This window comes from Abrus precatorius, unplaced genomic scaffold (assembly GCF_003935025.1).
Source record: "Abrus precatorius isolate BTA unplaced genomic scaffold, Abrus_2018 Scaffold11, whole genome shotgun sequence".
In the NCBI taxonomy this organism is placed as follows: Eukaryota; Viridiplantae; Streptophyta; class Magnoliopsida; order Fabales; family Fabaceae; genus Abrus; species Abrus precatorius.
In genome coordinates, this window is record NW_020874303.1 from 12,467,882 (window position 1) to 12,532,390 (window position 64,509).

General features: G+C 31.9%; 4 protein-coding genes across 4 annotated transcripts in view; 2 read left to right on the forward strand and 2 right to left on the reverse strand.

Annotated features, from left to right (window-relative positions):
- Positions 1–648, forward strand: part of LOC113854551 (glycosyltransferase-like KOBITO 1) — a 13,265-nt gene extending 12,617 nt beyond the window's left edge. Inside the window, exon 11 of the mRNA XM_027485594.1 lies at positions 1–648. This exon is cut by the window's left edge and continues 137 nt beyond it. Within this exon, the coding sequence (XP_027341395.1) occupies positions 1–145 (145 nt within the window). The 3' untranslated portion in view covers positions 146–648.
- Positions 649–31,743: 31,095 nt separating this feature from the next.
- LOC113854684 (pentatricopeptide repeat-containing protein At4g20740-like) lies at positions 31,744–37,138 on the forward strand. Its single transcript, XM_027485834.1, has 4 exons — positions 31,744–34,263; positions 35,082–35,229; positions 36,182–36,343; positions 36,466–37,138. Exon 1 carries the CDS (start codon positions 31,795–31,797, stop codon positions 33,952–33,954), a length of 2,160 nt encoding a protein of 719 aa, XP_027341635.1. The 5' UTR covers positions 31,744–31,794; the 3' UTR covers positions 33,955–34,263; positions 35,082–35,229; positions 36,182–36,343; positions 36,466–37,138.
- Positions 37,139–37,750: 612 nt separating this feature from the next.
- LOC113854685 (zinc finger protein castor homolog 1) lies at positions 37,751–39,347 on the reverse strand. Its single transcript, XM_027485835.1, has 2 exons — positions 39,044–39,347; positions 37,751–38,190 (listed from the first exon to the last, which is right to left on the reverse strand). The coding sequence occupies exons 1-2, from the start codon at positions 39,308–39,310 to the stop codon at positions 38,023–38,025; spliced, it is 435 nt and encodes a 144-aa protein (XP_027341636.1). The 5' UTR covers positions 39,311–39,347; the 3' UTR covers positions 37,751–38,022.
- Positions 39,348–48,118: 8,771 nt separating this feature from the next.
- LOC113855472 (bifunctional endo-1,4-beta-xylanase XylA-like) lies at positions 48,119–60,560 on the reverse strand. The gene is made up of 3 exons (XM_027487119.1): positions 60,409–60,560; positions 48,433–49,688; positions 48,119–48,304 (listed from the first exon to the last, which is right to left on the reverse strand). Exons 1-2 carry the CDS (start codon positions 60,506–60,508, stop codon positions 48,703–48,705), a joined length of 1,086 nt encoding a protein of 361 aa, XP_027342920.1. The 5' UTR covers positions 60,509–60,560; the 3' UTR covers positions 48,119–48,304; positions 48,433–48,702.
- Positions 60,561–64,509: the final 3,949 nt, after the last annotated feature.

Here is a 64,509-nt window from a genome sequence, read left to right on the forward strand (position 1 = left end):
TTCTAGAAAGGCCGGAAGAGCCAAGGAATCTAAAGCAACTGCAAGGAAGGTTTTGGACATTGAATCTGCGGCATTTCATGAAGTGGCTGTACCACCACTTTCTCCCCCAGTAGTAGATGATAATGAACTCATTTTACACTCTTGATCATTCTCAGGGTCATCCTCCAATCAAGTGTCTCTGTTGTCCTGTGATATGCATTATTGGAAGAATCTACAGGTGAAGAAAGAACAATTTGGCTTCTCTCCCTGCATGTCTGAGCTTTGAATATAGTTTGGTGATTGATTGCTGTCCAAATGCCAGATATTATTCGTGGTCAGTGGCTTGATTTGGAGGTGGATGGTCCCAGATTTTTCCCATTTGAATATCTTGTTTTGACCATTTTTTTTGTATAGATAACCTAAGTGCCACTAGTGTGAGTTCTTTTTAATGCCTTTTCCACGTTCAGGTACTAAAATTGTGAGTAGGATAGTAGTATGTTATTTCACCTGTGCCAATTATTCTTTCTATCATACTTATACATTTTGTGCTACACAATGATTGCTAAGCTTGGGGTTCTCAGCTATAACGATGAGATTCTATTGATGAATATTTATCGACTTAGCTTGACTTGGTGAATATTTGTCTTCCTGAAGATTGAATTTTAAGGTTTAATTCTTCGTCATACTTACACAAGGACAATACTTGGTTATTAGTTCAAAATTGTAAAGTGAATAACTTGCATAAAACGAAAGCAAATTTTGAAAATAGTAAAACTTGGCAAGGAATTGTTAAACTTTATCATAAGGTTTCATATAGTGTCAGGAAGTTAAATTAGTTTTGTCTAATTATATAGGTAGCATTCTCCTTAATCATTCTATAAAGTAGTTCAAAGGGAGGGTTACTAGCTTAACCGTTGTTTAATTCATCTCTAGAACTGAATGATCATAATAACCTTTCGTAAAGCCACCCAGAATCAAATGCATATATGCTTTCTATCCAAATATATGTTTGTTAGATTTTATTAAATTTCTTTAGGGGAGTGAAGATAGGAATTTTTTTATACACGCCAAAACTAAACTTCCTATTTTATAAAAATCATACAGAATTGTATATATTCTCAAAAATGGTGAATTTTTACAAAAATATACTATAAACATAGACCAAACTTTTTACAAAATTATGTAGTTCAACTGGGCCGAATTTAGGAAAAACAATCAATTCACGTTTTGTCAATAGCCTAAGGCTAAAATAGCTTTTGCAACGGGGAGTTCTCAAGAGTTTCTAAAATTTTAACAAACATATTCTTAACTATCCTTTCAACCCTTAATTTGATGGACTTATATTTAGCAAAATGCAAGTACACTAATCGTTTTAACGAGTATAGTTAAAGATTATTCTCATAAGGATTATTCTCTAAGTTCAACAATTTGTATAGAAAGTAGCAATAATACAGTGTAAAAGCATGTTTTTTATTTATCTCAATAAATTTATTAATCAAAAATTTTAAAATATAAGAAAAAGATAGTGGATAGAAGTAACAACAAAAAAACTCATAACAAAAGATAATTGATAAATTTTAGAGAATAACATTAGCAAACATCAATTAAAATTTACAATGTTTTATTTTGAAATATGTATAATACAAAAAATTGAAATTTATCATCAATAGAGAATGGTTTGAAACATGATTTCATTCGAAATCTTCGTTCATGTAGAAAACACAAATTCTAACTTAATTTTCATGATATTATACATGATCTAACACTTTATAATAATAAAATTCAATGTCAAGTATTTTACACTAATTCTTAACAAAAATAAAAAATAAAAAATCATAATGTCTTGGTAGATCTAATCAAGAACAACATTTAAGGGTAAGAATTAATAATAATCACACTAAAATTTAACTTTGATGTCTAAGTAATCAGAAATTAGAGAAGTTTGACTTCAAATATGAAGATTAAACTAAAGTGTTCATTGTCGCAAAATATTTTAAAATCATGCAAATGAATGACATATTCAATGCAACATAACTTCATAAGTAAAAGTTACACAATTAACATGAAAAACTGAATTAGATTCACATTCAATGCAATATAAGTTCATAAGTAAAAGTTACATAGTTGACATGAAAAACTAAATTAGATTCACAATAACAAGCTTACATGAGTTCAAATTTGAATTCCATCCTATCTTACCTTAAGAATTCATCAAAACATGATAAAGAAAAGTAAAAACAAGAGAAAGAAAGATGTAATCTATGGTGGAATCTTCCTTTGAAGCTTCAACTTTTGTCTCAGAGATCCTCTAACTTTAACTTCAAATAGAAAATAAGAGTGAAAGTAAAGGAGAAAATAAAACTAGAAGGAAATTCTACAATTTTAACTAAACCATAAAATATGAGAAATGAGCAAAAGATCCCAACTTCTTTAGCAAATCAACTATTTATAGAATTTCGTAGAATATTGGTGTTCCGTCTCTAACATTCTAAAATATTCTAAAAAAATATAAGAACAATTAGATGTTAAGACATTAATGCTTAAATTCCTTACATGCAGACTTTCTACTTCTATTGAGAATTAAGAGGTTAAGGAATGGAAGTTCCAACTTGCGAAACATTTAAGATGTCCGAGCTCATGCAAGTTTTTGCCTCGTAGAGTCTTTGAAAGTTAGGACATGGCATAACCAATATCCTAGCTTGTGATGTAGACAATTCTAGGAGAAAGAATAACTCGAAGAATTGGAAGAATTAGGAACCCCAATGAGAGAATGGAATATGAAAATCTTATTGAATTAGAGAGGAAATTACATAATTTTACAATAGATAAAAAATGAATCAAAATTTTGGAATGTAGCAACTATTTATACCTAGCAACTGTAACATCCCATATTTATTTAAATAATTTCTTCTTCATAAATATAAAATATCATCGTTTATTTGATTGAGTAAAATAAGTAGATAAAAGATCTCTTTGCATGTAATATTTGAATTACTAAAATTGAGTAAAATCTTAGTACTTCATACATACACATTTAATTATTTATAATCTACCATTTTAAATGAAAACTAAAATGCTATATTAGCAATTAATTACTAAATATTACACATATAGTTTTTTGTTTAAATCATTCTTTACAGTAAATTTATCAAAGTGCTTCAATTCCAAATTAAAAACTTTCATCAATATAATTACATATGGTAAATAACTTTGAATAGAACTTATTCAACAATGTCTTTACAATTCTTTCTTAAATAAATTAAACTCTATAGAGTCATTTCCTTCCTACCATTCCCTACGAGTATGACCCTAGAACGGATCAACCTTCTTTACCTGAAAAATAATTGTAAGGGTGAGCATCCTTTGCCCACTAAAATTCTTACTTCATAAGATAATGAAATCAATACAGAAAGTATTTTCAAAGTCACATATAATAGATTATGAACATTTCATTTCTAACAAATTGATTTATCATTTGATTAATTTGTATCTATTTCTCCTTATTTATTACAGTCATTTGATTCTTTAATTCATTTCACTTTTATCATATTGATTCCAAAATATTTATCTATTTATATTTAAAGAGCATGCATTCCTACTTCTTTTAGTTCACACATGTAACCTAACTTCTTTTGTTTTTTGAAGGTAGTTAATTCATTCACATTAATTTCACTTAAAACTTAACTTCTCAATTAAACATATAATAATAGAACAAGAAGGCCTATCACGTTACACTTAACCAAATATCATTATTCAATCCATAACTTTGTGTCACTTTATCCATTTCAAATCCAAATATTCCATCAATTCAACGGTACTCTAGGTACTCTCAAGCTTGTAAATCACTGCAAACGTACTCCTCCTGGTTACAAAGGACTTACGTAGCATAGATAGTTGATGGTAAGCTAAACCACACCCAGATACAACGTGCACATTTACGGCCTTCCAAGCAAAGGTATAAGAGTTCGGTTAAGAAATGAGTGTGAGGCCTGTAAATGCTTCCCACTTTTACGTCGTGTACACATCAGTGAACTGCATTTACCACTCTCATATCCTCTAGATTTTCACAATCAACTCTAGACCCTATACCCCTAGTGTATCCCTAAACTATTCATACTATATCTCAATTCGTGACACATCACTTTATACTATTGTAATACATATGTTGCAACCACATTAATTGATATATTACAACATGTGTTATAATCTCACCTGTTGATGTATTACAATACATATATCATAATTGCACTAATCGGTGTATTTGTAACACACGTACTAGTATCCCTATTTCTTTCCTCCACACATATTCATCACTATTTATATCACAGTTTCCCAATTAATTCTAATTCATATATTTATGATAAATACATTTATCCTTCCCAGTACCAACTAAACTTCATTAAATTCATACAATCATCATATTCCATTATTTCATCACATCACCACAAACAGTAACACATTTACAAGGCAGTAGTATATTACCACACAATATGTCAAAGGTCGAATACCCTCGAATTCAGCCCAAATCATGCAATTCATATATAATTTACCAGAGATTACATTCTCTCGGTCTTAATAAAATCTTCTAACCTAAGGTTCAGCATTCTCTAATTTTTATAACTCAACATGTATTTATCTCAACAAACTTATTTACAAAACTTTCTAATCTTACTATAGCTCATGACTTTTACTAAGAATTTAACTCTAAGTGATTTCTATTAAATCCAAAATCCTTCTTTATACCAAAACTCCACCTTTTACCATACAGTTTCATAAAAATTTTATAGATTATTACTAAATAGATTACTTGATACTCATGGGGTCACTACCTATAGAAATAAAACTAGGGCTAGGAAACACTCCCTTTACCTAGAAATGGATCCCAAAACAAAGTTCTTCGTAACTCTATGTCTCAGCCGAAAACACTTCCCAATAACTGGAGTTCTTTCTAATGTCGCAGAACAGGTTACTATTAGAAGGAGAAAGAACAGAGAAATAGGAACTAGATTTGAAGGTTGGGCTCCAAAAACTTACTTAGATCCGATAAGAACAAACGTTTGAGCTCAGATCTGAGGGAGATCCAGAGTTATTGGAGGTTTTCTCTGGGAAAGGGGAAAGAGAATGAAGAGGATGGAGAGCGAAAGGTGATTTGGTTGAAAATGAAGTTTTTAGGGCAAAAGTTCTTTAAATATCTTTCAAACTCGTGACTTTCTCATTACAGCGCAAAAAATCATAAATTTTCTTTCTTTGCTATTTGTCATTCTAGATATAGTGAGAGCTCCTCATTGCAGCGAGAGCATCAGAGAGTTTGATTCTGGATGCTCATTTCTCGCTACATACCGAGAAATTCTATAGTTTACATCAATTAAACACTCCTAATTTTAAATATCCTGCACAAATAGCTAACATAAATTGCAATAGTAATAAATTACAAAATGAGGGTATTAAAAAGCATTATCGCGTTATAAAAAAAAATGCAAGCAAGAACCACAAGTAAAACAAAAAAAAAAAGTTGAAATTTAAACAATCGCGTAAAATAACTTAATTTACAAGAATTAAATTAAGGTAAAAGAAATCAAGAGAGGGTACACTAACTAACAATCAGGTGATCTATGTAAGCAGACCGAATGTGAGGATGTTACAATACTCAAGGAAACCTTAACCCTTAAGATGATATTCTCTACTGGGACATTGTGCCTCTCCCTTGGATTTCTAGAAAAACTCGACCTGAGAGACCCATTTTCAGGTAAGGGGAGTAGATCCTGAACCCTAAGTCTTATTTATATAGTTTAACATAGAAAACTCAACTACTTGATTCTAAATAACAAAACTGTAACTTTTTTTCTTTTTGTAAAATCGTGGTGTAGAAAACAGACTTCTTGTGGAAAAATCTCTTTTTGAACCTTAATTTTAGTATTTCATTTTGGATAATAGAACTCCAATGATTCTCTAAATTGTATTACTAAAAATGAAATTTTGGGTATGAGGAATCAATAATTTAATCCAAGGATCATTTAGATAAAATTTTATAGTGAAAAGATGAGTAACTATGCTTCTAAGGAATTTTTAAGATTTTACTTTTATTTATGTACGAACAAGTAATATTGAACTTTAGGATAAATGATCTTATTAATGTTGAGAAAGTGTGTATGTTGGATTGTACAATTAGGCTGAGTCCGGAGGTGTCCGACCTCCAACACATTGCATTGATTTGTGTGGTGTGAAAGTGTTTGATGATCTTCTGTATTAGATGGATGTTTGTTGATGATTGAGATATGTTGAAATGGGTGAAATTAGGTTATTGATGAAAAGTAAATGATATGACATGATGAAGAAATTATGAGAGATGTGATTATAATACGTGAATTAGATAGAGTGATGGGTGGGTGTTATTATGACACAGGTATTTTGGTACGTCGAAAGGTGTACTCATAATACAGGTATTGTAATACATTAAGTTGTGTAATCAAGAATCACGCATTATGACACGTTGATCTATGAGGATATAGAGAAAAATGAGAATAAAATGAGAAATGCTGAGAAAGAAAAAAAGGAAGAGAAATGGAATAAGTATAGATGGTCACAGAGATACATTGGGTTGTGAAAGATAGGGGCGATTGAGAAATCAGGGAGAAATGATGGTGGTGGATGTCTTTCTATGAATGCGCAAAAATTAATGAAAATAGAGAGAAAAAAATACCATAGGCCTCACACTCATTTCTTGACCTAAACTCATGACTACACCTTTCCTAAAAGTGGCCGGGTCAACACACGTGTGTATCCGTGTTATTGCAGCTAACCAACAGCTATTTACGCTATGAAGTCCTTAAGGGATCCCAGGGTCAATGAATGTGAAAGTGTAATGAATGTGAAATTGTGAGGAACATGACGTAGTATAGAAATTGTATAATTATAATATATGCATTGCAATATATTGATTAATGTTGTTATGATATATGTGTTGTAATACATCAACAAGTGCGATTAGGACACGTGTATTATGACATATTGATTGATATGATAGAATACATATATTATGACATACAGAAACGTGTAGAAAATGTATGTCATAAATAATTACATAAATGATTGATTTGTTGGATGTGTGTTCTACTTTGATAATGATTTGTATGTTTTGAGTGTTATTGTTAATTGACGTGTGTTAGAAATATATTAGCCAATATTTTCAGGTAATCAAAGTGAAGAGATAAAGATGGTTGGTCCATTCTAGGATCATAGCCAGTGGTATTGGAAGGAAGACGGTTCTGTAGAAATTAGAATAGTTTGAGAAATTGTAATATTTTATCCTAATTATATTTCATGTTAACAAGTTATGTAAATATTTCTATAATGTCATATTTTAGAATTTATAATGCTTTGGTGAATTTTGTTGTAATAAATAATTTAGAGATGTTCTTAATGGTATTCTAAACTTAAATGTATGAAATGTGAACCAAATAATTTGCTAGACGCAAATTTAAGTTTTATTTATTACTTTAACGTCCCAAAATTATTCTTTTGGAAGTTTTTAAATAATGTGAAATTCTATATAATTTTCATAAGAGCAATGTAAATTTTGCTTTTATTCAATTCTTAAATCTGTGAAATAGAACAAAAATTGTTTTATTTTTCCCCTTGGTATAAAAAGTTATTTATTGACTTTTATATAAAATTGAGGATGTTACAGGATACTTCTTCCTAAGATCATAGAAAAACTTCTATATAGTCTCTTTGAGTAGTTGATGTTTCCACTTGACTAGAACCTTGGTGACAACTTTATTGCCTTTCTTCACAGTCATCCTATCAAGAATGGTTTTTAGTTCTTTGCCTCCAATAACACTTGCATCATCCAAAAGAATAGAATTGGATGTCATAACTTCTCCCACATGTTTCTTTAATTGAGAAACATGAAATACATCATGAACTTCAGATTGAGAAGGGAGTTGGATCTTATAGGCCACTGCTCCAATTCTGTCCACCACAAAGAAAAGGCCAAAATATTTTGAAGTTAACTTTATATTCATCCTGAAAGCTACAAAGATTTGTCTATAAGGATGTAGCTTGACATACACAAAATCTCCAATCTGAAATGTCCTGTCACTCTATGCTTATCAACTTGCTATTTCATCTTGTCTTGGGCCCTTCTCATATGAAATTTGATGAGCTTCAATGCTTCTTCCTTTTTCTGTAAACTTTTGTCAACTAATTCTATTCTTAATTCCTCTGGTAAGTAAGGAAGATAAGTTGGAAGAGGCTGACCATAAACCACTTCATAAGCACTGGTTTTAATAGTATTATGGTAACCAGTCATGAGGAACATTTGCATACACATATCTTAGGAAGGTTTCTAAGCACTTGTTGACAACTTCAATTTGCCCATCTGTTTGAGAATGATAGGTAGTGGATATCCTTCAAAAATTGTCTAACAAAGATTGGATCTTTGTCACTGGTAATGGAGTTAGGAAATCCATGTAGTTTAAACACATTATTAAGGAAACTTTGAGCCACCTCAACATCAAAATAAGGATGACTTAAAACCATAAAATGAGTTGACTTACTTAACCTATCCGCCACCATATAGATGACCTGTTTACCATAAGAATTAGGCAAACTGTCTACAAAATCCATTGTTATGTGTTGCCAAATTCTGTTAAGTACTGGTAAAGGTTACAAAAGGCCTTGGCATGCAACCGTATCATACTTGCACCTTTGACAAACCTAACACTTCATGACAAAAAAATTTACATCCTTTGACATTGCTCTCCAATATACTACAGATTGCAATCTTTTTAATGTGACATCCCTGCTTGAATGACCACCAACAACTATCGAATGTAACCAAAGAAGTATATCATGCCTTAAGCTTTCCTGTTTGCCAATCACTAATCTGCCCTTTTTTCTATGTTCTTCTTGTTGCCATGTATAATTTTTATAGAAACCAGCATTAGTCTGCAGATCTTGTATAATCTTCTACAAGTGAAAATCTTGCTGCCAAGACAACTTTATTCTATCTAGTAAATTACTCTCAAGTGTGAGAGTAATGAGTGTATGACTTTCCACCAATTCTTGCCCAGACAAAACATCAACAACTACATTTGTATGACCCTACATAAATTACATGGAAAAATCAAATTTCATTAACTTTACAAGCCATTTTTGCTAGATAGTTGTTGTCAACCTCTGACTGAGAATATATTGAAAACTTTTATGATTAGTCCTAATGATAAAATGAGAATTAAGCAAGTAATGCCTCCACTTCTGCACAACAAACACTACTGCTAATAATTCTTTTTCATAAGTAGAAAATGACTGTTGTTGTAAGTTTAACACCTTACTAATAAAAGCAATAGGATGATGTTCCTACATGAGAACAACACCAATACCTGTACTTGAAGCATCTACTTCCACCACAAACTCCTTAGAAAAATAAGGTAAAGCTAATACTGGTGTTCTAACCAAGTGATCTTTAAGTGCCTGAAAGGCAGTCCTAGCCTTTATTGACCAACAAAAATAGTTTTTCTTCAGCATATTAGTTAGAGGCATAGCAACACTTCCATACCCTTTGACAAATCTTCTATATATCTAGCTAGCCCAAGAAACCTTCTCAATTGCTTAAGTGTCCTTGGCATTGGCCAATTCTGCACAGTCAAGATTTTAGCAGGATCCGTGGCAACTCCTTCCTTTGAAATAAAGTGGCCCAAATATTCTACCCTTTCCACTCCAAAATAGCACTTGGATCTTTTAGCAAACAAAGAATTAGATCTCATAGTCATCAAAACTAGCTGTAGATGTTGTAAATTATCCTCCAAACTACTGCTATAGATTAATATATCATCAAATAATACAAGTAAAATTTTCCTCAAAAATTCCTTAAAAACATCATTCATTTGCCCTTGAAATGTGGCAGGGGCATTAGTTAATCCAAAGGGCATCACCAAATATTCAAAGTGGCCAGCATGAGTTTTAAAAGCTATTTTGTGCACATCAACCTCAACCATCCTTACTTGATTGTAACTATCCCTTAAATCAATCTTAGATAATATACTTGACTAATGAAGCTCATCTAAAAGATCATCCACTAGAGGAATAGGAAATCTATCTTTCAAAGTTTGCTTATTAAGTTCTCTATATCAACACACAATCTCCAAGAACCATCCTTCTTCCCCACTAAAACCATTAGGCTAGCATAATGGTTGCTGTTATTTTTAATAATCTTCAAAAAATATGTCTTTTATTCCTACACCAACTTATCAATTGTATCTTTTTGCTATTTTGCATATCTGTAAGGTCTTTTATTTACTAGATTAGCCTCTTGAACCAAAGGAATTTTATGATCATGACCTTCTCGCTTAGGTGGTAAATTGATTGGTTCTTGAAAAACATCTTCAAATTCCTTCACCTGAATAAGCATGATTGGTTAAGGATTGTAACAATAAACCATCCTTCTGATCACATAACTGAAGCACGGACAAATGAACTCCAAATGCAATTATTTTACCTAGCTGCTTTCTTCTCACAGTCTTAAGTCCTTCATTTGAAGCAACTCTCAATACAAACTTTTTTCCTTGAAAAAAAAACTACATTGTCAATTTATCAAAGTTCCAAGTAATATCCTCCAAGGTGACTAACCACTCTATTCCCAACGCCAAATCACAACATCCCAAGGGAATCAATAGCATATCAGAACTGAATGTTAAACCTTATATAGACCAAGAAAATTGTCTCACCACAGAGGCTATACTGACCCTTGCTCCATATGTTATTGCTACACTTATTAGTGAAATCTCTTCAATTAAGCATCCCATTTTCTTAACTATATTCACATTTAAGAAATTGTGAGTACTACCACTATCAATGAGAATATACAATGGTTTTTTCTTATAGTATCTTGTGACTCTCATAGTTTGAAAATTAGCTATACCCGTAAGTACATTTATTGATATCTGAGGATCCATATAATCTATCCTTTCAACACTTTCTTCTTGAATTAATTCTTCTTCATCTCCTTCTGACATCTCATGATCATTTACCTCCAATACATGAATTTGTAGCTTTTTATGTATTAAAGCATGAGTAGGGGTAAAAGATTCATCACAAAAGTAACAAAGACCCTTAGCTCTGTTCTCACTTATAAAAGTAAGTGTAAGGTTCCTATAGGCTTATGTATTGGTTTGTGTTTAGTTTTTGGTAGGTACAAGTTGATTTTCTAATGGTTTAGCTAGTTCCTGCAATAGAGTCATACAACTTTGCTAATTAAAAAGCTTTCCTCAGATTTATTTGGTTGAAACATTCTAACATTCATTTGAATATCTTGTTTTAATCCTCCCAAAAAATAGCTAAGCATATATTCTTCAAATAACTCTAATATAGAGACAATTTCATCAAATTGCTCATGGTAATCAACAACAGTTCCTTTTTGCCTAAGTTTTATAAGATCTGTCATAGGATCATCACAAACTTCTCCAAATTTTTCAATTAAAATTTTAGTAAATTCCAACTAAGAAGGTAAACTATTAATCGAGAGAGTTTTCACCACAGATGTGTGCCATTGTAATATTTTTCCTTTAAAAAGAATCATTACTAACTTTGTTTTAACATCCTCAAGTGTTCCATCAATAGCAAAATATGTTTCATATTGATAAATCCATTGTTTCACCAAATCACCATTAAAACGGGAAAAATCAATTCATGTTAACCTCGTGTCACAAAAATAATAATTATTATTTTTGGTAATATTAATTATTATTATTCTTATATATATATATATATATATATTCATATGTGTGTTGATTTATTTGAAAATGATGTTTTATGTGTATTAAGTACATGGATGTGTGTATATATGTGCATGTATGACTGGATAGGCTGAAAATGGGTTAAGTGCCTAAGTGCGGGACGTAACACTGGGTTGTTCTCGCTGCAGCGAGAGGATTCACGCTGTAGTGAGACGACCCTGGGAGGAAGGATCAAAACTGTTGCCTTCTCGCTGTAGCGAAAGACGTCTCGTTGTCGCGATAGAGTGACAGTCTAGGGTACATTTTTGGGTGCAATCTCGCTGTAGCGAGAGGATCTCGCTGTAGCGAGAGGATCTCGCTGTAGCGAGAGGATCTCGCTGTAGCGAGAGGATCTCGCTGTAGCAAGATGCTACAGAATCCAGAGGGTAGTTTTCTCTGATTTTTTTGCTGTAGCGAGAGAGCGTGTCACTGCAGCGAGAATATCTCGCTGTAGCGAGAGTGTCGCGACCAGAAAAGGATTTAAAGGGGTTAGGGTTCGGGGAGAGTTATTTCTCCCTCTCCCTTCGAAATTCCTTTGATCCTTTCGTTCTCAAAACCCTATTCCACCGATTAATTGCCTCCAAAGTCGTTCGGGAGCTTGATTGAAGGTTGAATTCGTGTGGAGAAAGCTTGGAGGTAAGTTTTAATGGTTAAGGTTCCGTTTTTCATCCCCTTTTCTCTGTTTTCGTGGTTTCTTTGGGTTCTCATGGAGTTTCTCCATGTGTTTAGGACAAAATCCGTGAGGGGGAGCACTTCTTGGTGGATTTAGCGAGTAGGTCTTCAATCCAAGGTAAGGGGGGACTCTATCCTACTCTTTTGAGGAAGAGGGAGTGGTGGTGACACCGACTACGGAACGGGTGCACCACGGGCCACACACTTTCTTCCTGAGTAGATCTATAACCGTTATCTTTGTTGAGTGACCCGTGACTGCCCACGTGGTGTCCGTGAGGCGGGGGTAACCGGCGATCATTTATGATGTAAATATGTGATCACAGTGCCACAGTGAGTGTGGTTGGTGTGTGTGTGTGTATGCACGAGTTTTGTGTATTGTACCTATGGATATGGAATACTGCCTATAATTGTGTTTGTTTAATGTATTGGAAATGTGCTAGAGGTGAGACTCTGCGTTGATTGTGTGTTTTTAGGTAGTGTAGAATACTCACCCTTACATTCATTTTTTAGGTAATCAAGACGATCAGCACTGGACTCAGTGAAGGGGTGGATGGAACTGCTATAGGACTTAGGATATTATTTTGGAAAACTATTGTATTTGAATAAGTTTTATAACAACTGTTTGATATAATTTGTAACCCCTTCCTTTATTTGAAATGGTTAATGAAACTTGAATTAAAAATGAAAATTTTATTATCTCAAAAATTTGCGAAATTTCTTATTTTTGGAAATTAAATTTAAGGTGTTACATGTTACATTCACAATTACAAGCATTCAATACTCAGAATAATAGAAAAACAAAGTAAAAAGAGGAAGAAGACATGAAAAACCGTAAAACAAAGTTTTTGGGCAGCCGCCCAGAACTCCTACCCTAATCCTATAAGAATAGGGAAATGAAAAATTACAAGAAATGGTAAAAAAGATCCCTATCCTATAAGTGAAATTCTATTTATAGTAAAGTTGATGTCTTCATAGTAATTATTATCGCTGGTGATAGTGTTTACGTGTAGCTCCCTGAAAATTTCCCTTTCTATAGTGATTACTATTATGCATGAAAGTAGTTACTTTGAGTGTGCGTAATTACTATTATAGACAATAGTAAACACGCACAACATGCTTCATACTGGGGCTTTCTGTAGTGTTATCGTTCATGATAGTAAACATGTGCAAGTCTGCACCTCTCCTTGGCTTTGTAGTGATCACTATTGTTTCTGAAAGTAGTTACTTTGGGCTATCCCTTGGAATGATTTGCTGTAGTGAATACTATGGTGTCTGAAAGTAGGTACTTTCACTTCATATTTTCCAAAGAGCCAAAAATCCTTGGAATTTGTCTGGAATTTCCTGCACAATTATTCAAATGATCAAAATTACAAAATATATCTACAGAAATTAGTGTAAATTGAACAAAAAATTAAGAAAGCTATGATAATTGACTTAAATGAGATTTTTATACTATTTACAATTTCTAAGTCCATTTTTCTATTAAAAATCTATAAAAAGATAAACAAAATATCTATAAAAATGTGAATTCATCAATAGGAACATCTAAAGGCAAGTTATAGTATAGATCCATTTCCATCATAATTATGTTCCTAGGTATATTGTCCACGTGCACAACAAATTTGAAATAACAAAACCTTTGATATTCGTTAAATACATAATTAAGCCTATTATGTACAAAACTATCTATAAGTCTAATCCTCTCTCTGGGTGCCGTCATTTTGGTTTCCTGAAAAGTTATGTAAGGATGAGCCTCTACTCACATTACTAAGTATACATTCACAATTAAATCACACAATACTAGTAAAGATAATACAACAATCAATCATGTCATGAAATCGTATTCAAATAATACATGCATTAGTTATTAATTATTCAACTTATTACATTTCCTTTCTACTAAGACTCAAAGTTCTCATTTTACACTTTCACTACCCATGTGATCCCTTGAGGTCTTCCTTAGCATAGATAATTGTTGGATAGTTGTAGTTACACAAATACAACGTGTGCCAACCAGACCCCTTTTAGCAAAAGTATAGTCAGGAGTTTAGGTAAGGAAATAAGTCTGAGGCTTGTGGTGCTCTTACTCTCATTTATTATGCGTAATTCAAAGGATCATCCACCACCCTTATTTCTCCAAAATTTCCTAAAATTGCCTCCATCTTCCACACTTGCAGTGTACCTCTTAACTATCTACACTCGTCCTTATCATTTGTCTTTCTCATTCTATTCCTCTTTTCATATTTTCCATTTTATTTCCATGTTTTTCATTATGGCTCTACTTCTCTCAACAGTCATCATAGTCTGAACTCAGTATTTTCTATTGACATATTAATCATCCCTTCATCTCTTTAATTTGCTCAAAATAAAAGTCATACACATTTCCAATCATAACACAACAAGTTTTCATCCAATATATACATATAAAATAATTCATTACATCATAATATTTTCATAAGCACAAACATACTACGTTCTTAGTAACAAGATAGAGCTCCTCTTACCTCAAAGGATAAGTTTTGTGAAGATGAGGATGGAAAGGGTGGTTCAATAAGCTAAGATCATCCTACACTTCTAAGAGAGGAGTACTCTTTAAGAAGACATGAAACAGACAAAATAGAGATAAAAATGAGAAGCTAAGCTCTAAGATAGACACCAACGATTTTGTAGAGTCAAGGTTTGAGCCCAGATTCAAAGTAACTTTGGAGTTTTTTAGGCTTTTCTCTAGAGAAGGAAGAGACAATTCAAAGAAAATGAGTTAGGAAATGTTTCTTGGAGTGTAATGCAAGTCTCACGTCTGAAATCTCTTAAATACGCCTAAACTCGTGCGCTCTTGCTTAAGCGAGCGAATTCTCACTTGAGCGAGACTATCCTCGCTTGAGCGAGACTATCCTCGCTTGAGCGAGCTCCATCTTGCCTGAGCGAAATATGCAGATAGTGACTTCCCCAACTATTTTCTGATATTCTCGCTTAAGGGAGCCCCATCTTGACTGAGCGAGATGACGTCCAGAGAGCTGGGTGTTCTTCTGTGAGTCCTCGCCTAAGCAACTAATCTCGCCTAAGCGAGATCTCAGCTCGACTGAGTGAGATCACTCTCTCCTAGGCGAGGTGACAGTTAGATTGGATTTATCCTACTTCGATTGAGCGGGAATCATCTCGCCTGAGCAAGATTGCCCTAAAAATATGCAGATCTGGGCGTTCAGTCTCGCTTGAGCAAGACCCCCTGCACCAAACTTCTCTTAAAATGCTCAAAATTCATTTCCAAATACATCCTCATTCTATATAATACTAATTAATTGATCAATTACCCAAACAACATACAAATACTCATGCAACTGTGTTATTATTTACACATGTCATACACACTCATTGTACATAGTGTTTTATATACAATCTCAGATATATCATAATGTTGAATTAATTTACAAAATATAACCTAAGACTGATGACATTAGTTTTCCATCAATTTTTAAAAGGAAGGGGTGATTCATCATAAAGCTTGGTCATATAAATAACATAAATCAAGTAATGATTCAAGAAGGTAAAGCTACTTTGGGGAAATAATCCCACTACAACATATTATTAAATATGGCTTTTTCCTTGGTTAAATGCATAAAAGTAATTGAAAGGAATTGAAGGAGCCTATTTCTATGGATTTACTAAAGTGAAGGAGTAACAAAGGTGAATTCTCTGGTTACTATAAATGAAGGCATGATATTTCCTTATAGGATGACGGTACTGAAAGAACGTTTCATGTTAGACATGTACCAAATCTTAGTTGATGAGAATCAAAGAAGATCTATTGAAGAAAAAGGCTTGAAAGCATTGGAATGGCTTCAAGGACCAATGATAAAGGTAAAGGCAAAGAAGATAAAGAAAAACTTAGAGAAGATAATTGTTGTCCTATTTGAAAGTAAACCCAATTTGGAGTTACAAGAACCCAAGATGATCAATTATATATGGTTAAAGAACTTAAACTCTAACGGGTCCTATTAGGATTTAATTACTATATTTAGTTTATTCATTTTAATATTAGTCATAACTTAGTTTGAGCTTTTATTTAGGATAAAAACTTGTTTTTTATTTAGTTTTTTTGTGTTTAGACTTGTTAGCACAAGAAGTTCATTAGAGTTGTGTTTGTGTTAGTTTATGAGTGTTAGAAATATATAAACTATTGTCAACACACTTTTAATAAGTTTTGAATGCAATTTGAGATTGAACACTCTTGTGAGAGCGTGTAACTCTAAGTTTCTGAGTGAGACAATTTTTCTAAATCTTATCAAGAGGCTAGGCGATCGTTCTTTTGACTTATCAATCTTACAATTATGGTGCAATCCCTTCATCTTTATTCTTTTTTTACCTTTATTACTTTTCTTCTTGTCTCAATTTCTATTTTTCCCTAATAATTCTATTTTTCTGTTGTATCTAATTAAATTTAAGATTGTTTAATTCGACAACATGAATCATGATTGTCATCAACTGGTACCATAAGTTTTGGTTAGAATTGAATTAAAAAGTACTATTCATAAAGGGAGTACTGTTCATCACACTATTCACGCGAGGGGTACTTTTCACGCGTCACTATTCAAAAATATTTTCTGTCATCCTACTATTTGAAAAAAATGGAAAAAAAAAAAAAAGAAATATGCAACACACAAAAGTAAATTTTTGACACCTACTTCTTGCAATTTTCAGCTTGCTTTTGCTAAGTTTAATATTGATTCTATACAAAAATAAAAAACAACTTGATTGTTATTTAATATTACATAATTTTCTCTAATTTCTCAATTCTTGTCTTATTTGCATTCTACTTTTTTGTGTGCTTATTTCTTGTTTAACCTTTTTTTATTGTCTTGTTAACTTCCTTAATTTTATCTTAGAGTTTTCTTTTGTTGGCTTTACTTGTATCTTGTTAATAGATCATCTCTTCGCTGTGGTTGATTGTGTGAATTGGAAGTTTACTCTTGAGAACACTTCAAGGGAGAAAAGGCAAGAAAGAAATCCTTACACAAGAGCTAATTTTGAATGAGACACGAGTGATGTAACATCCTTCTTTATAATTTGAAAATTCTCCTTTACTTAATATATAAATATAGATGAAATTTGATTGAAATATTAAAAGACAAAGATAGTTTTGGAGAGATTTACATACATATGAATTTAGAACCGATAAAAGTTAGCAAAGTTTAAAACTTTTTATATGCATAAGTCTTGTTCATATAAGTATAAAATAATTTCGCAATATAAGTGTATAATTAGAATAAAACTAACATTATAAATTTAGCGTCTTTTTGAATTTTTAATGAAAGTCACATATAAGTTGCAATTAAAATAGCTAACTACCAAATATTATAATTGTGCTTCAAATTATTATTTACAACAAGGTTTATCAAAATACTATAAACTCTAAATGAAAACTTAATTATTATTATAATTACATTCATCAAAATAAACTAGATTCTATTAGAGCACTTCCTTTCCTTACAATTCACTATGAGTATGATCCTAGGACGGATATATCTTCTTTTACCTCTTCATTACATGAAAATGTTTGTAAAAGTAAGCACCTTCCATCTCATAAAATTTTTATTTTTATAATACCATCAAAGTAATACAGAAAATATTTTCAAATACATTATGCATCAAAATAGAAATTATTTATTTTTACAATATTAACCAGACAAAAATCATCCACACACATCATTTCACACTTAATCAAATATAATCATTTCACACTTCATCAAATATAATCATTTAGAATAAGGTCTTGCAACACATCTTAATCATGGCAGGACTATGTAGAACTTCATTAGCCAATTAACACTTAACTAATGAAAGTTAATTATTCACTTGCTTGATTTATTAAAGACTAAAATTCTCAATAAAAATATTTTTATAGATTTATTTCTAAACATAACAATTTTATAGGAACAAGAATCTTATTTAAGCAAAAGTATATATTAAATCACCAACATTCTAGAAAGATTAAAAAAAAAAACTCTTGTAATCTCCCTTTCTCCTTATGAAATAATGAAACCAAGGTGATGTTATGAAATATGGTATAATATGAAATATGGTATAATATGCACAATACCATATATGTTTCTTCCCTATTATTAGTCTTTAATGGAATATTTATCAACCCATATTTATTAAGGCTTTAAGTCATTTTGTTTTTAACTAAGGTTGCAACTTATTTAAGTATTTATTTAATAATTTTTTAAAATGATAATTTATGTTTCAAAATTACCAATATTGATACAAGTTGGAAACAACATATCTTAATAAGTTATACTAAAATAATTTATTGAAATAGGATAAAAATAATTTTTAAAAATTATTAAATTCTTTTAAATAGGTGCGAACAATTATGACTTCACCTTTTTATAAGAGAAATTTGTATACAATTTTTTAGTCGCTTCTAAATAGTTTAATACACTATTTTCAGCTTTTACATTTTTATATTATTTTTAATAAACTATTAATTAAAATATAATTTTTTGTAAAATGATTTTTCTGCTTGAGGTGATTTTGGACATGTCATCATCATTTTTGTCATTTTTGAATTTTTTTAATTAAGTATAGCTCAAGATAGGGACAAAAACAGAATTCATGAAGAGCCTACGCGTAAACATTCTTACTGTTGAGAGTAGCTACGCCCAAGGCTAAATTGACCATATACCTTACGCGTGTTTACTTTGGCTACTGAGAGTAGCCACGCACAGATTTGTGTGTTCATTCTGGCTACTGAGAGTAGCCACACGCAAATCTGCGTAAACTCTTACCACATAAAGTGTTTACGCAAAATAACAGAATTCTGAAAACTACCGTTAAGTGTCAACTTTGGACGATTTGAGTTTCTACTTCAGCCATAAAAGTTTCTAGAAGGCCTTTCATATTATAACTCTCAAAGATTAAAGTGTAGAAGTGGAAAACGGCAAAAAAATATTATAAATAGTAGTTAGGAATTCAGATTGAGTCACTTTTGTATTCATTTTGTCATTTTTCACTTTCTAACTATTTTAACTTCCAAGGGAAGTCAGAGAGAAGGAAAGGGAGCGATTTTCAAACTTCATTGCTAGAGGAATCAGAGTGAAGATTGGATCTTCAAAGATGTTCTTTTGCTCCTTGTCTTCTTCATCTCTTACTTTTCCTTCTTCCATTGTAATGTTGTTCTAAACCTTTTTGGTTAGGAATCCATGGATCCAAACTTGATATTTTGATGTAATTGTGGATCTAGATATTGAGATTTTAATTGAATTGAGTATGTGATTCTGTTCTTAATGCAGTTGTGAATTAATCCTTCATTCAATTGAACTTAAAGGAATCTTCATCAATGGAAATTGAATTTATTTCTCATATTTGAATCATATGAAGTATTTATTGAGATCTTAGGAATAAGTATCATAATCTAGTAATCCTATAATTTTTAGAACTTAATGCAGTATTTGATTGAATTTCACCTAAGGAATTAGGGAGGTTTAATTAGGTATTAGGATCAATGAGGCAAGAAATTGTCCTTTGGTTAAAGAAGTGAAATTGATTATCAATCAATTCAAATTTTTAAGAGTCCAAAATATGATTACATTGCAATTAAAAATCTAGTGAAGTGATTGCTAATTATTTTCCATATAGCATTTTAATACAAAAATTCGTATTCCATTTTTACAACATATTTGTTACCTTTTATTGTTTTTATCTCTTATTCTTACATGTTATAAATCTTCCAAAAGAATTGTGTGGCTTAACTAAGTGTCAAATTGTGAAGTGATAATTGAAAATAAGATCCTTGTAGACGATACTTGGGACTCATATTAATTTCCAAAATTTTATTACTTACTACAAATACCTAGTACACTTGCTAGTTAGTGATTTTACATAAAGAATATTGTTGTATTTTGAACCGTAACATGTTACACAAAGGCATATGTGAAACTGGCTTTTTAAAAAATTACCATGAAGTCTAAGATGAGTAATACAGAAAGAAGACGATATTTGATGGGGGAAAACAACAACACAATAACCAAAAGTACCAAAGTTACGTAGTGGAAACAATTTCCCCAACTTGCAAGAATCAACGAGGACCAACAACAACAGAACAAGATAATAGAAATCACATAGAGACACAAATATTTTTAACGTGGAAAAACTTTCTCAATGTAAGAAGTAAAAACCCACAGGTACAAGCCAGTAAATCAAGTTCCACTATGATCAAATAAGGGCACAAGAGAGTTTAATTAAATGCACAAACAAGTGCTTACAATCAGCCAGTACATCAAAGCAATAAAACTTCTAATTTGAAGAACTAAGAAGAAGAATCCTAAAAACAGAGCAATTGTGCGAAATTGATTTCTTCAACAATAGACTTCTAATTCACAATCCCAATGGTCAGACAAGGAACACTGTGTTATGAACTATTGTCAAATTTTCAGCACGATCCAACGGTTAACGAAGTAGGAATCATAATTTATTGAGGTTGATATGTGAATATGCAAACCAGTTTTTCTACCCTCTTTCTCTCTTCTTTCTCTCCTAAAAGGCTGCGAAATTAACACCCACTCTTGTCCTAGAAGATCCCTCTCCACTTGGGTTAAGTGAGACAAAATAGGCTTAACAAGTTTGGACTTTTTTGGATACATAATTTGGAGCCCAACCCAACACATTCCCCCCCCCCAACAACTATATAGAGGTGATCGCCAATCCAACGATCTCACAACAAGCTTCAAGCTTCCACCTTGGTAGTGCCTTAATCATCACATTACCACCATTATCATCAGTATGAATTTTATCCAATTCTAACAACTTAGCATCTAAGACATCACGTATCCAATGATACCTCACATCAATATGTTTGGATCTAGAATGAAAAGTTGAATTCTTACTAAGATGGATAGCACTCTGACTGTCCACAAGTAATGGATAGTTTTCCTGCACAAAACCAAGCTCCTGCAAAAGTTTCTTCAACCATAACAACTTTTTGCATGCTTCAGTAATAGCAATGAACTCTGTCTCTATAGTAGACAAGGCTACACATCTCTGCAGCCTTGATTGCCAAGCCACAACTCCCCCTGCAAACTTAATCAAATAACTTGAAGTGGACTTTCTAGAATCAATATCTCTAGTTATATCTGAGTCTGAGTAACCCACCAAAGTAGGCTTATCACCTCCAAAACAAAGTTTCAAATCACTAGTATCACAAAGATACCTCAAAAATCAATTTCACAGCATTCCAATACTCTCTTCCTGGGTTTGACAAAAAATAACTGACTGTACCAACAACATATGCAATATCTAGTCTTATACATACCATTGCATATATCAAACTACCTACCGTAGATGCATAAGGAACTCTACTCATATCTATCTTCTCAGCTTCATTTGAAGGACTCTATTTAACACTCAATTTAAAATGAGTTGTAAGAGGAGTGCTCACTACTTTAGCATTTTCCATTTGGAATCTCTGCAACACCTTCTTAACGTAGTGCTCTTGTGATAACCAAAGCTTCTTCTCTCTTCTATCACGCATGATACTTATACCAAGAATATTTTTAGCAACTCCCATGTCTTTCGTGGCAAATGATTTGCCCAAATGCTTCTTTAACCTGTCAATCCTGGAAACATTTTCCCTAAACAATAAGCATATCATCAACATACAATAACAGGATAATAAAGTCATCATCAAGAAACTTTCTAACAAAGATACAATATTCACAAGTAGTCAGTTTATAGCCTTGGTCACACATAAAGGACTCAAACTTCTTGCACCATTGTCTTAGAGACTGCTTCAAACCATATAGACTGTTTCTCAGCTAACACACATAGTCTTCCATACCTTCAACAAGAAAACCATCATGTTGCTTCATGTAAATCTCTTCCTCTAAATTACCATGAAGGAAAGTTGTCTTCACGTCCATCTGTTCAACCTCAAAATCAAGAGTAGCAGTTAAATTGAGAGAAGTTCTGATGGATGACATCTTCACTACAAGTGAGAAATTCTTATTGAAATCAACACCCTTTCTTTGTCTAAAGATGTGTCGTCAACCTTCATCAAAGTATGCAGAAAAATTTGTAGTATCTAGGGTGCAAGCCTAGGTTGTCTCCGATGACTTTGGTTTGCAACATACATTGAACATGTTGTAAACATTTACTATAAAAGCAATTAAAACAAGGGAGTTTTGTGTGATTCCAATTTTAATGTAAAGGCAAGTGATGGAATTAATAAGTCTAATCAATGAAATGTGCAATCCTTAGTTTGTTCATGTAATTCTATCCTATCCCTCTCAAGATTCAATACTTTTCATCTTCCTCTGAATTAGGGTAACTCAAAAAGCAAGAATTAACCTTAAAGTCTCATACGAATTAAGCAATTTACATAGGCTTTAACCCTTTTCCCTAAGATTATGCAACCTTAGAAATTAACTTAGGATTAAGCAAACCAAGTTCAGAATTTCATTAAAACAAATTAGGGTTAATTAAGCAATGTCCCCCTCATTCAAATATTCACTCAATTCAAAGAGTTGGGAAATATAAATTCATAAAGGAAAGGAAATTATATTGACATTCATACCCAGGAATTCAAGAATCCATGAACTCACTAAGGATTACAAGAAAGTTTATGAAAATATCTGTACCCTAATTTCTAAAAATTTATATATACTAAGTCTGATATGGCCTCATAGTGATCACTCTATAAACAAGAGTGATTACGCACAACAACTTAAGATTTTTCCCTTTTTGGAGTGATCACTCTCACTTTTGAGAGTGTTTACGCGCAGGCATTGTGATTCTGGAGCTTTCTGGAGTGATCACGGCTGCTTCTGAAAGTGGTTACTCTGGCCTATCCTTTGGAATCAGCTCCCTGGAGTGATCACTATAGTACTTGAGAGTGATTACTCAGTTCACATTTTCCCCAAGAGCCACAAATTCATTAAATTTGTCTAGAATTTCTCAAATGATCAAAATTGTAAAATATATTCACAAAAATTAGCGGAAATAAGACAAAAATTTAAGAAAGCTATAATATTTCACATGTATAATGTTCACCACTCCAAACTTAAGATCTTGCTTGTCCTCAAGCAACTACAGTCATAATTAGCACCCCTAAACTTAGTTTCATGCAATCACTCTTGATGCAACTCAAAAGAAATACCTCTCTTAAGGGAAGAAAATTATGTTTGCAGACTAAGTTGGGCAAAAGAAGGGAATGTAAAACAAGGAAAATTAGGTGCAAGGGTGTTCTAGGGTGGGTGGGTATGTGCAAAGAAGACCTCAATCATCTAGATGAAAAATTGCACAATGCATATTCAATTAAGAAACAGGGAAAGTTTTAAAAGATAGATGCAAAAATACATGTAATGTGCACACAGAAAAGAATTTTAAGGCTCAATTCTCTACTATGGTAAAAGATGATAATTACTTAGCAACATGTGAGTACAGTTCACTTTACAAGAAAATATGCTCAGTATGGTAGAAATGATAATTATTTACAAAATAGAGAATAATTGAGAGTTGAATGGGAAGTGCAATCAGAATATAAAATCAGAATTACAAAACTAAACTTCATTAAAAATAAAGAAATAATGACAGTTTTTTTTTTTTTTTTGTATTTTATCTATGAACTATGCAGGAAAAATAGACTAAGACAAGTGAAACAGAGGCAAAGAGATCACCCCTCTTTCAGAGTCACACTCAGAGATCAAATTGATGCTCCTCTTGATGGGATTGAGGGCATTCTCTGAAGCCTTGGAAACAGCTGCTACCCTGCTGCATCTAAATTTCCTTGACTTTATGCAGTACTTAGCCCCCATAATTACAATCTCACCCTGCAAAAATGAGGGTTATGTAGAAAAACACTATCAATTTCTGAGGCAAAATGCAGAGAGAAATGCTTAACATCAAGATAATGAAATATAAGAATAGAAAAGCTCAAATGCAAGACCATCATTTATTGTAGAAAAATACCTAAAATTCCTAAGAATATTGTGAGTTGCCTCTCACACAGTGCTTCTTTAATGTCACTAGCTTGACGTATGAAGTGAGTTATATAGTCCAAAGGTTGTGGTTGAGGGTTGTGCATGGGATGTACAGATCAATCTCCTCAACTTCCTCCAAGGGGACGAAATATTCTAGGAAGTGCTTCAAACGATGTCCATTCAACACAAAGCTTTTGCTAGTGGAATCACTCTTGATTTCCACTGCACTATTAGGAAATACTTGTGTAATGGTAAATGAACCAATCCACCTGGAATGCAGTTTTCCAGGCATGAACTTGAGGCGTGAGTTGAATAGAAGCATCTTTTAACCTATAGAGAACTCTCTTCTATCTATCAATTTATCATGATGCTGCTTGGTTTTCTCCTTGTAGATTCTTAAGTTTTCATATGCTCCTAAACGCAGCTCTTCCAGTTCTTGGAGATGTGGCTTCCTCTTCCTCTTTCTCCTTCTCTTCCTTTTCTTCTGAAGCTGCCTCACTGGTTTAGAACCCTCTTTCAATAGAATTTTGTGCATGCACAGAGGAGGGCTAATACCAGGAATGTCAGCTAAAGCCCATCCAATAGCTCTCTTGTGCCTTTTAATTACTTCCAACAATATCTCCTCTTGATCGCCTTCAAGCTTGGTGGAAATAATGACCGGGATCTTCTCATTGGCTTCTGAGTAAGTATATTTCAAATGTTCCGATTGGGGGTTCAACTCCAATATGGGTGGTTGCTCCATAGAAAAAAGTGATTTGACACTTTCATTTGACAAAATCTCTGCAATATTCAAATCATAGGCGTTAGATTCAACTGTATTTGTTGTACTCAATACATCACATTCTAACCCTATGGAATTTTAAGTTTCATCAACATTAAAAGTAGTAGAATTTACATTCAAATAACCAGAATTCTCAGCACAAATGTCACATAGAGAAGAACTATTAGAAGGTTCACAAATGGAAGTATCTACACAATCAGAAAAATTAAGAAAAGAGTCTCCTTCTAGAAATTCAGACAAACTATCATCTATTAATTCATCAAGAAGGTCAATGTGGAAAACAGAGTGTTCTTCATTTGGGTGCTTCATAGCATCCAAACTCCATAGTAAGTGACCCAGTATGCACATCAATCTTCGTTCTTGCAGTCTTTAAGAACGGTCTTCCCAAAATGATTGATGCAACACTATTCATTGACTCTTTCATGTCAAGGATGTAAAAATCAGCTGTAAAAATAAGATCGTTCACCCTTACTAACACATCCTTCACAAGTCCAACTGGATGTGTTGTGTTTCTGTTTGCCAACTAAATAATCACACCTGTAGGTTGCAGAGGACCAAGAGATACTGAAGTGAAGATAGATAATGGCATAACATTAATGGATGCTCCTAAATCTAGCATGGCATTATCAATCATGTTATTACCAATGGCACATGGAATAGTAAATGTTCCTGGATCTTTGCACTTCTCAGGCATTGTAGCTCTTTGTTTCTCAAAAAGTGCAGAAACATTCCTACCCATATTTACCCTTTCATTACCCTTAAGACGCCTTCTATGCGTGCATAAATCTTTTAAGAACTTGGCGTATTTGGATATTTGCTTGATTGCATCCAACAAACGTATATTCACCTCTACCTTCCTGAAGGTGTCTAAGATCTCCTTGTCGGTCTCTTCATATTTCTTGCTTGGCTGGATGACTCTTTGAGAAAAGGGGAGAGGAATTGCTCTTTCAATATTTTCTGCTACCTTTTGTTGAGTAGGTGCAGGTCTTGACTGTTCTTGAGTCTATTTTCCTCCACTCGAATCAACTGTAGCTGAAGTACAGCTTGAGTCTTTTTTTCTCCTTAGGCATTATGGGTTCTTGCATCACTTTTCCAGACCTCAGGGAGATTGCACTCACATTTTTAGGATTCACTACAGTTTGTGCAAAGAGGTTTTCTGAAGCTTGAGATTGCATCTGGTTCAGAGATAAGGCTAGCTGTCCCATTTGGTTCTCCAAAGTCTTAATACTAGCCTCGGTTCTTTGCTGGAAGGAGATGTTATTCATGGTCAATTGCTTCATGAGCTCCTCCAATGATGGTTTATTTTTCTATGGTGCACTTGGTTGTGAGGAAGATGATTGGTGATGTTGTTGGACTTGTTATGGTTGATGTTGGGGTTGATGGGATCTATTTGAGCCAGCATGATGTGCTTGATATTGAGTGCCTTGCTGCTGGTTGTGCTATTAAGAATTGTTCTCCCATCTTAAATTTGGATGGTTCCTCCAGTCTGGGTTATATCTATTAGAAGATAGATCCCAATTGGGCTGCTGTTGCGAATTTTGAAAAGGAAATTTATTAGTATAAATGTTTGAATCATAGGCCTAAGGATTACCTTCTAGAGTGTCAGACTCTTGCAGTGTGGGACAGCTATCAGTGTAATGGTCTGTAGCTGAGTAAATACCAGATAACATGGCTGGAATAGATGGTGGAGGATGTGAAGATGCAGCAAAACTCTTTTGCACGAAAGCCAATTGCTTCACCATGGATGCCAGTTCATCAAGTTTGTGCTCCAACTTACTAGATTCAGCAGCTTGTACTTCACTCACATTTCTGGCAACACAAGAGTTTTGCCTTGTTGCAAATTGTTGTGAGTTAGCAACCATATTCTCTATCAAATTCTGGGCTGCAACTGGGGTTTTGTCAACCAACGCCCCTTTACTTGCGGCATCTATCATGCTTCGGTTCATAGGATGTAGTCCCTCATAAAAGTATTGGATCAACAATTGATCACTAATTTGGTGGTGAGGGCAGCTAGCACATTGTCTCTTGAACCTTTCTCAATATTCATAAAGGGTTTCTCTTTCAAACTGCCTTATCCCACAAATTTTCTTCCTTATGGACGCAGCTCTAGATGCTAGGAAAAATTTCTCCAGGAAAGTCTCTTCAAGTTGTCCTAACTGGCAATAGATCTTAGAGGGAGATAGTAGAGCCAATCCTTGGCTGCATCTATCAGAGAGAACAAAAAATTCTTTAATTTGACATGCTCCTCGGGCACACCTTGTGGCCTTATGGTTGAACAAACAATGTGGAACTCCTTGAGGTGTTTGTGCGGATCCTAACCTGCAAGGCCATGAAATCTTGGCAACAAGTGTATTAGTCCAGTTTTTAGAACAAAAGAAGCGTCAGTCAAGATACTGTATTCATAAAGTTTGATATGTCATATTCGGTGCAGCCAGTTCCTTTAATGTTCTTTCATTGTCAGCCATTTTTTCAAATACAGATTCTAAAGAATGAGGTGATGAATAGATAGATGAAGGAGATAAAGACTCCTCAAAATGTTCAGAATTATGTCTATGTGTTCTAATGCTACTATGAAATGTCTTGTCAATCTCTGAATCAAGTGGATAAAAGTCTCCAGGATTAGATCTGGTCATGCACTAAAAACTAACTATGAACAATGGAAAGAAGTAAACTAGATGAAACAGCAAAAATGCAAAAAAATCCAGATGACAATTATACAGAAAACTAATGTCTAAGTGCAGTAAAATAAAGTATCAACACTAAACAGGAAAAATAGAAAGAAGTTGCAAACTATGGTAAGAAAAACGTAACACACACTCACAAATTCTGCAAAATTATGCAGCAAAAATAGGACAAAATGCAGAAAAATCAAAAAATAGAACACCAAAACAGAGCAACTAACAAGTTCAATGCAAAATTAATACCAAAGTCCCTGGCAACGGTGCCAATTTGATGAACGAATTTTCGTTTCGCATAAAGATTTGTCGTCAACCTTCATCAAAGTATGCAGAAAAATTTGTAGTATCTAGGGTGCAAGCCTAGGTTGTCTCCGATGACTTTGGTTTGCAACATACATTGAACATGTTGTAAACATTTACTATAAAAGCAATTAAAACAAGGGAGTTTTGTGTGATTCCAATTTTAATATAAAGGCAAGTGATGAAATTAATGAGTCCAATCAATGAAATGTGCAATCCTTAGTTTGTTCATGTAATTCTATCCTATCCCTCTCAAGATTCAATACTTTTCATCTTCCTCTGAATTAGGGTAACTCAAAAAGCAAGAATTTACCTTAAAGTCTCATACGAATTAAGCAATTTACATGGGCTTTAACCCTTTTCCCTAAGATTATGCAACCTTAGAAATTAACTTAGGATTAAGCAAACCAAGTTAAAAATTTTATTAAAACAAATTAGGGTTAATTAAGCAATGTCTCCCTCATTCAAACATTCATTCAATTCAAAGAGTTGGGAAATATAAATTCATAAAGGAAAGGGAATTATATTGACATTCATATTGAGGAATTCAAGAATTCATGAACTCACTAAGGATTACAAGAAAGTTTAGCCCTCCATGAAGATGAGTCTTACAAATTTAAGATGAAAGCAAAAGGAATTCAATGACATTAATGCAAGAATTAAAGGAAAGTGAAGAGAAATTATAAATCAAACCCTAACATTGGCCCTGGTTGTCACCCAAGGATCCTAAGCTCTACAAAATGCTCCCAAAGTGGCAAAAGAATCTAAAATTATGAAAATTCCGTACCCTAATTTCTAAAAATTTATATATACTAAGTCTGACATGGCCTCATATTGATCACTCGTAAATAAGAGTGATTACTCTCAGTAACTTTAGATTTTTTCCTTTCTGGAGTGATCACTATGGTACCTAAGAGTGATTACTCTCAGTTTATATTTTCCCTAAGAACCAAAAATTCATAAAATTTGTCTAGAATTTCCTGCACAATTATTCAAATGATCAAAATTACAAAATATATTCACAAAAATTAGCGAAAATAAAACAAAAATTAAGAAAGTTATAATATTTGACCTAAATGAGGTTTTCATGTTATTTACAATCTCTAAGTCTATTTTTCATATTAAAATTCTATAAAAAGCTAGACAAAATATCTATAAATTGTGGATTCATCAGTCATAACCAAGTTACCTTTGGTAAGCTTCCATTTACCAAAACCAAAGTGATTGTCATAACAATATCATCAAGCAAGTGAAACATGTTTGACTCCTCTAAGGAACAGCTGCACTCCCATGTTGGTTTTTAAGCAAACATCACCAACACCAACAACCTGTGATGCACCATCATTACCCATCTTCAACACTCCAAAATCACCAGAAGTGTAAGACGTGAAGAACTTCTTCCTCAGTGTAACATGCAGTGTAGCACCACTATCAATTATCCACATGCTCTTATCTGATACAAGATTAACAAACTCATAGTCACAAAGAAGAACAAGATCACCACATGTAGTAGTAGGGACATGATCATCATCATGATCTTTCTTTCTGCTTACCCTTCTTGCCATTGCTCTCCTTTTTTCCATAGAAAACAATTCCTTTGGATGTGCCCATTTTTATTGCAATAATAGCACTCTACATTCTTGTATCTTGACTTGAACTTGGTCCTGCCCTTCTCTTTACCACCCTTTGGTTCCTTTTTCTATCTTCTCCCTCTATTTTTTGTGACAAGCACCTAAGATTGAGATGAAGAACCTTGTGTCTTCCTTCTCATCTCCTTGTTAAGAGCACCATTCTTTGCCATTTGCAAAGAAACAACGCCATTGGGGGCTGAGTTTGTAATTGAAACCCAAAATATCTCCCAAGACTCAAGTAGAGCATTCAGTAGTCATAGTCGTAAAACTTTATCATCAAAATTGATACCCATTCCTGATAGTTGATCTAAGCGTCCTTGAAACTCATTCAAGTGATTTGAAATGGAAGAGTTCTCCCTGTATCTCAAATTCATCAAGCAATTCAACAAATACAACTTATTGTTGCCTGACTTAGAAGCATACAAGGACTCAATCTACTCCCACAAAGTTTTAACATGTGTCTTATTAGCAATGTGATTATAAACATTGTCTTTTATGTATTGCCGAATAAAACCACACACTTATTGGTGCTCAAAGTCCCATACTTCATCAGACATAGAATCCGGCTTCTGAGTAGCAAAGACTGGAAGATGCAATTTCTTGACAAACAACAAGTCTTTCATCTTGCCCTTCTACAAATGATAATTTGTACCATTCAAAGTAACCATCTTTGTATTTGCCTCCATCATTCAAGCAAGTAAATAAAGCCCCAAACCAAGGAGCTCTGATACCACTCTGATGGGGAAAACAACATAAATAACCAAAATTATCAAAGTACACAACGGAAATAATTTACCCAACTTGCAAGAATCAACGAGGAGCAACAACCACAGAAAAAGATAATAGAAATAACAGAGAGACAAATATTTTTAACGTGAAAAAACCCTCTCAATATGAGAAGTAAAAACTCACGGATACAAGCCATTAAATCAAGTTCTACTATGATAAAATACGGGGTACAAGAGAGTTTAATTAAATGCACAAACAAGTGCTTATAATCAGCCAATATATCAAAGCAATAAAGCTTCTAATTTGAAGAACGAAGAAGAATCCTAAAAATTAAACAACTGTGCAAAATTGATTTCTCCAACCACAAACTTCCAATCCACGATCCCAACTCTCAGAAAAGGAACACTGTGTTACGAATCTACTGTCAAATTTTCAACCCAATCCAACAGTGAACGAAGCAAAAATCGCAATTTTACTGAGGCTAATATGTGAATATGCAAACTAGTTTTTCTGCCCTCTTCTTCTCTTCTTTCTCTCCCAAAAGGCTGCGAAATTAACACCCACTCTTGCCCTAGAAGATCCCTCTCCACTTGGGTTAAGTGAGACGAAATAGCCTTAACAAGTTTGGACTTTTTTGCATACATAGTTGGGAGTACAACCCAACAATATTATCACATAAAGTATAAAAAGGCAACAAACAACCTTCATAGGCATAAAACTTGAGTTCCATATAAATAATTACAATAATGAGTTATTTCTCATTTATAACAAATCGAATCAAGCTAACACTTTCTAGTATATTAATATTTTTAACTAATCAAATTTTGATTTAATTTAAAATTAAGTATTATCACTTGAAACTAATTTCACCAAATATTAGTGAGACGAAACTTTGTTAGTCACTCAAATTTAAATTTAAAATAATGTTACCAATATTATTTGTAAAAATTTATATGTTTTAAAGGAAAGTTTTGCCTCAAATTTTTTTATATGATAATAATAATAATAATAAATTACATATTGCAAGTTACAAAACTAATGAATATATTTCTACCAAAAAAAAACTATTGAATATATGTCCAAAATCACCTAACAACAAAATTGTTTTGAAAATATTATATTTTAATAAATATTTTATGAAAAATTATATATAAAAGAGCCACCATTTTGTTTATCGCTGTCTCACTCCCACCGTTGTGCATAGTTGCAAGAAGTGTTTTATTCCTACTTTCTAACAAATACCCTCCAACACCAACAAAAACATTCAAAATCCCACAAATGCCTCCTCAAGTTCCCGGACCAACTAAACCCAACAAGAAGTTATACTTCTTCTACGGTCACCGCAAACCCTCCCAGAACCGCCCAACCGTTCGTGGAGGCCTCTTTTCTAATCGCGAAACCCTCACAAACCGTTCGAAACCCAACAAGACCCAACCCTTTGACATTAGTAAGTGGGACCCTCACTTGCTCTCCAACCCAAACCCCGCACCATCACCAGAAGCCTCGTTCTCAGCCTCCATACGCCTATCTCCGATCGCGCGTTTCGTGCTCGACGCATTCCGCAAAAACGACGACAATTGGGGTCCTGACGTGGTGTCGGAGCTCAACAAACTCCGAAGGGTGACCCCCAATGTGGTTGCGGAAGTGCTCAAAGTGCAAACCAATTACACCATTGCTTCCAAGTTTTTTCATTGGGCTCGCAAGCAGAAAGGTTACAACCACAATTTCGCTTCCTACAATGCCTTTGCGTATTGTTTGAACCGCGGCAATCAGTTCCGGGCAGCAGATCAGCTCCCGGAACTGATGGACTCGCAGGGCAAACCGCCGAGCGAGAAGCAGTTTGAGATTTTGATTAGAATGCACTGTGATGCCAACCGAGGGCTTAGGGTTTATCACGTTTATGATAAGATGAGGAATAAGTTTGGGGTGAGGCCTAGGGTGTTTTTGTATAATAGGGTTATGGATGCATTAGTTAGGACGGGGCATTTGGATTTGGCGTTGAAGGTTTATGATGATTTCAGGGCGGATGGGCTCGTTGAGGAGCGCGTGACTTTTATGGTTTTGATTAAGGGGCTGTGTAAGGCTGGGAGGGTTGATGAGATGCTGGAGGTTTTGGGGCGGATGAGGGAAAAATTGTGTAAGCCGGATGTGTTTGCGTACACTGCTTTGGTTCGGATTATGGTTCCAGAGGGGGATTTGGATGGGTGTTTGAGGGTTTGGGAGGAGATGAAGAGGGATGAGGTGGAGCCAGATGTCATGGCTTATGCTACCCTGATCACGGGTCTGTCTAGAGGGGGGAGGGTTGAGGAGGGGTATCAGTTGTTCAAGGAAATGAAGAGTAAAGGTTGTTTGATTGATAGAGCGATATATGGATCGCTGATTGAGTCATTTGTGGCAGGGAATAAGGTTGGCTTGGCTTTTGATTTGTTGAAGGATTTGGTGAGCTCAGGGTATAGGGCTGATTTGGGGATCTACAATTCCCTTATTGAAGGTTTGTGCAATTTGAAGCGGGTTGAGAGGGCTTACAAGCTTTTCCAAGTTGCTGTTCGGGAGGGTCTTGAGCCGGACTTTGTAACCATTAAACCATTATTGGTGTCTTATGCTGAAGAAAATAGATTGCAAGAATTTTGTGAGTTGGTCAAGCAGATGAAGAAATTGGGTTTTTCGGTTATTGAGGATCTCCCCAAATTTTTCTCCCTCTTGGTGGAGAAGGGGGGACCGATGATGGCATTAGAGGCATTTACTCACTTGAAAGCAAAAGGTTACGTTAGTGTTGAGATATACAATACTCTTATGGATTCTTTTCACAAGATTGGTGAGATGAAGAAAGCATTATCACTATTTGATGAATTAAAGTGCTCAAACTTGAAACCTGACTCATTTACATATAGTGTTGCGATTCTATGCCTTGTTGATCTTGGTGAAATTCAAGAGGCATGTGCTTGTCACAATAACATCGTTGAGATGTCAAGCATCCCTTCTGTTGCTGCTTATAGATGCCTTGCTAAAGGTCTTTGCAAAATTGGAGAGATTGATGAAGCCATGATGCTTGTCCGGGATTGCTTAGGCAATGTTACTAGTGGACCAATGGAATTTAAGTATAGTCTTACCGTTATTCATGCATGTAAATCAAATGATGCTGAAAAGGTGATTGATGTATTAAATGAGATGATAGAACAAGGTTTCCCTCCAGATAATGTCATATATTCTGCTATCATCTCTGGCATGTGTAAGCATGGAACAATTGAAGAGGCCAGGAAGGTTTTCTCAAACATGAGGGAGCGCAATTTCTTAACAGAATCAGACACAATTGTGTATGATGAATTACTAATTGATCATATGAAGAAAAAAACAGCAGACTTGGTGCTATCAGGTTTAAAGTTCTTTGGTCTAGAATCTAAATTAAAATCAAAGGGTTGTAAGCTGTTGCCAAGTTGAAGACAATTGTGGAGACTGTTCTCATTTTTTTTCAACATGTTGAATGCAGAAAAACATTTACGGTCAGCCATTGTTTTATTTGGTTCTTGAGTCTCTTCCTTCTGGTATCTGATATATTCAATTTAGTGGCTGTGAACACTAATATATTACCGAGAATTAGGCATGTGTTGCCAGATATTGTTGCATATCCTATAACAACGGACAGTTGCATGATGGAGGTCCTAACTTCTGAGTTTTCATAGATTGCATCCTTTAACAAACCAAGTCACTCAAGAAAGGTCATTTGACATCAAACCATAGCATAAACTCGTAAGTGCTTCATTAGTATATATGTAATTATAACTATCAATTGTTAGTGCTCTTTACATCAATCTATTTTGAAATGAAAAATGGAATATAAATATTTTAATATGCAATTTTTATATAAAGGTTATAATTAAGACTTAAGAGTATTATTGTGATACAAGCATTTAAACAAAATCTCTTTGCTCACAGTTAATCCACCTTTCTCTATCCTTGCATTAGGTTTTAGCCTTTGTTGGAACCTAATAAAGAGGCCTTTTAGCTACCTTTTAGAGAATATGCATTTTGGTTCTCACGTTGAAGTAGTATATGTGAGAATATTAAGGTAGATGAACAGTTGTACGAGAAAGAAAAGGATAAAAAATGATAGTATATGTGAGAATATTGGAGTAACACCTATAGTAAAAAATATAACAAAAAACCGTGTAAGGTAATTTAGTTAAGTGTAGAGAAGACATTTGGAGGCACCAGTGAAGGAGTGGATGACATGACTTTTAGTCCAATAAAAGGAGGCAAAGGAGACCCAAAAGAACCTTAGAAAAAGTTATTTAAAGAGATCTTTTGATTAATAATATTTCTAAAATTTAGTTTTTGACCGAGTTCAATGATATCATATGATCCATGTAGCTGACTTTGTCTAGTAGGATAACACTTGGTTGTTGTTGTTGAAGTAGTATATGTAGTCTTTGTGTTGGACTTCATTGTTAACCATAAAAATCTGAACATACGTTAATTGAACTTTATCTTCTTTTGTATGCAAATTGATGGCATGTTTGTTATGTAAGTTTGTAGAACTATGTATTAACACTTGTTACATTTACCAGCTATTTCAGAAGCATGTGAGTAGCTTTTACAAGGACGAGCTATGGTTATACTCATCATACTGGACTACCTGCCATTTCTGCTATTGCTGCACAACTTAACTGTGGACGAAAGCATGGTTGTGAGATAACCCTGCTAGTAATAGAGCAAGTAAGACACCTTTACATTTACTTCCTTTGTTATCTGCTTTATGTTGTGGTGTGTGATGATTACATGTTCTCCACTTTTAAGTATCTACTTGAATGCAACTCTGATGCTAAGTTACTATTCCTTTAGAATTTGAAACATTTTTGTTTAAAAATACGAATCTGACGATGCTAAACTTTTGACTCCTTTTTTGGACTACCAAAATCCTCAAGATTTTGTTTAAGGAGGTAGTCCAGATTATACCAACCTTAATATGATGAAGTTTTTCCTTACATTCATGTCTGTATATGATTAGAATTAGTGAAACATACACTATTGACCAAATGTTTAGAAGAATGAATCAATATATTTAAATCTTCCAACCTAAGAAGGAAAAGTTGTTTCTGAATACTGGGTGCATGTGATTCTGTTTTTCTTAATAACTGATCTCCGCAATCTGGACTGGACTGTATCATATATCAATATTCTGTGAATAAGATTTCAAGTTTCAAATATCATGGTTTCAATTTTAGTTGATGAGGAATGATAGGAACACACTCTAAAATACTTTTTTTTAACACCTATTTATTGGTTAAAATTTATTGAAAATTACAAAATTATAAGAGAGAATCATTTAATTAAGAGTGGAACACATGATTTTTGAAATTTTAATAAATTTTAGCCTATAACTAAGAATGTATTAGGTAGTGTGCTGCTAGCATATCTCTTATTATCAATAGCTTTTAAACAATTTGATTGGAACAGAATGATATAAAAGCAGATAGTATTTTGATGAAACCAAAGATGGTGAGCATGAACTCTTTCAAAGGAAAAACCAAAGCCGAGGCTCTTCAGAGAATTAGTATTATTTGTCTAACAACCAGGAAACAAATGAATGAGGCATTCAAACCTATTCTTTGAAAAATTTGTGCTAGTATTCTTGGATGACATTTTGTTGTACATCTTGGATTGGCAGTCCAATTTATTTCACCTGTTCGAGATGTTGAATGTTCTGAGGAAACAACAAATGTTTGTTAATAAAAAGAAGTTCCACTTCGCCCAATTGTCTGAGAATACATTGGGCACATCATTTCTCAAGCAGTAGACATGGATAACAAATTGGCCAACTCAGCAGCAGGTAACTAACTCTCACCCCAACACGCTTCTTTTTCTTACATGTATACACTTTTCATATTTTTGGCTTCCCATAGGCTGATCCATATCTTGTATTACTTCATGATCCACACTACTCATTTTCAGTACTCTATCTCAATTCAACAACAATATGTAGTATAAAGGACTTGGAACATGTCTCGCAGTTCAATCAGTGGAAGAGACCTTGACGTCATTGTGGTTCTTCCACAACAGCCTGAGCCTGATGATATACAACTGTGTTTGGAACCCTGCTAGACCGAAGTAAGCTTTAACTGGGTAGAGACGTAACCTTACCAGCCCATGGTTCAAAGATTATGCCTTGGGCTGTTTCCTTGAACCCTGTGACTTTGGCCATGATAACCCTGAGAACCACATGGTTATGGGTTGCATGTTCAGATGCGGAGAGAATGCTAAGGATACTATAATCAAATAAACACTAATACAGTCTTATCCGATTTAGACATGTATTAAAGATCAAATTACATTGACTGTTTTCTGTGGATGTTTGGGTGTGGTGCTTCAATGTTTTTGTAATTTCGATTCATTTTTGTTACAATGGAGGTAAAGCTCTCCTAATAGTTTCAAGTCTTGTAATTTGTATTAATGGATTTCAATTTAACAGGGAATGATTGCTGCTTTAACAAATGAAAGTGCCACTGCTGCAACGCTAAGGGATCCCAGATCTGAAATTCATAAATGCTCGTCTGTATTTTTCAGCATTTCATTAATCGCACTTGGTTGTAGTACTGTTGAAATTTTGATAAAATGATTTTCAAGTACCAAGTCTGATGCTTTATATTCACATACCCCTTTCTCCCGAGATAAATCTAACACTTCAGATATTATGTTTTTTATTTCGATAATATCAATTACGTAAACACGCTATACTTCAAGAAGGATTTTCATTAGGTGAAAGATTCGTGAGCTTACATTAAGCGTGATTTTCTGCTGCCTCTGGCTATTGTTCAAGTGTACATCAAAATTTCTTCTTTTTTTTCTCGTCATACTCCAATATTTTAAAAATTGACGGTTCACAGAAAATGACGTATTTAGTTTACATCTCCCACTCCAGTCGATCTATTGAAAAACAGATTGCATCAATTGAATTCATGAATTGACAGCATAATCTAAAAATTCATGGATTTATAATGTTTATAATGACAATTGACGTAAGGTTGTTGCCAAGTAGAATGTCTTATTCATTGCTTACTCAAGTAACATAAAAGGCTCCTGACAGTTTTGAGAGGGGGGTCGCCTTTTAAGTAACTCCAAAGGGATTTGTGTTCGCTGATAATGGTTGTTAAAATCAAGAGTAAAATAAAACTATTTTACACGCTGTCATGTTTAAGTGTGAAAAACTATGAAGACATAATGAACTTACCATTTCGATTTGTTGGTATTTCAATAAATAGTATATTTTTACCTACATACGTAGAAATTAAGTGATGATTACATTATAAACCTTTATAAGGTTACAATTTAGATTCATCTTACATGATTACTGCATTTTCAATTGAGATTTGACGACAAGCTAAACTATGCAACATGAACTGAGGGAAACTAGAAGCTCAAAAGAAAGACACTACCTTGCCCCTCCCTCCACATTCTAGGGCAGCATGATCATCCAAGGAAAAACTATACATTTAGTGGCGCGATGTAAATTTAAGCTTCCCTTCTGGGTCTGTTGCGAGCACGTGGAAGGGAAAGTTCTTCTTGCACAAAAGCTTCTATAATATCCTCCTTGTTGTCATAGTCATCGTTGTCGTCGTCCTCGTCATCTTCGTCATCATCCCTATCATCAACTTCCATGGTAGCTTCATTCTTTGCCAACTGGTATTTGCAAAATGTCAAAAAATCAGGGAAAAATAACACTTCCATAAAACCAATTTCCTCATTAACAACAATAATCACCAATTCAGCATATTATTTATCAAAACAGAGAATAACTGACAACTATTGTTAAAAGGGATCGGTTAAGAGACTTCAATTCTACAGATGATTGGCTAAAACTTTGAGTGTAGAGGCACAAGTAGATTTCATATACTTTATAGGACCTGTAAATAGAATCACATATCCTCTATGCATGTTGTCTACTGAATCAAGTGTTTCAGAAGGGTGGAACTATTGGAAGAAAATTATTGATTCTGTTCTTTATAGAAATGGAAGATCAATTTTGCAGAATTTCTGATTCAAAGATTCAATAGTTTGATCTTGTTAAGTCTTGAATTGGGATAAGACAAAATAAGACCTTCTATTAAGGAGCTCATAGATGCTATAACAAAACTATGTAAGACGCTATCCCAAATGTGAGAAAAATCCATCTTTCTTTCCTTTTTTAATCCTCATATTGTCACAAGACTCATGATAACGGATAAAAGACTCTTTGGAAGTACCACACTGAGATATGTTAACAAAGTTTGAGTGTTAAAAAAGTTTATTAAAAGAAATATGTTAAAAAATTTACATTATTAACATTTTTTAGTTTATTACTATAAGAAATTCTTTATAAAAAATAATTTTTTATCTTAAATTATAAATATCTTATGTCTTCAAATTTAAAAGCACGTGCGGAATTTCTTCAAACATGTAGAAGACATGTTAGAAGATTCAATGACCAACGAAAAAGCTTCACATTACCCAGAAGAGTCAATTATCATTAAGAAAGAGGGTTAAACTGTGTTACCTCCTCGAGCCATTGTTGGTCGAGCTTATCGGCCATTCGAACGGAGGCTAAAACGGTAACAGCGAGGAGAGAGAGTGGGAGCGCGATTGCAAACACTATGCTGGTGGTGCTGGGGCCCGCACGTGTGACCACCGCTGAGCCCCTAGATTTCCGGCCACCGGCGGTGAACCGAAGCGCCGGTGAGTTGGGGAAGGGTGGGACCCTCAAGGAAGCGAATGCAAAGGGGTGAGAGATTGTTGGATTGGAGAAGCAGAACCAGGTCGCCATCGTTATTGCACTGTAGTTTAGCTTTTCTATATCCTCCTCTTCGTTTTATTAGTCATTTATTTTTCTATTGTTTTATTGGTCATTTTAAGTATAGATAACGGTATTTATGTATAAAATATTATAAATGCCGTTTAATTTAATTTTTAAAATCATTAGTAAATATACCGCGTGTTATACAGATTTATATAAATATATTTATATATTTTAGTAGTTAATTTAATTTAAATAATAATTATTTTTAATGTAATAAAAAATTTAAAATTTTGATTAATTTTTAAAATAAATTATATATAAAAAATAAATATGTCAGTAAAACTTAATTTATACGTGACTTTAAACATTTTAATAATTTAGTTATAAATTAGTAAATATATTTATGTGTTATACAAATTTGTTTATATTTTTTATTAAATTTTTTTAGTTTAAAATACACAAAATTATAGTTTAAATATAAAATTATATAATAATAAAATTTTATTATATTAAATAATATCAAATATAATTATATTTAAAAATATAATAAATATATTTTTATATATAAATTTTTTTGTATATTTTATATATTTTTCATTCTTTTCAATAATAATTGTTATTTTTTTAATTGATGTAAATATAAAAATAATTTTTTTAAAATAAATTAAAGAGAACATGAAAATAAAAATAAACAGAAAATTTTTTAATTATTTTTAAATATAAATAATATAAGTCTATTATATTATTGTTGTTATTAAATATTTAAAAAAATAAAAAATACATAATATATATATATATATATATATATATATATATACACCAATGATTACAAATATAATAAAAAAATATTTTTAATAAACAATAAATTTTTATATTATACTCTAGTAAAATTTATTTAAATGAAGCTTAATTTTTACTTTTTAAAAATTAAAATAAATATTAACATAAATTATGTATAAGATTATTAATTTATGATTTTAAAATAATATATTTAAATTTAACTTATAATAAATAAATATATATTAATAATTTAAAAAAATTAACTTTTAAATCAATATTAATTTTAAGAAAATATATCATAAATAATTATATCAATACAAAAATATATATTTATCTTAATTTATATTTTAGCTATAATTTAGTTTATAACTAAAGAGTGAATTATAATAATGATTCAATTTTCTAAAAACTTTTTTGAAAGCATTTAAAATTTAATTCTAATCTCAAAACAATTTCAATAATCACATAATTAGAGTATAAAATTTAAATAAATAAATATAATTAAAAATACTAATATTAAATATATTAAAAAATATTTTTATAATATTTTAAAAATTAATTCATATTTTTATTTGAATGTAAATTTTTTTTATAATTGTAAGAGAAATATTTAAAATATTAAAAAAATATTAAAAAATTAAAGAGCTTTGATTCACTGTTAAAATAAATTATAAATATAAAAAGTAAATATTTAAAATATTATTATTTATTTATTTATTTATTATAGTATAAAAATATTAAATATACAAATCCAACAATTATAATAAGATTTTAATAACAAATTTATATATTACCTTTTCATTATAATGATATTTAATATTATTTAATATTATTTAATTATTTTAATTATTATAATTAATTACTTTTAATCTAAAATTTAAAATCATAACCATTAATATAATATTTAAAAACAAACAACACTACTCTTAAAAGTTAATTAATAAATAATTTTAATTAAATGATGAATAACAAAAAATTAAAAAAAATAATTTACTATATCACTATTTGATTTTGTCATAATTAAATTTTTATATAAATTTTTTTTGAAATTGTTATACTTAAAAAGATTACAAATTTTGTAATATCAATATTTTCAATAATATTCATATAATTTATATCTCAATATTAAAATGACAATGAACAACTAAAAATTTAGTTAAAAAAATAAAAGTATTATTAATAGCTATCATAATAGAAAAAAATTAATATAATTTTTATACTTTAATGAATCTATAAAATTCGTAATGTTTGATATGTCAATATTAACATAAATTTTGTAAATCTAGATGTAAAAATAAAAACATCACCTATAATACATACTTGATACATGATATTACTTTAAAATAATACAATTTTATGTTTATTTAGTAAATAAAAAATTACTTTTATATAATTTACTGCAATATATATATATAGAGAGAGAGAGAGTTAGAATTCATTGATACTGTACAAATCAATAATCTAACGGTTGAAAAGTTATTTGTTGTTTGACTAAAATAATAAAGTACAAGTGCTTAGAAAGAGGTAAATTTTTAATCGTTAGACTATTAATTTGTACCATTGAAATTTGTTGTAAGTTTTTTAAATTTATACATAGTGTTAATAGATCTTATCCTATGTATATATATACTTGCTTAAACAATCAACTCTTAAAAATTTACAATATTGCAATACACAAATACAAATTAATATGATATAAAGAATTATTGATAAATTTTTAAGATTTATGTAAGAATTACTTGTTATATAAATAAAGATAAAGATATGTTTCGTAATATATCACAAGATAAAAAATTAATTTAATAAATATTATCTTTTTATCTATATTATAATTTATTTATCTTTTTATCATAGAAATAATTTAATAATATGTAATACAAAATTATAATATTGTGAGTGTGTATTTTTTTTATTTTAAATATATTTTTATTTTTAATATACATATTTAAATGCTAAATATATTAAACTAATTAATAAAATTATTTAAGTTAATATCATTTAAATTTAAATAAGACGTAAAACAACTTATATAATTTTATTTTCAATAAAATAGTAACGCAAGAGGTTCGTTAATTTTTCTCAAGGTTATTTTTGTATGATTTTAAGTAATTTGTTTTATTTTTAAAATTTATGGTGAGATTTTTCACTTTTTTTTTTTTTATATAATCAAGTTTAATAATTTTTTATAAAATACAATTTATTGCTAATTTGTTATTTTCATTCTTAACATTGTATAACTATCAAAGTAAAATTTTTATATATATATTTAATTTTAATAATTTTTAATTATAATTCAAATATAATAATTATGAATAAATTATAATTTAAAATTTTAAGATATGTGAAATATTGTAATTAATTTCAATAATTTTTTATTAAATATAATTTATAGTTAATTTATTATTTTTGTTTTTAATATACACCAAATTTCATTTTGATAATATGTGTGACCAGAATTATATGACTTTAAGTATTTTAAAGTTTTTAATAAATTTTTATTAAATACAATTCATTATTAATTTTTTGTTCTATTTTTAATATGTACAATCATCCATAATAATCATTCATATTATTAATATTATATGTGACTTTGAATATTCCAAAGTTTAATAAGCATAAATTTTATTGTAAATATATATTAATAAATAGGTTTAATTAATTTTACATAAATTGATTTATAAATTTTAATTAAAAAAATATTTTATAAATACTATAAAAATAATCAAAATTTAACAATATTACATTTTATTTATTATTAATATATTTAAAAAAATTTAAGAATTATATTTATAACATGATATTTTATTATTTTTTAAATATATTTATAAATATTTTTATTTATAAATTTTAAAATATGACATATATGATATGTCAACTCTTTGATATAAGTTTTGATAATATAAATTTATACTATTGTAGATTAATTTAGTTAAAGAAATATTAACGAATTTGATATAATTTAATCAGTTAAAAATAAATTTTAATACATGATATTACTTAAAAATAATACAGTTTTATGCTTACTCAACACATTAAAATAAAATATATGAATATAATTTAATAAAAAGAAAATAAAAAATATCAATATTAATAATATATATATACTTAATTAGATATATAACTCTTAATGTTGACATGATTATAAAACAAAGTAAGATGATAGAAAGAAGGTAAAATTAGTCTTTTTATCCTTTAACTTTTTAGGATAAAATTCGCTTTTGTCCTCTAACGTTTTTTTTTATTCATTTTTGTTCTTAAATTTTATTTTATTTTTCTACGTTAATCCTTTTTGTTAACTCTATTACCTAACAAAAATATTATAAGTGGCATTAAGATGGCATTAATTTTGTTAACTATTCCTACTTGAACATTTGAATTGGAAAGTCAACAATACCTTGGAGAGGTTGTCTCACTTTATCATCCCTCTCTCAAGTCTCAATCCTCAATAACATTCCTCACTTAAATCCAGCTTTGGTGAAAGGGCTAGACCACTCTCTATGACAAATTCATGATGGCTATGGAGGAAGGGCACAAGAGAAGTGGTTGCGAAGTCAAATTCAAATTGGATGAGAGTGAAAAATAAAGAGACATATTTTGTTCTATTTAATATTACAAGTCATGATACTGTTGTAAGTTTTAATCTTAATAAATCAGTCTCTTTGTTAAGAGAAACTTCTTTCAGCTCGCAGATAAAATTTTTGACGATGTTCTCTTATCTCTAAGTAGTCATTTTATCTGTAGATCCCTTACCGTTAACATTGTTCATGGCGAGAATGTCTCAATGAAAGAATTTTACATCATAAACAAGCTTGCTAGTGTTCTAGTTTCTTTATTTGCATTGCAGAAAATTGTCCTAAATGGAGGAATCCCTACATAATAATATGCAATTTTGTTGGATTTTTTAGTTGTCATTTCACCTAGGAAAAATTCTCAAGTTCGACCTCCTAATTGTCATTTTCGGTATAGAAAAAGGTCTACCCATCATGTTAGGAAATATACTCATCTTACACTTGTAGCTTTATCTCTCTCTTTTTCTCCAACTCAATGAAAAATTATCTCCAAAATTTTATTCTAAACATCTATTCAATCATTTGGTTTAATGAATACATCAATTCTATTGCCTTTCTCTCTCTTCATATTTAAAGCTTGCATATTGTTTATGATAATACCAACATTTATTTTGTCCATCCATATCATCAAACATGTGAATTAATCTAAATATTTTAAATTTTAATAATTATAATTTTTGTTATAAATATATATAGTAATAAGTAGAGAAAAATAATATTTTATTTCTAGTAATGTAACGTGCATATCACTAATAATATAAATGATTTTAATCATTCTAAATCTTTATAATAATAAAATTTGATATAAATATATAGAGTAATAAGTAGTTATAGTTACCAACATTATAAATGACTCTATAAATTCCAAAATTTAATAATCATAAAATTTGTTGTAAATATATACAGTAATAAATAGTTATAGTCAATTTTACATATAAATATATAATATAGATGATTTATATATTTTAATTAAATTTAATTGTAATAAAAATTTTATGAGTGCTATAAAAATAATCAAAATTTTATAATATTATATTAATTACATTTTATTTATTATTAGTATGTTTAAAATTTCTTTAAGAAATATATTTATTACATGAAATTTTAATATTTTTATAATTATTTTTTAAATATATTTATAAATATTTTTGGTTATAAATTTTAAAATATGACTTTGCAACATAAATTGTGTAAAGTAAAAAAATTTCATTTAGAAAGTTTCAAAAGTTGTGTATGATAAAAAAAAATTATTTTTTATTATAATTTATTCATTTTTTTTATCATATATGTAATTTAATAATTTATAACATAAAACAATAATTTAAATCAATATATTTAAATTTAAATATAAGATATAATTTTATTTTCCTTTAACATATCACTTGAGTTATTTGGAAAAAAAATATATATATCACTTGAAAACTTCATTCAATTTTTAAGAAATTTGTTAATATTTCTTTCATTTTTTTAATATTTCACAATGAATTTATTTTTTAATATTTAATAAATTTAAATAATAATTATATAAAATTATTTCTAATAGAATTTCTTTAAATGCAATTTAAAAATAATAAATATAAATAATTGATAATTTTAATTTTTAAGTTATAGAAAATATTATAATTAATTTCAATAAAAAAATCACTACGTATAATAATACTATTGTAAATAAATTTTTGGTATTTATAAAAAAATGAGAGTGAGAATATTAGAGAATAGTTCTTTAAATTTAGTCATTAAAATTTTTATGTATTAATTACTTATTGTGTATGCAATTTTCATTGCAGGATGAGAGACAAGACAGGTGATTACATCTCTAAACTAGTATTTACACAGTTTTTACAAATTTAGAAAAAGTTAAATTCAAATTATTAGAGAAAAATTCACTTATTACATCAATTTAAATTAATATTTGACATTAGTTGATTAAGCGATTTAAAACTTTTTGTTAAAGTCATTATATTATTTTAATTTTGTAATTATGTTGTTTGTTTATATAATTTGGAAACCTATTTTTTTTTTTTTTATGATTGTTCTATAACTATATATTTTACAATTTTTTCAAATTTACATATAAAATTATTATTAGGTGATAGCTTTACGTTGAATTATTGTTAGCACTCAATTATTATTAACATGCAAAATTGCTAACAAAAATAGCACATAAAAAAATTTGCAATGTTAAAAGTTAACCTGGCACAAATAAGTCCCACATTAGACGATTCTATCAATACGTTAGTTTCAATACTTTATAAACCTTCAATGAACTATGAACTTTGCTGAGCTAAGTGACGTTAGCCTTCAAACTATAGTGTTTTTTTTCTTCCCGTACCACTCCTCACCTTTTCCTTTCCCACTCCCTCGTTTGGTCCCTTTCACAGTTTGTGACTCGCAGCATCACCATCACCATGCTCGGCGTTTCAACCTTTCAGCCACCGCAACTCAACCCTTAGAGTGCTGAACTAGTTAATAAAGGAAAAAATTAATTTTTAAATTATAAAAAATATTTTTAAAGATTAATCATAAAATAATTCATATTTATAAATATCAATAATATATTTAATTTTATTTAAATTAAAACTTTGTATTTTATCAGATAAGTCTGGACTAACCTGGTTGAGTCACTTGAGTGAGCATATTTTGTTGGCTCTACTTCTACTTCTAAATCTTATAAAATCTAGTATAAGAAGTTGTGACGCCAGTTGAACTTGTTGTATGCCTACCCTATTGCCATGTGTCCAGTCCCAAATTGTGGTGCATGTTAAAGCTACTTATCAAGTGTAATATCAAATATTACAGTTAGGGTGTTTCATGTCATATTTTGTTATGTAGCTCTGCTGCTTTTGCTGCACACATTTATTTTACTAATAAACGAATCTATTTCAATAATTTATTTAGAATTATCATTATTTCGGTATTTGATTTCTTAAACTTCGTTATTATAATACAAAATTTCTTTTCTGTGTTGATTATTTATTAATTGTCTAACAATGTATAAAATTGTGAAGTTGTTTCTTTAAAATTGATTGAAAACTTGTGTTGTTTAGATAAAAGGTTTTCCAAATATGCTTAAAACTGAAAGAATCACAGTGTAATCAACCCTTTTCTTATTTTATTTTTTTGTATTCCCAAATATGCATTTGTAACATTAAATTACACTTTTTAATAATCATTTTTCAATATATGTTTAGTTCAACTTGTTTTTAAAAATAAATACTTTTTTATTACACTTCCTACAAATACTTATTATTATTATTAACATTAGAAGTTGAATTTAAATATTTACATTACTTAATATTCTTTTATAAAATATAATATTTGTCAAGTCAATTGTTAATTTGAAAGTTCTTGTAAAGTAAATAAAGTTTATAAAATTTTAAATAAAATAAAAAAATGTTGGATAACGTGTTATTAAAATACAACTATCAAATGTTGGATAAAATTTTTATAAATATCAAAATTATGAAAAAGTTTATATGCATAATCATAAAATTAATATTACATTATTCAACAATTGAATTAATTAATCTTTACATTATATGAAAAGTTATTAAATAATTTAAATGTTTAAATTTAACAGTAAATATCAATATAATAAATCTTATCCTACAAGTCATGAATATTTGAGATAAAACATTATGCCATATGATATTATAAATTCATCATGTGACCATTAAAAAGCTTTTAATCTTGATGTTATGTGCATATTTATACGGTTAAGATTTATCCTGTCATGTTAAAAATGTTTTCTCACTAAATATGTCCCCAATATATAGATAGCTTGCTACATTAAAAGATTTTAAAAGCCACGTGCTCATTACAAAAGAGATCACGTGACTATAAAATTTCACGTATAAACAACTTATATGTTTTATTCATAACTATTAATGATGAGATGTAATAATCAAAATTTATTCCTTTTTCTCTCGATCCATCCTCTCTCTATTCAAGCACATTTTTGGCCACTAAACAAATTTTATGTCAATTCTTAGTATAAAGTGTGAAACTCATGAAATTCATTTTTAGGAAAATGTTTTGAGAAGAATATGCCAGAAAGTTTATTGCTAACATTCGTCGAAGAAAAATCATGCACTATTTATTGCTCTAGCAATTCTACGTCTTAATAGCTTTTTGAACGAAACAGGCCTTTATTAATGTTCATATTATTCCCTATTTAACAAAAGCACATCAACCCATCACATCAAACTTAACGCTTCATGCATACTAGCATAGTAGCTAAACGAAAAGTTAACTATCGTTCATATTGGGTTCGTAGTCAAGTTACTCAACTTTATGTCAGTGATATACATTTAATTTCCAAGCTATAATACAAGCAAAAGTTAACTAAATGTGCAAAAACTTATTTCTCAAATCAAAAGGTAACATATGGACAACTTTTAAAAATTCCAACACATTAATGATGTACATTACTTAATATTGGAGAGAAACACCCGTAGGTCATTGCTTAATTTGAGAGCTTGATTGCAAAATATAAGGAACAAAATAAGGTGTACAGTTGCAAAAAGCCTTACTGTTCAGCATTGCTCAAAGATCTAGCCAAGGCTTCGGAACGCCAAAAAGATCTAGTATTTCCCAAAGCACCTAAATTCGGCTGGCTCAACTTTGAGCAAAGTTGTGATGAGGTCTATTTCCTGGAGTGTTGATAAAACCTCTGGCCATGAAACATGTCATCCATTAACCCCAAAATGCATGAGACCAACCCAATGTTTTTTTGGTTCTGTAGAGGACTAAAATAAGGTAAATGCTGATACAGCTCAGTGAAATAAATAAACTTTATACCTGAAGGATAAAGAAAAACCCTAAATTTCAGGAAGTATTTATTTCTCTTCGGAAGATGACCTTAAAGTATGATAATCATTTAGTCTATGCAACCCTTTTGAAGCTCAAGGATAACACAAGTATCATATACTCTTGAAAGTAAAACTGGCTTCCCCCAAAAATCCAGACAAACAGTTCCATTCTGGCATATCAATAATCACCAGTATACACGGAAGAAGAAAAAATCTATAGCCCACAAAAGAAACAAGTCAGAGTATGTTCAAATGGTTATCACGGGACAACATACCTCTTCTTACTTTTCTCCCTCCCCCAGTAATGACCTGTTTGATGATCATTCCTTTGAAATTTAGAACCATTATAGCCTAAAGTATCTCGATTAGAGCCTTCCCTCCACCAGTAACCCTGATTCCAGGCAGTCCAACCACCATAATTGCTAGTAAATTGCAAAACACTTGAAAGCTTGGCATTTTTCTGTTGCTTCCACCCTGACACATTTTCCCCACTGTTTCTCCAACCGGTGTTTATCGAAGTTACATTCTGCTGGCTAGATTTGAATTGCCAAGAGTTGCCAGTGTTAGCCAAATTATTTGACGGTTGCTGACACCAAGAACTATCCGTACCTTTACCCCATCTTTTATCCTTCTGAGAGTAACCAGTGTTCCAATCCTTAAATTGATAGTTATGGTCCTTTCCTTCATTCCAACCCCATGACTTAATGGGACCACCTTCACAAGCATTGCAAGTTAATCCATCATTTCCACGAGTAATGTTACATTCCCAGGGGTTGTGAGTATCATCCACATTTCCAGAATCCCCCTGGTTCCACCCTTCTACCTCTTTATTTTCTAAGGATCTGCTATGACGTGAACCAGTACATTCCCAAGGATTTGCACCATCAACTGAAGTTTTTGTTCTTTTGTTTTTAATGCCATTTTCCTGTTCCTCATCAGGCAGAGTAAAGAATGCATCATCTAATTCCTTAACTAGTTCAGGATCAATACAAGGGTTCCAATCTATTTGATCAATATATGTATCTGGATCAGGCAGAGAAATTTCACAGGGAAGGCTGTTGATCTTTGCCCAGTAATGTTTTTTGGCATTCTGGAATGCTTCTTCAGCAGATGAATCATTCCAATTAAGCACATTACTGTGGCAGTATATAAACTTCTTAGAATCAACAATCTTCTGCCATGGTACATATCCAACAACAGTGCAGTACTTCTTCTCCCATAAAGGTATTCCGTCCTGCCAAAACTCTTACAAGATTGAAAAACAGGAAATTTAGTATATTGAATATTGAAGTTACATTGGCAGAGGGGACAGTAAAATAAATAAATAAATAATAAAATCACCATATCATCATTGAAGTTACTTTCTCAGACATAAAGAAATGCATTTAAAGAAAAGGTCAATGCCCCTTTTGTGTTGGTAAGTGTTGACTCAAACCACTACAAAAGCTATGGGGAGAAAGTATATGAAAATATACAAAAATGTTCTGAACTTTTTTATTGAACTTTTGACAACTCGCGACCTACAGAACCAAACCAATGACATGAGGTAGACACCAAATGACCTCTTAAACAAATATGAATATTGAATATGTACTATACATAAAATAATCTTTGCCATGATTGTCCAGCCAGGGTGGGACCTCTTTTCAAAGCATGAGTTTCAATTTTCAACTGAATACTCTCTTAAACCTGGGAACACAGGGCTCTACAATCAATGGAGGGATAAATATCAAACTAAGGGTTTAGAAAAATAATAAAACAAACATTTTTTCAATTAACAGACTCAGTTGTTTGCTACTGAATCCCAAAGACTGGCAATTAGTTATTTTAAAAACTATTCTACCCCTTTTAGCATTACATTTAGCAATTTAAAAGGCTGGGATGTACCAGAAAAAAGTTAGAAGGTTGAGAAATTTGGATTTTTAACATTAATCAATAAGGTGCTAAAGGCAATGTTTACAACTTTGTATACCATAACAATTCAACAAATTTTACCAGTGACTCATGATCATTTTCAAAACAAATTCTCTCTTTGTAATTTAAGATTTTTATTATATGTTATTTCAAATTAGTTTTTGGTAAGTTTCAAGAAATGTACAGAAAAGACAGAATCTGTGATGCATTATTTATGTATATTTCCTGTCAAAGATCACAGACTATAGTAATGTTTACAAGATGGAAGTAAAAATGAGGAAATGAGCTATTGGAGAATGCTCTGCTCTCCCAAGGCCAAGTCCAGTCCCAATTCCAGCTTACCCATCCCATTCACACTTCAATCATCCCCAATAACTCCAGTGTTGTCAAGATGACAAAAGCTTGCAATGCTTTCCCATCTCTCTGATCTTAACTGCATATAGAATCGCAAACATGGAGGATCACATCAAGATCATAATCTTGCAAGACCATGTATTATTTCTTTAGAGAACATCAAACTCTGTCTGCATCCGCAGTAAGCTAGGAAGGATCTTTAAGTGTTTGTCTTATTGTTTTGGGTTCTAGATGAAATAGGAGTGGCATAGATTTTGGGCTTATGAATGCCACACTTTGACCAAGTCTGTGTGGGATGAACACCAGAAGGTCAAGAGACAGGTGCTGAATTTAGAATTAAATTTTGTTGGTCTATTGGCGAAATTGAAGGTTGAGTAGATTTAGGATCATTATTGTTGTTGTTGACAAGAGCAGGAGATGGATGTCTTGATGACTCGAGGTATTTGTACTGTCATGAGGAGAGGACAGTGCAGGTATATATGTTCATAGACAAGGTGCAGTAGACCCTGCAAAGTGGATGAGGTTGATGTAGATGATGGAGCTGTGATAGCTGCAGTAGAAAAAAGCTCAATATAAGGGAAGTGATGCTCATTAAAGAGCACAACCATGGAGACAAATATGCTTCCTGAAGTGCTGAGGCATTTGTAGCTTTATGTGTGGACAAATATCAAAGGAAAACTGATAGAATCAAATATCAAACTCAATATGAAAGAATGCCTCTTTATTGCAGAACCTTAATTCCCAATGCTACAGGTGATCCATATTAGGTAATTCGAGAGTCCTCACTTTCCAAACCAGCCTAGATCTATTCCAGAAAACTCCCCTCCCCTAACTACCCCTGAGCTCTTATTTATATTGCTAAAAGGGATAGCTGTCCTAACAAACTGAATTAGTTAGTTACAACTTATGATTCTTCAACTATTCTTCTTTTTTCTCCTGCTATATACATTTTTGAACCTATTAATACAGCTCCCCCTCTAAAACAGCCACCTTGTCCTCAAGGTGAAAGTTGGGAAACGCTTCCTGAATGCTTGTAGCTGTTTCCCAACTATTCTCATGATCTGGCAGCTGCTTCCATTTGATCAAGACTTCTTTCTCTCCTGCAATATTCTGCTTGTGTCTAACAACTTGTCTGGACTGACTTCCAGCCAAGGTTATCAAAGGCGGATGGTGAGTCATGGCGGAAACACAAAAAAACTACCATAAAATTATGACCGCTGCCAGCAGGTTATGGCAGACATAATAAAATACATAAAAAATATTATATAAAGGTTATAGAAAATGATAGAAAGGAATTAACTCGAAACATAAGTAGCTTAACCCACAATTCAAAACATAACTCAATATAAAATGAATAATTTTGGGTTTTTTGTTATGTTGTCTTCTCTATTTTTATTCATCTTTTCATCTTCCGGTACTCTATTGTGAGTTCTGTTTTTCTTTTTTGTCCCACATTTTTTAGGATTTTTAAGGGTAAAAATGACTTTTCTCTTTAAAAAATAGCTTTCCCTTTTTTCCCTCAAAATAACCATGTTTTACGCTTTTTTAAAGGTAAAATAGTCTTATCAGACTACATCCCTAACCCATTTCCTTCTCCACTTTTATTCGTGCTACCTTCTCGAATATCCATCTCTTTCTGTTTTTTTAGTAGACACATTTGTCTCTGGTTTGGGGGTGGCTCCCTTCCCTCATTTGTCTTTGTTTTGCTTCCGTCATTAGTCGTCGGAGATGGAGCAGTTGTCGCTGAAACTATAGCACCAACAATTACCAAAAAAACACAAGTTGAAGAAAACTCAAAACCCAGTACAAACAAAAAGCAGATGGAAGCTGAACCACGAATGAAGAACACGAAGAAGAGACAAATGAGAGACGAAGAAGAGAAGCAATGGTTATTTTTAAGGTTGGGCTTGCGGTTCTTTTTTTCTTCACCGGGTCGGGTCCGCAGCCTAACTCATTTTTTCTGCAAAATCACCATTTTCCACCATGGCCGCCTTCATCGCCATGGCACACCCACTGGAAAACACCATGCTTGTAATGGAGAGCATAAGAACCACCACCAATTCCTATTATGGCAGCATCATAACGATTATTTGATAACACTGCTTCCAACTAATACTCAACGGATAACATAGGGGGCAAAGGCTAAGCTCTTGTAGTTGGGTAAAGGTTTTAAGCAGTGATACATGAAAAACCCGATGTACATGACTGTTTTCAAGGAGTTGCAATCGATAAGCCACAATGTTGTCAAATAACAGTTATGGTGTTGGCACAACCAAAATTGGTAGTTTTCAAGCATTCCATTATGGTCACAGCATTTTATAGTGTTCTTCGATGGCGGTGCCATGACAGTTGTTACATGCTTGGCAGTAAAGGCGGTTATGGCGAAAAAATGGCATTTTTTGCAGAAAAATGGATTTGAGCCACAGACCCAACCTGATTCAAAGAAAGAACCCACAAGCCCAAACCCTGATATATGTTGCTTCTCTTCTTCATCTCTCTTTTTCAATCTATCTTCATTTCTGGATCTTTTTGTGCTACCTTCCAGCTTCTGCTCTTCGTCCTCGTTATAGTTTTGAGTTTTTTTCAACCCATGTTTTTCTACTGCAGCTCTGGCAACTGCTACCTCCATCTCCGATGACTGATGAGAAAATAGAGGACAGATCAAGGAAGGAAGCCACCCTAAAAACAGGGAAAGTGTCGTGCTCACTAAAAAAAACAGACACACATTGATATATGAGCGTCGAACAAAGAAGTGGAGAAGAAAATGGGTTAATGATATATTCTGATAAGATTATTTTACCCTTACAAAACTAAAAATAGTCATTTTAAGGGCAAAAAGGAAAAGTTAATTTTTTAAAGTCTTCTTACCCTAAAAAAACCCTAAAAATGCCTCATTCTAGGGATAGAAAGGAAAAGTAGACATTTTTAATGGCCCTGTTGTGCTATGCAAGGACATAACCCACCCACGGCATAGCAGAAGATGAATTAAAACAGAAAAAATAACCAAACAGAAAACCCAAAACTTCTTATTTTGTATTGAATTATATTTTGAATTGTGGTTTATGCTACGTATGATTTGAGTTAATTCATTTCTATCACTTCCTATAACCTATAATATTTTTTATATATTTCATTATATCTACCATAATTTTCCCATAACCCACCATAGCGACCCCCATAATTTTATAGTAATTTTTTGAGTTTCTGCCATGACCCACCTTCCACCATTGATGACCTTGGTAAGCCACCGGCCCAATTTTTTTTGAATCTAACAAGGCCAATAAAACCTAGGAATCAGCTTAGCATTAGGCCTTTTAGCTAAACACTTTCGTCCGTAAGACTGCAATTTCAAAAATACCCAATCACCCACTTGAAAAGCATCACGTCTATGCTTATTGGCCTGCAACCAAATTTGGTCTTAAGCTTTACACAAGTTACTTAGCAATTCCTTCAAGATCTCATCTCTTTGCTCAACCTTAGATGGAACAGTCGTCCCTTTTAACAAAGTGGGGGGTCTTGGCCAATGGCCATACAAAGCTTTGAATGGAGTCGTCTTGGTGGAAGCACTGTAATTGGTGTTGAACCAGAATTTTGCCCAACTCAACCACTTAGGCCAGTGTTTGGGTTTAGAACCCATCATGCAGCATAGATATGTTTCCAAACAGTGGTTCACTACCTATGTTTGACCATTAGTTTGTGGATGGTATGCAGTGCTCAATTTCAAGTTGGTGCCAACTTGTTTGAATAACTCCTTCCAAAAACTACTCAAGAATACTTGATCTCTATCAAAAACAATGGTGCAGGGAAAACCATAGAGTTTTACAATTTCTTTTACAAAGATGAGTTACATCCACTGTGGTGAATGGATGATTGAGTGTCATAAAATGGGCATATTTAGCAAGTCTATCTACTACTACCATAAAGGTATCCCTACCTTGAGTTTTAGGTAACCCAAAACAAAATCCATAGAAATGTCAAACCAAACCGCGTCAGAATAGGTAGTGGCTGCAATAATCCTACAGGAGATAAGGTCTCATGCTTATTTCTTTGACAAATATCGTATTGCATAACAAACTCTTTGATATAACAAACTCCTTGATATTCTTTTGCATACCCTCCCAATATAACACTCCAGCCACCCTTTTGAAGGTTCTGAAATAGCCCAAATGTCCTCCAGTAGGTGAACTATGGAGTTCATGAATGATGGTTGGCATCCTCGTAAACTGTTTAGGGAGAACCAGTTTTCCCTTGTAGTATAATTTTCCCCCTCTCAAAAGTATAATCAACGTTTGTCTTGGGTTGGGATCAACTAGTAACTCCTGCATTATGGTTTGTAAGCGAGTGTCCTTCCATACTTCATCATCCCAGTCCTCCCATTCATCAAACTGTAACACTGTCATGGCTGAAAACATGGATTTCCTAGAAAGTGCATCAGCGCCTGAATTTTCTTTTCCCTGTCTATATCAAATCTCAAAATCATACCCAATCAACTTCAAGACCCATTTAAACTGTTCCTCTGTCAATAGCCTTTGTTCCGCGAGGAATTTGAGACTATTTTAATAAGTAACGATGATAAAGTGACTGCCTATTAAGTAATGCCTCCACTTCTGTACAGCTTGTACCACAGCCTGATACTCTCTTTCATAAACTAACTTATTTTGCCCTCTCTCAGAAAGTGCTCGACTCCAAAAGGCTAAAGGTTAGCCTTCTTGTAATAGACCAGCCACTAAACCTTTACTTGAGGCATCAGTCTACACAACGAAAGGTTTCACAAAGTCAGGGACTGTCGGAATGGGTAGCTGGGTTATTGCTGTTTTCAACTCCTCAAAAGCCATTTATGCTTCCCTGCTCCACTTGAAACCATCCTTCTCCAATAACTGAGTCAAAGGTGCAATTTTCCCATAACCACGCACAAATCATCTATAGTAGCTAGTTAAACCCAAAAATCACCGTAAACTTTTGAGATCTTTAGGGACAGGCCAAAGCCACATTGCTTCTACCTTTTTTGGACCAGCTGAGACACCATTAGCTGAAATAATATGGCTAAGCCTAGATATTCCAGACTTTGCTGCCCAAAGGTACACTTCTGTTGGTTCACCTTTAATTTGTGTACTTGTAACACTTGCAACACCCCTTTCAAATGAGCTAAGTGCAGCTCAACCAAGGGGCTATACACTAATATATCATTAAAAAAAACCAGCACAAACTGAGCTCGAATATGGGCTAATACTAGGTCTTATAGTCCCTGCCTTAAGCATCTCATGTACTAGCTTCTCAATCTCTTTTTCTAATAGTGAGGGTACCAGTATGGTCTTATACTAAGGTATAGATGCCCCTTCCTTCAAATGTATAGCATGGTCATGGTTTCTGCTGGGAGGTAAACCTTCTGAGTCTTGAAATAACTCATTATATTGTTTTAACACTTCCTCAATGACTGCCAGAATTGCCACTGTTTTCTCTGAAGAATTGGTTTCTACTAATTCCACCAAATACCTGTCTCCCCTTCCCTTCAATTCTTGCATCATCATCTTCATTGAGGTTTTGGTTCTGGACAAGGTTGGATCTCCTACTAGAATTCTTTGTTGCTGTCTCTTCCCAATAGTCAAAATCAACTTGCCAAAATCAGCTTTAACCTCCCCAAAACTAAATCTGCTCCCCCAAGCTCAAACAGAAAGAAATGTTGAGTAATTTTTAATCCTTGCAGCTGCAGTATAAAGCCTCTCAAATCCCTTGACATTCCACCTTATGTCCATCTCCTACTTCAACTACATATGGAAGAGTTACTTCTTTAACCAGATTGCATCTTCTCATCAACTCAGTAGATATGATCAAGACTATCAACTTCTCCTCCCCTATCATTCCCCACACCTTTCAAAAATTTCTAGAAGTTAGACCAGCCATCGTCAACATAGATATCTGCAATGTTTTCTCAGCTTCCATGCCTTCTTCTTCTACCCATTCTGCCCCCATCACTTCCGCTGATCCTCCTCGTTCTTCCTCCTCTATGAGCAACATGTGTAATTGTTTATTTTAGTAAACATGGTTGGGGCCAAATTTTTCGTCACAGCGAAAGCATAATCCCTTTTTAATCTTTCTTCATCTGTCAATTTCCTAAAGGCCGCACCTCTGTTTCTGTTCCCCACCTGGCTGTTACTACCAGCACTGCTTGTTATGTCTGAACTCGCTCCCTTTCCTTTATTGTTGCAGAAATTTGATGAATGCATCCCTGTTTCTCTGGTATAACTTCAGGTACCAGTGTATGACCTGAATGAATTGCCTGTCTTGTTCCCTTGCTGTGTTGCAACCTTATTTGAAACCTGATTTTTTTTTCTTCCACCATTTGGGATTTCATCATTAGTTCTGCTAAATTGTCAGGTTTGTACAATTTTACCTCTATCTTGATTTCCTCCTTCAGTTCATTCAAAAAAATTCTCACCAAATAATCTTGATCACTTCCCTTCGAGAAACCCGCATACTTCTCAAATTGTTCAGCGAACTCCCCCACTAAATCCATTTGTTTCAGCCCAATGAAAATTTCAAAAGGATTTTACATCATGGTTGGTTGAAATCGTCTTACCACTTCCATTTTGAATGAATCCCATGTAGGATTAGGATTGCAAGATTCCCACCATCAGAACCAATTCAAAGTCTTACCTTCCAGTGCTACCATCACTGCCTGCATCCTATCTTCTTCTTGAACTCCCCTTAACTGAAAATACCTCTCCAAATGGTTCGTCCATCCATACCCCTCCTCACCTGTGAAAACAGGAATCTCAAGTTTTCACCATTGTGTCTTTTTGATTGGAATCATTTACTCCTGCACTAAATCTGAATCCAAATCTTCCGCTTGCCGATCTCTTCGGCAACTGCAATTCCTTTGTGATAAATCCCCTACGATGTTTGTGAGATTCAAAATCATATCTCCCAACTTCTAAAATCATTCATCTTGTATGTTTTCTTGTATATCACAATCACAATTCAAATTCTGAAGTGTGCGCTCCAAGGCTTTGATTCTTGCCTCCATTCTCGTTCTTCCCATGCACCCAACTTTCCCAATCTCGTAACTCAGCAGCAGGACCGGTGCTTTGATACCAGTTGATAGAATTGAATATCAAACTCAATATAAAAGAATGCCTCTTTATTGCAGAACCCTAATTTCCAATGCTACACCAATGTGGTCTAGATTAGGAATAGGAAGAATTACACAATTGCATTGCCCTGAGATAATTCGAGAGACCTCACTCTCCAAACCAGCCTAGTTGTATTCCAAAAAACTCCACTCCCTAACCTTGAGCTCTTATTTATATTGCTAAAAGAGCTAGCTGTCCTAACTAACTGAATTAGTTAGTTTACAACTTATGATTCTTCAACTATTCCCCTTTTTTCTCCTGCTATATACATTTTTGAACCTATCAAAAAAGTATTCAGATGATCTATACTTAAGCTTGGGATTGTTGAAGGATTGAAGGAAAGGAAAGCATTCATGGCCAAATACTCTGCATAACTTGTAGTCAGGTATTTGATTATATATCTTGATGTAAGGTATTTGAAAATAAAGAGCAGCAGTGGACAACCAGTTTATTAGATAAATAGCTGCAAGAAAGGCATGATCCCGAACTTCAATGGCACGTTAGCATGGCTCAATAATGCCAGACCGATTTTAGTAATTTGCCTGTGTTTGTGCTCAACAAAACCATTTTGATGATGTGTGTGAGAGCATGTTATCCTATGTTGAATACCCATCTCACTTGGGTAATTGGAGAAAGGTCAGAATTCTCCAAGCCAGTCTGTTTGGTTAGACTTGATTGAAAAACCATATTGTAATCGGAGAAAGAAGCACAGCAACGTGCATCTAATTAGGGGAATTTTTTTTAATTCTGAAAAGGGGAAGGAAAATCTCAACTTCATCCCTACTCTCCTCCCCCCTCCCCGAAAAATGGCTGCTATTGCATCTGCAAAAAAAGATGCACTGTTTTTTTTTTTTGGCACTGTTGTTCAAACATTGTATCGACCCATGGCCACTCCCCACTGCTACGGTGCTATAGCATGCAATTGATAACTTTGGAAAAGTACAAGTAAAGGAAGATTACATTATCAAGGGAGACTAGCAATAAATCAAGGAAGATTACATTATTAAAGGAAAACTAGTAACAAGTCAGTAAAAGTAATAATTAAATCAAGAATTAAGGAAATCAGAATCCTGACATTATACATTTTCACCTTGCTGATTGAATTTATGCATACAACATTTGAATATCTTAGAAGGTAGGGTTGGATATAGATCAATCCAACACCATTTGGCTGTATCAACTACCAAATATTTAATAAAACCATTCAATTTGGGGGGTTTTTTCATATGGTTTCTCTAAAGTTCTATTAGGTCTTCCTAAATCCCTTTTAGTCAAACTATACTCTATTTCTCATTGGAAGTTTAATGGGCATCTTCTCACTATATTGATAAGATGCTCCTCCAGAATCCCAAAAAAAGTGTTGCTTAGTTATTGTGAAATCACAAGTCATTGCAAAGCAAACAATATATTTTCCCATTATTATTTGATTCACAAATAACTTACTTATCAACCATGAAAAACCTTGCTTCGTTGCATTTCTTCATGCTTTACAATTCAGATCCACTTCTATGAAAATATTATTCTTATGGCTTAATTGTAGTTTTAGTCCCCAGACTTTATTCTACGTGCAATTTTGGTACCTTTAATTTTAATTGCTCATATATAGTCTCATAATTTTTCAATTGTTCAATTTAAGTCACTCATTCTAAAATTTCATCCAACAATTAATAGAAATGTAATCTAAGTGTGATATTATTGATTTGCATAGATTTGTAAAGAAAAATAACAAATAAAGATAAAAAAACAAAAAATGAATTTCGTTACAAATCAATGATTTGTCACACCTCTGTTACATATCTTTTAATTATTGAGAAACTAGGAGGACTAAATGCAAACAATTAAAATTAGGGAGCCAAAAATCACACATAGACTAAAGCAGAGGACCAAAAGTGCAATTAAGTTTTTTTGTTTTTTTCAAGGAATTCTTGAACCTCTCAAACTATCCCAGTGAAATCTTTCCAAGACTTCAGATTTCATTGTTCATTTAGTCCTTACTTGCAGGTTTATATACTTATAATGTCAAATGTGAAGCACATTGACAACCTATTATTCTATCTCCAATCATTATACCATCAACCACAATATATTCCAATTTTTATACATAACAAAACCAACATCATTTCTTCTTGTAACTTTATCTGTGTGCCAGAATATTAGGGTTTAAACCTTGTGTAATCATCTAATCCCTTAACATTTTTCTTTGACCCATTCAGTTGCCTAATGGTGCATTTGGATGGAATGGAAGGTTTGGGAGAACCAAGGACATGAAGATTACTCTCATTCCAAATTGACAATTATGAAAAGTTGATGATTGTGAGGATTCCCATGGACAGATAAAATAAATAAATAAAAAGGATAATTTAACGCCCTTTCCACTTCTTTACTTTGTGGAAATCAAATACTTCAATTTTCAGAGATTTAACCGTTAGTGTTCCAATATTAAGTGCCAAAGTGAATTCTATGCCTATGAGCCACTTATTCACCGTGTGTCAATGTAGGGATTCTAACTCATCTATGAAACGAAGAGAGGTAAAAAAATGGGAAAAAGATAGAAGTTCGGGAAATACCAGGAAGAGGAGCGTTGATGTCGTAGAATGTAATGGGAGGCACCGGAGATCTTCGCCGGCGAAAGAACCTTCGTGAAGGACGGTGATCCCATTTACCCATCTCACTCACTGCCCATCAAAAGTTCTGAACCCGAAACGCGCTTCGTTTCGCAGTAATAAAGATGAAACCCAACGAACGACCGAAGGAACAAAGCCAGAATGGGTTTATCGAGTGCTGTGCAATCATTTTTCACTCTCATCGACAGGATCTAATTTATAGCCCTCGTTTTGTTAAGGTAAGTGTTAAGATTTAAGTTACCGTCCCCCGAGACAAGTCAAATAAACTCAAAAGAGGTTTTTGTGAATTAATTTTAAAATTTTAATTTAATAATATGTCATAATATTAAATATAGATATTTTGTTTAAATTAAATTTTAATTTTAACTAATAAACGTAAAACTAATTCACGTAGAATAATATCTAATTTTCTCCTATATTTAAGATTTCTTTCTAAAAGTTATGCACATTCCTTCACAGAGATATGATTTAAAATTTTAATATTTACCTATAACTTATTTGCATAAACTTTCAAGTTAGGATATTTTTAAGAAATTTTTAAAATAAAAGTACTTTTAGAAGTGAATTTTTTATTAAAAATTTATTTTTAAATTTATTTCATAATTTATTTTATATATAATTTTATTTAACATAATAAAAAATTTATTATTAATAATTATAATATGCACTTTTTAATTCAATATTTTTTCTTTATATGTCCATCCATTAGAATTACACAAGATAATTAAAAATACGTAAATATAGTTGCAAAACCTTTTTTTTTTTATGCATATTTTTTATGTTTATAATATTAAATTTATTTTATTTAAACCTTTTATGACGGATAATAAAGTTAACAATACATTTTATAATATATTTTATTTATATAAAATTTATTAAAAACTGCAAAAATAATATAAGTTTCACTTTTTTTAATTTTTAAGTTAATTTTTCTGTTTTGTACTAGTTTAGTTTTCAATAAATCTATATAATATATTAAATTTAATTCACTTCTACATATGTGCTATAACAAGTTATTTTAAGATTTTTTAAAAATATAAAAATAATAAATTTTATAATATTTTTTAGTTTTAATTTTTTTCAATAGTATTTTTTTTATGAAAATTTTTAATAATTAAAAATTGTTTAAATTAGAGATACAATAAAATAATTTAAATAAAAATTAATAAATAAATTAAAATAAATATTAAATCATATTTTATATTATATGCTTCTTAATCCGTCTTAATATGATAGAATTTTTCTTATAATTACTCTAATAGTATATAATCAAAAATAAAATTAAATCAAAATAAAATACTTTAAACAAAAATAATAATAAATACTAATTATTATAGTATACCCTATAATTTCTTTGGTGACTATATTTATATATTTTGTTATAAAATAATGATCAAACTCACACTAATAGCACCCATAATGATTAGAAATAATCAATCCTACAATATTTAAATATTTTATCCTACTTGTAATATTGTAATGTTTCTATAATTTTATGAATGAATTGAATTTTTTTTATAATTACTCTAAAAGTGTATAATCAAAAATAAAATTAAATCAAAATAGAATACCTTAAACAAGAATAATAATATTCACTAATTATTATAGTATACCCTATAATTCCTCTAATGACTATATTCATATACTTTGCTATAAAATAATGGTCACACTCATACTAATAGCATTCATAATGATTAAAAATAATCAACTCTACAATATCTAAATATTTTATCTTAATTGTATATTGTAACTCTTTCAAAATTTTATGCAGGAATTAAATCTTTTTCCTATAATTACTCTAACAGTGCATAATCAAAAAAAAAAAAAAATCAAAATAGAATACCTTAAACAAGAATAATAATATTCACTAATTATTATAGTATACCTTATAATTTCTCTAATGACTATATTCATATATTTTGCTATAAAATAATGGTCACACATATATTAATAACATCTATAATAATTAAAATAATATCTAAATATTTTATCTTAATTGTAATATTGTAATCTTTTCATAATTTTATGGAGGAGTTGAATTTTTTTCCTATAATCACTCTAACAATGCATAATCAAAAATAAAATTAAATCAAAATAGAATACTTTAAATAAGAATAATAATATTTACTATATTTTAAAAATAATTATCCATAATTTTAAAAGTATTTCTTATAATCATTTCCAGATAAGAACTCATTTTGCACCGTTTGCTATTAAAGGATAAGCATTCATGCGGAATAGTGTGTTTGCATTTGATGGGTAATTATTGCAAACCTTCCTCACAACTTTAAGTGAATCTAAGAAGTTTGTCCAACTATTTTCATAGAGTTTTCTACTTTTCTTATCTCTCATTTTGTTTTTATTTGCTTATTTGTACTAATTGGCTCACAGTTTATTTTGGAATCATAATATCCAACACTCATCAGTGTTTCTTGCAACATCCTTATTTATTTAATACTGCTTAAAGAAATAAGTTTGTACTGTGGGAGGAAATTAAATTATACTCATAGGTACTTAGAATTTGAGAAAATGTGAAAATGTAAAACTTCACTAAAACCATCTAGAATTGTAAAATTTTCTCTGTAATACAACAATAGAAATAAATTTAAATAAAAGGCTGAAATAATATTCAAGTGCATTTACTTTTATTAATATACAAGAGTTTAATTTTTACAAACTATAATTTCAAAATACATTAGGACTCATTTACATTATTTACAAAATACAAAATATAACAAGTTCTAATGAGCAGTCTGTCCACCACAAGACTGAAGACGATACTAATCTTCATCCCTAAACAACCCCCCTTTATCTCTACTATTTCCTCTAGGGATAAGTGTTCATCTTCATCAAGGTCACCCACATCAGCTACCAATTTAGGGCCCGTGATCCTCTTTATGGTGTAATGACTTGGTCTCCCATGTTAATCATAACTCGGAAAAGTATAGACATAATTTCATGTATTTGACAGTTGAATCAAACCTCTATATATAAACAGAAGTACAGTATGGTGGATTCTACCACTGTTAGGGTAGTAAAAAGGTACATCATAGCCAATTGTCATTTCTAAGGTAAAAACGATACTAGAACCATCATTACTATGTATAAGAAAACTATAATGGCACAACTGCTCTCACTCCCTAGCTACATGATATAATCTACTGGTGCTAAGCAACTCTTACAAACTAACAGGTCTCTAAGGGTCCGTCATCTTTATTTCTTGAAAGGTTTTGTAAGGATGAGCCTCTCTTCTCATTTACTAAATATGAATTCACAACAAAATCAAGTAACACAGACAAGGATGATAATTAATCAATCATATAATACAATTCATATTCATATGCATACAATACTTATCAATCATTCAATTTATCATATTTTCTTTCTAGTAATACTTGGAGTTCTCATTTCACTCTTTCACTGCCCCTAGAATCCCTTGAGGTCTTCCTTAGCATAGATAGTTACTGGACACAGTTACACGAATACAACGTGTGTTGACCCGGCTCCTTTTAGCAAAAGCATGGTCAGTAGTTTATGTCAGAAAATGAGTGTGAGACTTGTAGTGCTCTTACTCTCATTAATTATGCGCAATTCAAGAAGAGCATCTACCACTCTTATTTATCCAAGATTCCTAGAATCGCTTTCATCTCTTACACTCTCAATGTATCTTTGAATTATCCACACTTATCCTTATCATCTTTCCTTTCTCATTCTACCTCTCTTTTCATATATGTGATATCCAGTCGCTAGGCGAGGGTAGGGAGTGATCGTCGGTGCATTGTAGCACAGACAATGAGCGACTCCTAGCAAGCTTCCAGGCAAGGACGGGGAGTGATCGCCGGTGGAATATGTGACACGGACAAGGAGCGGCTCCTAGCAGACTTCTGGTAGTAAGAGACATATGAATGAATCGAACTTACACAGGAATGAGAGAGATCCAGAGACTATGTATACAGTTGAGGATAGCTTAAAGAAATTGATTGGGACTACCTATACCAACAAAATGCATTTACTTTTCGGTGGCCTATCACTTAAAAATTTCAA

Bases quoted from the DNA above. Each gene is read 5' to 3' on its own strand.
- LOC113854684 (XM_027485834.1), top strand. From the start codon at position 31,795: ATGCCTCCTCAAGTTCCCGGACCAACTAAACCCAACAAGAAGTTATAC.
- LOC113854685 (XM_027485835.1), bottom strand. From the start codon at position 39,310: ATGGCGACCTGGTTCTGCTTCTCCAATCCAACAATCTCTCACCCCTTT. The intron at 38,191-39,043 runs GTAACACAGTTT...TGCAAATACCAG, and splicing joins ACCAACAATGGCTCGAGGAG to TTGGCAAAGAATGAAGCTAC.
- LOC113855472 (XM_027487119.1), bottom strand. From the start codon at position 60,508: ATGGGTAAATGGGATCACCGTCCTTCACGAAGGTTCTTTCGCCGGCGA. The intron at 49,689-60,408 runs GTATTTCCCGAA...CAATCTTGTAAG, and splicing joins CATCAACGCTCCTCTTCCTG to AGTTTTGGCAGGACGGAATA.